General features: G+C 43.8%; 1 pseudogene; it reads left to right on the forward strand.

Moving 5' to 3' along the window:
- The first annotated feature begins 9,257 nt into the window (after window positions 1-9,257).
- On the forward strand, window positions 9,258-25,365 carry LOC141580519 (uncharacterized; annotated as a pseudogene).
- Window positions 25,366-72,089: the final 46,724 nt, after the last annotated feature.

Consider the following 72,089-nt stretch of genomic DNA (forward strand, 5'->3'; position numbering starts at 1 on the left):
ACCTGCGATGTTTGTTTATACCGTACATGGAGGTGGGACTTCAGAGGGACCTTCTGGATGTCCTGCATCACCCTCAGTTCACTATGTGCCTGTCTCCACTCTTAGATGAGTTTCTCTAGAAGCAAACCAAAGATGCTGGTGTCAATGAAAGTGATTTATCATGAAGTGATCCCAGGAAAACCGTAAGAGGACGGTGAAGTAAGACAGGGAAGGGAAGGAGGCCGAGAAGGGTGCAACATTATGTCCGGTTCCATGATGGGAGACTTTGGCTCCATCTTGCAGGAAAGCTCTGGGGACAATGTAATCGCATCTCAGAGTTGTCTCTAGAAGGAGTCAGGGGCTGAGGTATATCTCCTATGGTGTCTGTCAGTGGCCAAGGACTGCTCTGGATAGACCTCTCTGGTTCTCTGCCAGCTTGGTGGCAGCCCTCAGACAGAGACCACAGGTGCTGGCTGTTGGAGGTGAAAGTGGTTAAGGGCTCCAGGGAAATGAGTTGGGCAGTGCCATCCTCTGCTTCTTTTAAATGGGCAAAGTGAGAGAATGCTTACAGATGGAAAGCAGCTTCCAGTGCAGCGGATAATGTTTTAAAGAGGTGTGATCATCAGCTGTTGGGGCACCATACGGGACTGTACCCTACAGAATTTACCAAGAGCATTTTAAACCTAAAAAATCACAATGAAGCCATTTCTGTTTTTGAAAATCACTGATGATGTCTTCGATCAGAGCCAACCATACTTTGGTTAGACAAAAGACTTTTGCAGGTAAGGTAAGGCAGTTATGACACACATACAACCCTGGAGATTTTCCTGTCTATCCTGAGACATTTTGAAGCATAGTCGTAGCCCACTTTATTCTGAGTCCTTGGGTGGCTTCATGAGAGGTTCACTTCTGTAGGGGAAGAGAGTCTGATCTTTGATCTATCTCAGTATGGCAAAGACTCTGGAGACAGATTCTGGATTCAAATCCTGACTCATCATAACATGTTGTTTTGAGGATTAAATGAGTTAATGCATGTAAGTTTAGAACAATGTCAGGTGCATAATATTCAGTAAACATCTGCCATTATTACTATTACTTAAGAGATAAACAAGTAATTTGGAATTAGAGAAGAAAAGTTGTTACATAATACTTGTCAACTGTAAAGGTGCTTCTAATCCTCATTTAAGGGGTGAATGACAAGAACATGAAGCTGGATTTAGTAATGTGATATAAATAGAACATCTGTAGAAACACCACGTTGCGTGCCTCATGGAAACTTCTGTATCTTTGTCTTATAGTTGTCATCTGGGAACAAGTTGATATTCCATCTTCAGAGTCAGAGCGTTCAGTCTTCCTCTGTTCACAGGAGAGAAAGCCTGTGGTGGTTTCTGGCTGCCGTCTTCTTCCTGTGTCTTTCCGTGTAACAGAGCAGGGTGATCAGCAGCTGCTGATGACAGATGTCCCATGAGTCGAGGGGGAAGAGGGCTTTGGGAGCTGACATAGCAGCTCCATCAGACTCAGTATGCTTGAGTTCAAATGGAGGAGGAGTGAGCAAATTAGGCTGGAAAAGGTGAAAGATACCGCACTGTCTCTCATTTACTGCACGTCCTGACAGCCCAGGGCATTATAAGCAATAACTATTTAGGCGCAGGTGTTACCACAGTAGCCGCTGCACAAAAATGAGCTGTTAAAAAACACCGAGATTTGCAAATCATTAAAGATAACTGTGAACTCACAGTAGGCTGCGGTGCTTTTAAAATCACAAATTTGAGCTGCAATTGTAAAGCAACATTAGGAGACTGTACAGTAGCATAATTTTACTCTGGGGTTTTCAGAGTTTGAGAAAAGAGTCCTGTTGCTAAACCATCCATTGACTCCCGACTGGGCTGAGGGGAAGCTGGTGCAGTTTCTCTGTTAATAGAGAGAAACATGATGAAGAGGGCTCCCTGGTCATTATTTGCTGATCATAGCTTCTCAGCCACTATTCTTATAGCCAGGTTTTTATTGTGCTTACCTCTGAAGAATTGCTCGGAGCAAAGGTTCGTTGCTGTGATGAGCCATAGAGACAGTAGTAGTCTTGCTAGGAAGAGAAAGCAACAACTCTGCTTGTCATGGGCTATAATTTTGTTATAAAAATTTATCCAGGGTTGATAATTATCGTTTGATTTCCTGACTTTCTCAGATTCTGAAGTTTGACCTAGACCAAGACACCCATCAGAACACACTATATAATGCATTTTGAGCAGTATGGCATTTCAGAACCTGGACAATTTGAATAAATGATCTCTCTCTTAAACATAATTAATTATATGGACATCTAGTTGGGATAGGAGCAAAGGGAGGGCATTTAAAAATATTAAACTGGTAAAATAATTTAAAAATATGTCTCACTATTTTCTTTGGCATAGACAGAAAATATTTTTATAGTATTATCCATTTTTACCTTCTAATTCAATGCTGTTTTAGTATACCATTTCTCATATCTATTATTTAAAAGTTCCATTAGGGTTTTTAGATTCATTAGAATTTTATAACAGTATAAAATGTGATTATCGGCAGGGTACCATTTTTCTTCTTTATAATTAAAAATAGATTTTGTTCTTATTTTAAAGTACGTGATTGTTACAGGATATTAAGCAATATAGATAAGCAAAAGGAAGAAGAAGGACGTCTACCTACCACTCATTGATAACTCTTGTTTTCCTGGGCTAACACTCATCTCATTCATATGGGCTGGCTGTACAAACTGTTCAAACCTACCATTTGTTTTGATTGGTCAATGCTTGTGCTTCCCATTATTAAATATTTTTAACATCACCTTTGAAAAATTACTGTTCTATACTTTTGAATGTATCTTACTGAACCTTTAAGTATATGCTGCATATTATATATATATGTATAATTTTAAAATTAGCTGTATCAAGAGATAATCTACATATAAAAGGCACTGATTTTAAATGTATAGTTTGGTAAAGTTTGACAAATGCATATACTCAAGTAACCACTGCCACAATCACCACCCCTCCAAAATGCCTTTAGGCCACTTGGCAAGCCAATATCCCAAGCCACCAACCAGCCCAAGCAACCATGGATCTGTTTTTCATTGTTATAGTTTTGTCTTTCTTAGAATTTTATATAAATGGAATCATATGCTATGTACTCCTTTGTGCCTGGCTTTTATTTTCATGCAGAACAATGCTTTTTGAGATGCATCCATGCTGTTGTGTGATCAGTAATTCATTGATTTCTATTGTGGAGCAATATTCCATTGTATGGAAAAACACAATTTATTTCACCTGGTTTTTTTTTGTTTTGTTTTGTTTTTTGTTTTTGAGACAGAGTCTCACTCCATCACTAGGTGCCAGGCTCGAGTGCAGTGGTGCGACCTCAGCCCCCTGCAACTTCCACCTCCCAGGTTCAAGCAATTCTCCTGCCTCAGCCTCCCGAGCAGTTGGGACTACAGGCGCATGCCACCACGCCCAGCTAATTTTTTTTGTATTTTTAGTAGAGACAGGGTTTCACCATGTTAGCCAGGATGTTCTTGGTCTCTTGACCTCGTGATCCGCCCACCTCGGCCTCCCAAAGTGCTGGAATTACAGGCGTGAGCCACTAAGCTTGGCCATTTTACCTGTTGATGAGAATTCAAGTTATTTCTGGTTTTTAGTTATTCTGAATGCTATAAACATTCACATGCAGGTCTTTATGTGTACATACATTATAATTTCTCTAAATACTAAGGAATGGAATTGCTGTATCAAAGGATAAGTGTACGTTTAACTTGATAAGCAACTGCCAAACTGTTTGCCTGGTTGTACCATTTTTGCATTCCTACTAACAATGCGCGTGGTCTCTAGTTGCTCCACATCCTTGTCAATAATGGTATTGCCAGTACTTTTTAAAGCTGTTGTTTTGGATATATAGTGATACTTCATTATGGTTTATATTTGTATTTCCTGATGACTAACAATGATGAGGATCTTTTCATGTAATTTTGGCCATCAGTAAATCTTATTTTGTGAAGTGTCTTCAAATATTTAGCCCATTTTAAAATAATCTTATTAGGTTGTAAAAATTATTTGTATAGTCTGGATGCTTTGTCAGATATATGTATTGAAAATATTTCTGTTCAGATTGTGGTTTACCTTTTCATTTTCTTTCAATTATTTTTAGTTCTGGGGTACATGTGCAGGATGTGCAGGTTTGTTACACAGGTAAATGTGTGCCATGGTGGTTTGCTGCACCAATTAACCCATCACCTAGGTATTAAGCCCAGCATGCATTAGCTATTTTTCTTAATGCTCTCCCTTCCCCCACCTCACCTGCTGACAGGCCCCAGTGGTGTTGTTCCCCTCCCTGTGTCCATGTGTTCTCATTGTTCAGCTCCCACTTGTAAGTGAGAACGTGGTGCCTGGTTTTCTATTCTGTGTTAGTTGGCTGAGGATAATGGCTTCTACTTCATCTATGTCCCTGCAAAGAACATTATCTCATTCCTTTTTTATGGCTGCATAGTATTCCATGGTGTATACATACCACATTTTTTTAATCTAGTGTATTGTTGGTGGGCATTTGGGTTGATTCATGTCTTTGCTATTGTGAATAGTGCTGCAATGAACATAGGGGTGCATGTATCTTTAGTAATAGAATGATTTATATTCCTTTGGGTGTATACCCAGTAATGGGATTGCTGGACCAAATGGCATTTCTGGCTCTAGATCTTTAAGGAATCACTACACTGTCTTCCACAATGGTTGAACTAATTTACATTCCCACCAACAGTGTAAAGGTGTCCCTATTTCTCTGCAACCTCACCCACATCTGTTGTTTCTTGATTTAAAAAAATCAAGAAACATTAAATTAAAACCACAATGAGATAGCATCTCACACCAGTGAGAATGGAGATTATTTTTTAATAATCTCCATTCTCACTGGTGTGAGATGCTATCTCATTGTGGTTTTAATTTGCATTTCTCTGATGATTAGTGATTTTGAGCATTTTTTCATGTTTTTTGGCTGCATGAATATTTTATTTTGAGAAGTGTCTGATCATGTCTTTTGCCTACTTTTTAATGAGGTTTTTTGTTTTATTCTTGTAAATTTGTTTGTGTTCCTTGTAGATTCTGGATATTAGACCTTTGTCAGATGGGTTGCAAAAATTTTCTCCACTTTGTAGGTTGTCTGTTCACTCTGATGATAGTTTCTTTTGCTGTGCAGAAGCTCTTTAGTTTAATTAGATCCCATTTGTAAATTTTTGCTTTTGTTGTAATTGCTTCTGGCCATTTCATCTTGAAATCTTTGCCCATGTTCATGTCCTGAATGGTAATGCCTCGACTTTCTTCTAGGGTTTTTATAGTTAAGTCTTTAATACATCTTGAGTAAATTTTTGTATGAGATGTGAGGAAGGGATCCAGTTTCTATTTTCTGCATATGGATAGCCAGTTTTCCCAGCACCATTTATTAAATAGTGAATCCTTTCCTCATTGCTTGTTTTTTACAGGTTTGTTGAAGATCAGATGGTTGTAGATGGATGTATAGTCTTATTTCTGAGCTCTCTATTCTGTTCCATTGGTCCACGTGTCTGGTTTTGTATAAATACCATGCTATTTTAGTTATTGTAGTCTTATAGTTTGAAGTCCAAGTAGCATGATGCCTCCAGCATTGTTCTTTTTGCTTAAGATTGTCTTGGCTATATGAGCCCTTTTTTCCATATGAAATTCCATATGGTTTCATGTGAATTTTAAAATAGTTTTTTCTAATTCTGTGATGAATGTCAATGGTAGTTTAATGGGAATTGCTTTGAATCTATAAATTACTTTGGGTGGTATGGCCATTTTCATGATTTGATTTTTTCCCTATCCATGAGCATGGAGTATTTTTAAATTTGTTTATGTCTTCTTTGGTATCCTTGAGTAGTGGTTTGTAGTTCATCTTGAAGAAGTGCTTCGCTTCCCTTGTTAGCTGTATTCCTAGGCATTTTTTTCTCTTTGTAGCAATTGTGAATGGGAGTTCATTCATGATTTGGCTCTCTGCTTGCCTGTTGTTGGTGTATAGGAATGCCTGTGACTTCTGCACATTGATTTTGTTCCTGAGACTTTGCTGAAGTTGCTTATCAGCTTAAGCTTTTGGGCTGAGACCATGCGGTTTTCTAGATACAGGATCATGTCATCTGCAAACAAAGACAATTTGATTTCCCCTCTTCCTATTTGAATACACTTTATTTCTTTCTCTTGCCTGATTGTCCTGGCTAGAACTTCTAATACTATATTGAATAGGAGTGATGAGAGAAGCATCCTTGTCTTGTGCCAGTTTTTAAGAGAAATGCTTCCAGCTATTGCCCATTCAGTATGACATTGGCTGTGGGTTTGTCATAAACAGCTCTTATTATTTTGAGGTATATTCCTTCATTACCTAGTATATTAAGAGTTTTTCACATGAAGCCATGTTGAATTTTATCGGTCTTTTCTGCATCTATTGAGATAATCGTGGTTTTTGTCTTTAGATCTCTTTATGGGATGAATTATGTTTATTGATTTGCATATGTTGAAATAGCCTTGCATCCTGGGAATGAAGCCAACTTGATTATGGTGGATAAGCTTTTTGATGTGCTGCTGTATTTGGTTTGCCAGTATTTTATTGAGAAAATTTGCATTGATGTTCATCAGGGAAGTTTTCTTTTTTAGTTGTATCTCTGCCCGGTTTTGGTATCAGGATGATGCTGGCCTCATAGAATGAATTAGGGAGGAGTCACTACTTTTCAACTATTTGGCATAGTTTCAGAAGAAATGATATCAGCTCCTCTTTGTTATTTCTGGTCGAATTCAGCTATAAATCTGTCTGGTCCTAGACTTTTTTTGGTTGGTAGGCTATTTATTACTGCCTCGATTTCAGAACTTGTTATTCGTCTATTCAGGGATTCAATTTATTCCTAGTTCAGTCTTGGGAGGGAGTGTTCGTTAATAGTGAGTCAACTTGATTGGATTGAAGGATGCAAAGTATTGATTTTGAGTATGTCTGTGAGGGTGTTGCCAAAGGAAATTAACATTTGAACCAATGGGCTGAAGGCAGACCCACTGTTAATCTGAGTGGGCACCATCTAATCAGCTGCCAGCATGGTTAGAATATAAAGCAGGCAGAAAAATGTGAAAAGACTAGACTGGTCTAGCCTTCTACCCTACATCTTTCTCCCATGCTGGATGCTTTTTACCTTGAACATCAGACTCCAAGTTATTCAGTTTTGGGATTTAGACTGGCTCTCCTTGCTCCTCTGCTTGCAGATGGCCTGTTGTGGGACTTTGGGATCATGTGAGTTAATACTCAATAAACTCCCCTTTATATATCTGTCTATCCTATTATTTCTGTCTTTCTAAAGAACCTAACTAATACAGATTTTGATACTAATTGTGCTTAACACAATTAGACCCCAATATGCTAAGGACTCTACTTCTAATAGTATGAAGAACACTGATAGTCCTTGGCATGTACTGTTTAGACAGTTAGGCAAAATACTTGCATTTGACACTCCTGATTCACTGCTTTTGAGAGGCAAGGTATTTAGTGACTCTATACAAACACTATATGTGGAGAACCAAGAAACATAATGAAGATGGATGGTAGCTCCTAAGTTCAGTGGACAAAGTGATGAAAGAAAATGAACAACTCAGGAATTCTAACTCCCTGAGTTAGATTTGGCAGTTTAAATAGGAAGCAGATATGGAACCTCAAATCTGCTAAGATTACCCTGAGTAAGAGTCCTATCTCCTATAGAGAAAGAACTGAAATTGTGGAAACACAAACACAAACTCTTAACATGCAAGTGGATGAATTACAATGAAAAGTGCATGCACAGACTCACCAGATGTCTACTATTAAAGTGAGGGCGTTGATTGGAAAAAAATGGGACCCTGAAACTTGCAATGGGGACATTTGGGAGGACCCTGATGAAGCTGGGGACACTAAGTTTGAGAACTCTTCTGAACTGTTTTTGTCAGAAGGAACAGCTTCCCTCATATCCAGTAGTGGCAACATCCCCTCCCCGACTCATGGTGCCATCAGTCTTTCCACCTTTATCTGAGGAGATAAACCCTGTGCTACCTGGGGCAACAGTGATGGCCTGCCCTGAGGCAGTTGCCAGGCAAAATAATGTTGAATTTTCTTAGGAGCCACTGCCAAAACCCCTGTTTGCTTCTAGACCTATAACTACACTAAAGTCCCAGTAGGGCCCTGGAGGTGAGGTTGAGAATGTGATCCATGAGGAGGTATGCTACACTTGAAAAGAACTGTTTTGAGTTCTCTAATTTATGGAAACAGCAAACTGGAGAACAGGCATGGGAATTGATATTAAGGGTATGGGATAATGGTGGAAGGAACACAGAGTTGGATCAGGCTAGATGTATTGATTTGGGCCCACTAAATAGAGACTCTGCATTTAATGTTGCAGCTTTGGGAGTTAATAAAAGTTTTAACAGTTTATTTGCTTGGTTAGCTGAAATATGGATTAAAAGATTGCCCACTGTGAGCGAGATGGAAATGCCTGATTTCCCTTGGTTTCAAAGGCTTAGGGAGAGAAAGGGATCCAAAGGCTTAGGGAGATTGGGATGGTGGAGTGAATTAGTCACTTCAGATCTACTCATCCTAGCTGAGAAGGTCCAGAAGATATATACCCTTGACCAATGCCCTGTGAAATAGATCTGTGAGGGCAGCACCTGCATCTTTGAAGAGCCCTGTAATTGCTCTTCTGTGTATGTCAGATCTAACAGTGAGAGCCACAGTCACTCGACTAACAAATTTAGATACAATGGGCACAATTGGATCCCAAGTTGCCAGGGCCAAGTGATGGCATTCAACTGTCAAAGGCAAGGTGGGCATAGTTACAGTAATGGACAGCAAAGGCAAAGCGGCAATCAGAATAGTCTGACTTGTGTATAGTTCTGTCCTTCGCTAATTAATCATGATGTTCTTAGAAGTGAAATTTATAGGAAGCCTACTGCATTCCTACTTAATTTATATGAGCAGCAAAATTCTAGGTTGAATGGGCAGAAGACTAATTTGGATTATAAAAACAGAGAATCATGGTCCCTAAGTCAATTTACAGACTTGAGCCAGTTTACAGACCCAGAACCCCTTGATTAAAAGAAAGGCCAGGTCCCCTTGAGGAAGGACCCCACTACACTATCAACAGTTTATGCTATAAATGTTTCTCCCGTCTTTCCCAAGGAGACCTCCAGCCTTTTACCAGGGTAACTGTGCACTGGGGAAAGGGAAATGACCAGACATTTTGAAAACTACTGGACACTGGTTCTGAGCTGACACTAATTTCAAAACATCATTATGATCCTCCAGTTAAAATAGGGGCTTATGGAGGTCAGGTAATTAATGGTATTTTAGCTCAGTTCTGACTTACAGTGGGTCCAGTTGGTCCCTGGACTTGTCCTGTGGTCATTTCCCCAGTGCCAGAATGCATAATTGGCATAGACATACTTAGCAGCTGGCAGTACCCCCACATTGGCTCCCTGACTGGTAGGGTGAGGGCTATTATGGTGGGAAAGGCCAAATGGAAGCCATTGGAGCTGCCTCTACCTAGAAAAAGTAGTAAATCCGAAACAATATTGCATCCCTGGAGGGATTGCAGAGGTTAGTGCCATCATCAAGGACTTGAACTATGCAAGGGTGATGATTCTCACCACATGCACATTTAACTCTTCCATTTGGCCTGTGCAGAAGACAGATGGATGTTGGAGAATGACAGTGGATTGTCATAAACTTAACCAAGTGGTGACTCCAATTGCAGCTGCTGTACCAGACGTGGTCTCATTGCTTCAGAAAACTAACACGTCTCCTGGTACCTGATATGCCTCTATTGACTTGGCAAATGCTCTTTTCTCCATTCCTGTCCATAAGGTACACCAAAAGCAATTTGCCTTCAGCTGGCAAGGCCAGGAATATACCTTTACTGTGCTACCTCAGGAGTATATAAACTCTCTGGCTTTGTGTCATAATCTTATTCAAAGAGTCCTTGATCACTTTCACTTCTACAAGAGATCACACTGGCCCATTACACTGATGACATTATGCTGATTGAATCCAGTGAGCAAGAAGAAGCACGCTGTACTTATTGGTGAGACATTTGCATGCCAGAGAATGGGAAATAAATCTGACTAAATTTCAGGGATCTTCTACCTCCGTAAAATTTCTTGAGTTCCAGTGGTTGAGATATTCTTTCTAAGGTGAAGGATAAGTTGCTGCATTTGGCCCCTTGTACAACCAAGAAAGAGGCACAATGCCTAGTAGGCCTATTTGGATTTTGGAGGCAACATATTCCTCATTTGGAGTATGTTACTCCAGCCCTTTTATTGAGTGACCTGAAAGGCTGCATTTTGAGTGAGGTCCAGAAGAGGAGAAGGCTCTGCAACAGGTCAACACTGCTGTACAAGCTGCTCTTCCACTTGAGCCATATGACTCAGCAGATCCAGTGGTGCTTGAGGTGTCAGTGGCAGATAGAGATGCTGTGTGGAGCCTTTGGCAGGCCCCCATAGGTGAATCACAGTGGAGGTCTCTAGGATTTTGGAGCAAGGCCCTGACATCTTCTGCAGGTAACTACTCTCCTTTTGAGAGACAGCTCTTGACCTGTTACTGGGCTTTGGTGGAAACTGAATGTTTGACTATGGGTCATCAAATCACCATGTGACCTGTCATGAACTGGGTGCTTTCTGACCCATCTAGCCATAAAGTGGGTCGTGCATGGCAGCGTTCTGTCATTAAATGGAAGTAGTATATATGTGATTGGGCTTAAGCAGTTCCTGAAGGCACAAGTTACACGAGGAAGTGGCTCAAATGCCCATGGTCTCCACTCCTGCCACCCTGCCTTTTCTTCCCCAGTTTACACCGATGGCCTTGTGGGGAGTTTCCTATGATCAACTGACAGAGAAAGAGAAGACTAGGGCCTGGTTCAGAGATGGCTTTGCACGATATGCAGGCACCACTCGAAAGTGGACAGCTGCAGTACTACAGCCCCTTTCTAGGGCATATCTGAAGGACAGTGGTGAAGGGAAATCTTCCCAGTGGGCAGAATTTTGAGCAGTGCACCTGGTTGGGCACTTTGCTTGAAAGGAGAAATGGCCAGATATGCGATTATACGCTGATTTGGCTGGATGGTCAGGGACTTGGAAGAAGCATAATTGGAAAACTGGTGACAAATAAATTTGGGGAAGGGATATGTGGATGGACTTCTCTGAGTAGTCAAAAACTGTGAAGATATTTGTATCCCACGTGAGTGCTCACTGATGGGTTATCTTAGAAGAGGAGGATTTTAATAATCAAGTGGATAGGTTGACCCGTACTGTGGACACCACTCAGCCCGTTTCCATAGCCACCTCTGTCATCGCCTAATGAGCCCATGAACAAAGTGGCCATGGTGGCAAGGATGGAGGTAATGCATGAGCTCAGCAATGTGGACTTCCACTCACCAAGGATAACCTGGCTATGGCAACTACTGAGTGCCTAGTTTGCCAGTGGCAGAGACCAACACTGAGCCCTTGATATGGCACCATTCTTTGGGGTGATCAGCCAGCTACCTGGTGACAGGTTAATTATATTGGACCTCTTCCATCATGGAAAGGGCAGGGGTTTGTCCTCACTAGAATGGACACTTACTCTGGATATGGGTTTGCCTATCCTGCATGCAATGCTTCTGCCAAGACTACCATCTGTGGACTCATGGAATGCCTTATCCACCATCATGGTATTCCACACAACATTGCCTCTGACCAAGGCACTCACTTTATGGCCAAAGAAGTGTGGCAGTGGGCTCATGCTCATGGAATTCACTTGTCTTACCATGTTGCCCATTGTCCTGACGCAGCTGGATTGTTAGAACGATGGAATGGCCTTTTGAAGTCACAATTACAATGCGAACCAGGTGACAATACTTTGCAGGGCTGGGGCAGAGGTATCCAGAAGGCCATGTATGCTCTGAATCAGCATCCAATATATGGTACTGTTTCTCCCATAGCCAAGATTCAGGGGCCTAGGAGTCAAGGGGTGGAAATGGAAGTGACGCCACTTATCATCATCCCTAGTAATTTAGCAAAATTTTTGCTTCCTGTTCTCGTGACATTATGTTCTGTTGGCCTAGAGGTCTTCATTCTAGAGGGAGAAACACTGCTGCCAGAAAATGCAACAGTGATTCCATTAAACTGGATGTTAAGATCGCCACCTGGACACTTTTGGCTTCTCCTATCTTTAAGTCAACAGGCTCAGAAGGGAGTTACAGTATTGACTGGGGTGATTGACCCAGACTATCAAGATGAAATCAGTCTACTGCTCTGCAATGGAGGTAAGGAAGAGTATAAAGGGAATATGGGAGATCCATTAGGGTGTCTCTTAGTATTACCATGCTCTGTGATTAAGGTCAATGGGAAACTACAACAGCCCAATCCAGGCAGGACTACAAATGGCCCAGATCATTCAGGACTGAAGGTTTGGGTCACTCCAGCAGGAAAAAACCACGACCTGCTGAGGTGCTTGCTGAAGACAAAGGGTAGTAGAATGGGTAGTAGAAGAAGGTAGTTATCAATACCAGCTACAACCATGTGACCAGTTGCAGAAATGAGGACTGAAATTGAGTATTTCTTTCTTCTTTTGTTAAAAACATGTTTGTGCATGTATACACTTGAACTAAGAAAATAACTTCATTTAATTTCCTTTGCATATCAGCATCTAAATATTGTTAACTTTATGTAATAGTATTTGGGTTGGGGACTGGTGCATTTCTGGTTCATAACAGTTCACACCAAGGACTATCAGTGTTATTCATGCTATTAGAAGTACAGCCCTTAGCATTTTGGAGTCTAATCATATTAAGCAACCAATTCCAGAAACCCCAAAGCCAGTGAAAGAACTCCAACCTTAATATTCTGTTCCTCTAGAACCACTCCTAATATCAAAATCTGTATTAGGGTTTTCCAGAGGGACAGCACTAAAAGGAGACACACACACACACACACACACACACACACACACACACACACATATATATATATAAACATATATACTCCCCTTTATATATATGTGTGTGTGTATATATGTGTATGTGTGTGTATGTGTGTGTGTGTATACATACGTATATATATAAAGGGGAGTACGTGTGTGTATATGTATATGGGAGCATAATGAGTATTAATTTACAGAAGCACAAGTTCCCTCAATAGGCCATCTGCAAGCTGAGGAGCAAGGAGAGCCCGTCCAAGTCCCAAAACTGAAGAACTTGGAGCCCAATATTTGAGGGCAGGGAACATCCAGCACGGGAGATAGATGTAGGCTAGGAAGATAGGCCAGTCTCCTCCTTTTCACGTTTTTCTGCCTGCTTTATATTTGCTGGCAGCTGATTAAGGGTGGATCTGCCTTCTCCAGCCCACTGACTCAACTGTTAATTTCCTTTGGCAACATCCTCACAGACACACCCAGGATCAATACTTTCTATTCTTCAGTCCAATCAAATTGACACTCAATATTAACCACCACATTGCATGCACTTGCCAGGATTTCCTAAATTAAAATGGTGAAAACAGCATCTCTGCCTTCTAAATTAAAAGGCTAAATTAAAATGGTGAGAGCAACATCTCTGCCTTCTTAATGTTAGAAGGAAAAATATTACATCTTTTATCATGAAGTATGATATGAGCTATAGGATTTTTACCGATGTTTTTTATTAAGTTGAGGAAGTTTCCTTCTATTTCTTGTTTTCTGACTTTTAATCAGACATGGATATTGAATTCCATTAGTACTTTTTCTGCATGTGTTAAGCTTAAGCGTTTTTTTTTTTCCTTTTGTTTTGTTGACATGGTGAATTAGTTTGATTTTCAAATGTTAAACCAACTTGGCACTCTTTGAGTAAACCCCATTTGGTTGTAATGTCATTTTTACATAGTATTAGATTAGATTTAAATCAGATTAGATTTGATATGTTGTTAAGGACTTATACAACTATGTTCCTGAGGGATGTTGTCTGTAGTTTTCTCATAATGTATCTGTCTGGTTTCAGTATTAAGGTTTAGCTAGTTTCATAAACTGAATTAAGAAATGCTCCTCCTCTCCTATTTTCTGAACTACTTTGTGTAAAATTGATATTATTTCTTCCTTAAATGTTTGATGTTATTTGCCAGTAAAGCAATCTGAAATTACATTTTTTCTTACAGAATGATTTTAAATAGGTATAGGGTTATTGAGATTTTCTATTTCCTCTCATGTCACTTTTGATAGTTTGTGTCTTTCAATGAATTATCTATTTGGTATAAATTGTTGAATTTATTAACATAAAGTTTTAAAAATATTTATTTTACTAGCCTTAACATTGTTAGGATCTGAACACGTGATTATTTTTTTCTAGATATTGGTAATTTGAATCTTCTCTGCTTTTTTCTTGATGAATTTAGCTAAAAATTTATCAATACAATTTTATTGGTATTTATAAAGAACCAGTTTTTCTTTCTTTGATTTTTCTTGTCAGTTTTTAAATTTCATTGATTTCTGCTCTAATACTTAGTATTTTCATTTACTTGAGTTTAATTTCATCTTATTCTTATAGCTTCTTCAGGTAACTGATTTTAGCCCTTTCTTTAAGCAAATAAACAAAAAAAAACCCCTTAGCCTTTAAAGCTATACATGTCCCTCTAAGCTCTATTTAAATGTATCGCACACATTTAAAAATATTTTTGTTCAGTCTGTGGCTTATCTTTTCATTTCCTTAACAGTATATTTTGAAGAGTGGACCTTTTGAATTTTAATAAAGCCCAACTTATACTTCTTTTTTGATGTGGTTTGTCCTTTTCTTATTTTGTCTAAGTGATTTTTGCCTACTCAAATAGTAAGAAAATTTGCCTGCGTTTTTTCTGTAGAAGTTTGATAATAGTTTTGGCTTTTATGTTCATATTAATAATCTATTTAGAGTTAATTTTATATAGGATGTGAGTTTAGAGGTTCACTTTTTAAAATTTTTATTTAAAATATTGAACTATACAATACACTTTAATTGACTATAGTTAACCATGTTGTGCAATAGATTTCAAAAGCTTATTCCACCTGTCTACTGAAACTTTTTACTCTTGGACCAACATCTTCCCATGCCCTTTCCGCATCTTCTCAGCCTAGGCTAACCACCATTCTACTTTCACTTTTATAAGTCTAGCTTTTTTGAATTCCACATGTAAGTGAGATCATGTGGTATTTGTCTTCCTCTGCCAGGCTTATTTCACTTAGTGTAATGTCCTCTAGGTTCATCCATGTTGTTGCAAGTTACAGAATTTTCTTCTCATCAAGGCTGAATAGTATTCCATTGTGGATATATACCACATTTTCTCTATCCATTCATTCATTGCTTGATACTTTGGTTGGTTTCATATCTTGGCTGTTGTGAATAATGCTGCATTGAACATGGGAGTGCAGATGTCTCTTAAACTTGAAACACTTTTCCACTTACAGCTGTTTGATCTCAGGCTTCTTAAGTAACCTTGCCAGAGTTTGGATATTCATTAGTAAAATGAGAGTAATAATAGCACCCATCTCACTGAATTCCTATGAGGGTTAAAGGGGACTATATGCGATGTGTGCACAGTGCCTGGCACATAGTAAGTGCTCAATAATTATCAGCAGTTACCTAAAAATCATCTCTTTGCTCCTAATAATAGCCTAGAAAATTTTAGAATATTGTTCTAAGTGGTCAGTTGAAGGATAATAAACATCATGGAAATTGCTTAACTGTTGTCTCAGTGGATATGGTCAAGAATGTTCAGTAGATTATGAGGCCTTATATTATGCTCTTTAAATAGGTATTAGGAAGTTGAATGGCTATTAAAGTATACTGTACCAATTCTGTCTCTTTCACATAAGTGATTAATCTTTTTTATGCTTAATCTGAGACAGAATGTCAGGAACTCTTTCCTAGAGTTGCAAAATAACACTGTTCTCTTCTGTGGCTTAAACTAAGTTCCTTTTTCCCCTTCCCACTGTGACAGTGTAAGGGAATTTAATAGCATAAGAAAAACAGTAATAGCCTCCATCACAAAGGCTTTACAAAAGCCCTGAGGTCTGGTTTCACCCCAGAATCTTTGAAACAGGACCCTGCATTCTCAAACCTGGATGCACATGGGAATCACCTGGGGAGCTTTTAGTAATATTGATATCTGGGTCCCTCTCCAGAGATTCTGATTTCATTGGCCTGGATGTGACGTGGGCATCAGGAGTTTTTAAAGCTCCCAGATGATTCTGATGCTCAGCTGGGCTTGAGAATGGCTGCTTTATACACAATATCTCCTCCATGAGAGAAGCCACCATTCACACACACACACACACACACACACACACACACACACACACACAGCTTCACCAGGGAGAGGAAGCAATCTCCTCCGTGATGGAACTTGATTTCTGGAGGCAAGACTTTAACTGATAAGCCTCTTTGATTAATCCTATCATGCCCCACATCATGGTTTACCTCAATCTCTAATCTAATTGGGTTTACCCAATGCCCCATCCCTCCTCCACCTCATTGTGCCCTCTGAACTCTTATCTGTTGTGGGCAAACTTCCCTATGTTCTCAACCTTTTCTCTGAATGGAAGTTCCCCTTTCTTTTCTTGCCCTAATGGAGACCCTGCTTCCCTTGTAGCCCTCTTAAATGGAGATGTTTTTCTCATCAAATCTCACATACGCCATGCTTTTCAGGTTGAGAATATGGAGTAGGTGTCATCCTTGCTCTGCATTACTGCATTCATTCTTATTTTATTTTATTTATTTATTTAGTTTCGTGAATGTCAATGTATTTGAATTTGGACCACCTGGCTCTACCACCCACCAATCCTTTAGATTCATCTACTTACTCACCTCCTGGGCACACTCCTCATGCCCAAAGGCCTTACCCTTTGGCTCAGTTTGCTTTTCCATTCCTAAATCTCTTATTGCTTCTGGTGACTTCAGCAGCTACGTGGATGACTCATGCAATGCCCCAGGGCTTTCAGTTCCTTGAGTTCCTCAGTTCCAGCAACTTTTTCTCTCTCTACCTCATGTCACCATCCAATTACTTCACCAGGGTTGAAACTTGGTTTTAAATATTCTGTTGCCTGACAGTGGCTTCCTAATCTTCCAGATAATATGGTCTAGAATAAGCAAAACAACTGTTTTCCAACTTTGTTGAGCCCTTCAAAGCATCAGCTCCCCTACTTTTTTACTATTTATCTCATCTTTTCTTTCCTTTCTTATGCAGCGTAGATTTTTGTGGCCCACAATTGTTACTGTTTCCATGAAAACACTTTCAACTCCCTTTGAGGAAGGAGACCCTTAATCCTCTTAAGTTTCTAGGAGCCCTTCCCACGACTTCCACATTGCATTTCAATAGGGGAAGTAAAGGCTGGCAGACCCGGGCACCACCCTTAATCACACTCCTGTATGTCACAGGCATGGTATGGAGGAATCTTTCCAGAAGGCATTGTTTTTGTTTAAACACGATCAAACCCCCACCTAAGTGGAAAGTCTACTTCATGGATCAAAACCCTTTCACATGTGATTTCTAGAGTTGTAAGCCTTTCAAAGGGCAAGGATTTTCTTTGTTGGGGAGCTCAGTTATTAGGCATCTAAGCCACTGCACCTCCCGGTCGAATAAATCACCACTTCCTTCCCAGTTCGGTGTTCTAGAGGTTTGTTTCCGGCCGCTCCTCGTTCACCTTGACCCTCTGTCTCTGCTGGAATGGACTGGCAACTCTCCTAGTGTTGAGTGTGCTTCCACTGCCTTCTTTCTACCACCCTGGGAACCTACTTTCGTCTTTTTTTTTTTTTTTTTAATGGTACTCATGGTGTGGTTTTTTTTTTTTTTTTAAATTTTACTTTAGATTCTGGGGCACACGGGCAGATCATGCAAGATTGTTGCATAGGTACATTCATGGCATGGTGGTTTGCTGCCTCCATCTCCCATCACCTATACCTGACTTTTCTCCCCATGTTATCCCTCCGCACCCTCCCTCCCACTATCCCTCCCCATCCCCCCACAGTGGACCCAGGTGTGTGATGCTCCCCTCCCTGTATCCATGTGTTCTCATTGTTCAACACCCACCTATGAGTGAGAACACGTGGTGTTTGATTTTCTGTTCTTGTGTCAGTTTGCTGAGAATGATGGTTTCCAGGTTCATCCATGTTTCTACAAAGGACATGAACTCAACGTTTTTTATGGCTGCATAGTATTCCATGGTGTATATGTGCCACATTTTCTTTGTCCAGTCTATCATTGATGGGCATTTGGGTTGGGAACCTACTTTCTTTTAACTCATGGCTTGCTTCATACTTTGAGAATGCAGAAGTCATAATCTTTCCACTGATGCAGGATTTTTTTCCCCTTAGTTCAGCTAGGTCTGTGTTCTTGTCTCATGAACAGGAAAAATTAGGCAAGTGGACGCTTGAAGAGTGAGTGGAGTAGAATTTATTAAGCAAAAGGAAAGCTCTCAGCAAACAGAAGGGTTCTGAAAGCAGCTTCCCAGTTGCTTCCTTCACAGGGTTTTTATATATAAAAAAATACAGGGTTTTTTGGAGATTTGAATACAGGGTTTTTATATATAAGTTGATGGGTCTGGGTTCACTATTTGTATAAGGCACAAATTTCTGGTGGCTCCACCCTATTCCCCTAGTGCACGGACAAGCCCTTCGTCTGCTGTGGGTTTGTTTAGGCAAGTCCGCTGTGCAAATTCCCTTATCTGCACAAAACGTCTGGTGCAAGTACCTGCAGGACAGGTTGGAGGCTCTCCGGGACCCTTCCCTCCCTTACTGTTTGTGTAAAGCAAGCTGGCTAACCCCTTTCACCACCAACAAAACTACAAATCTACTTTCAGCAGTGCCTGTCTTCTCTACTTCCCTCTCATTAAGAAGTATGACATGACCTTACTTCTTTTCTTATTTTTTAAATTTTATTTTTAAAACTTTTTTAGAGACAGGGTCTCACTATATTGCCCAGGCTGGTCTCAAACTCCCATGTTCAAGCAGTCCTCCTGCGTTGGCCTCGCACAGTGCTAGGATTACAGGTGTGGGCCAATGTGCCTGGCTTACGTCTCTACTTCTATCACAGGCTAAACTCTTCTCGTGTTCTGGAACTTATCTCCTCACTTTCTCAAGGACTTGGTATTTTAGCAAGCTTTATTGTCTCTCTCCTGTATTATCAGTTTTTTTGTCTACAAGCTCATTACCATTATCTTGCAGATATTTGTACTAGCATGACCCATTAAAAAAACAACAGTCTTCCTTGATTTCATATCCTCTCAGTGCATACCCCAATTCCTTCTCCTCCAGGAAATCTTCTTGAACCCATTGTCTCTCCTTGTATCCTGCTCACTTTTTAATTCTCTAGAATTTAGCTATGATGTCCAACATACTTCCGGAAACATTTAAATCCAGCGGAAACTTTCCTGTCCTAATCTTATATAATCTCTCAACTCCATTTGCTTCAACTGACTACTTTCTCCTTCTTGAAACACTATTCTGTAGACTATCCCCTGAAATAAAATTATTTGATTTTTAAAAATGATTACATTGGGTTATGCCCTTCTGGGAAGTATACCACAGGAGGCAAAGTCCCTTATATCAGGAGGTACATGATAGCCACATGACTTCACTGGTGATGTTCACTTTCATCATTTGGTTAAGGTAGTATTGTCAGGTTTTCCACTGTAAAATCACTGTTCCTTTCTTGACTCTGTCCTTTAGGAGCAAGTCACTAATTTTGGAGCAACTTCAGCTCAGAAAGGAGTGGTAGTGATTAAGTTCCACCAAGGAGAATATTTTTTTAAATCTTGTTTTAAGATGAGAAAATGAGGGTTCAGAGATGTTAAATAAACTCTCTGAACCCCAGTTTAGAGATGTTAAATAGTGATGCTGGCTTATTACCTAAATAGCTTATAATGATCGAACTTGTATTCATACAGTCAACCTTGCATGGGGGATAAGTTTGATTGAAATGCTTTAAAAAAGAAAACCTCCAGGTAATTGCAAATCCATGCACTCATCAAGACACTTAACCATTTCTGCAGGCCAGTGTATGGGAAACTAAAAATAATAAGAGATCTCAAACAACATTGCCATTGCTGTAGAAACCACCACACCTCTAGTTTGGAGAAAAGATTTTAATTTTACTTTTAGAAACAGAGTCTTGCTGTGTTGCCCAGGCTAGCCTTGAACTCCTGAGCTTAAGCAATTCTCCTGCTTTGGCCTCCTGAGTAGCTGGGAGACTACAGGCATGTGCCACCATGCCCAGTCAGAGAAGAGAAGATTTTAGAGAAGTGGATTCTAACTTGTGATTGGAATTCTGTGATTTCGATCTGCCTTCGAGATGTGTTTCATTAGGCCCATGTGATGTTTAAAATTATTTTCTGATTTGGTTGTCAACTTTTAAATACTGAGACATTTCACATATCAATTCAGACTGAATGCTTCTCTTGGAGATTTGAAAGCTCTGGCACGGTTGGGTCTTCATTTATCTATAACAACGCTCACATGTTGCCAACTCACAGCTTCTTCCCATTAATGAACCACTCTTTGGTTCTCTTCAATCCCTCATAACCTACCTGGGGTGGTTTTTGGTTTTCACAGCCGTCTGAGCTCAGCACTCCTGCTGAGAGGAATGAGATCACTGTCCCGTCTTGGTTGAGGGGTCACCAACTCTGAAGGGAAGGGAGAGTTGACTCATTCTTAGAGCTCCAGAAAGTGAAACCAGCATCAAAGATTCACGTTGTAGGAGACAGTCTCCAGCAATGTAAGGCAGAATGTTCTATAGATGTTTGCAGCCAGGCAACCCAACAGACTGCCTCAAATATGGTAACCTTCTTGTCACCTGGAGTGTTTAAGCAGAGGAGACATCAGGAGTTGGGGCTATCAAACACAGGATTTATGCATTGCAGAAGCCTGGAGCAGAGACATTGGAAGAAGTGCTTCCAACTCAAATATTATGCAACCTCATTTTCCTGAAGAATTAATAAACTTAATGGAATGGTAATTCTACTCATAAAGAAGTAATTATACCAAATAACTGATTATATTGAGACAACCACATTAAAGCACCCAATTTAAAAAAATATGCAAAGACTACAGTGAACTGACTGAAGATATAACGCTACAGGCAATGGTGAGAAATGACCAGCGATGTGGGAGAAAATTGGTCACAGGAGAAGGTAATGGGAAGACGAGCAGCTCGTGCTTTGTTTTGGATGGAAGGAGAGGGTGGAGAGAGGGTGAGGGAATGATGCTGTTAAAGGGGTAGAAGCTCACCATTAGGCAAACTTCATGCCTGGATTTCATCTGGTGGTCAAAAGGCCTTGATTTTCTTGACATAAAAGGAAAGCCAGGTATAGTATAAACAGTGCACAACCTCATCTAAACATAGCCTAGTGAAGATGGTGTTTTAATCTTTTTGTTCTGGGGTGTTAAGGAAACTGCTGATGGTATGCTTTTTGGTTTTGGTGGTTAGACTTGGAGCACTCTTTAGTTTGCTGCTGGAGAGATTGTTCTAGCTTTGCCCTGAGTTGCAAAATGTGGGCAGTCTTACTGTTGCGACCCATATTTACATTTTTACGGAAAGTTAAGTGATTTGGTATAAGGTTGTTTATGTTTACAGATGTGAAATTTTGCCTGAGGAAGCATTTTGCCTCTGCCTTTCTTTTTATCTATGAAGAAGATTTGGGAGATTATTGTGAAATTGGTTTGAGATGTTGTGTTAGCAAATCCAGACAAGTAGAACACACCTATCCATCAGGTGGCTTATTACCGTAGCAGCAATAGAGATGTTAACCTCCTTGGCGTCAGTGATGGTTGAGATGAGAAAGGAATGCTTGTAGCAGCTAATTATACCTCCCTGTATTAATTACCATATTAAGTGACAGTTTTGTTCACATCTTGTTTTCGTTAAGGAAAAAAGAAACGAACGGTTTTGTGCAGTTCTCTGAAGATTTGGAATAGGAATCTTGGCTCTTGTCCTTAACAGATTTGAGGTCAGAATGAGAAAAGGGGAGAATGATTCTACTTGTGCTAGGTGGCTTAACAGAAAAAAAAAATTAATGACTTCCATCTTATTTCGGTTCAGACGCCTACCTGAGATATGATTTGAAATCAGTTTCCTAGTCTCGACTCCCCTTGTTGAAGACCTGGAGATTTATCAGTATCTCACAACAACAAAGAACATTGCTCAGTGCAATTGGACTCAGGTGCTGCTTTCTTCTCCAAAGAACCATCACATCTTAACTTCCATAGATTTAAGCAGGATTTACACTTTATAAACCCAAGTGTGTATCCAAATCCCCTTGTTATTGTAGAGAACAACAACAAAAAGCCATACTCTCAGTAAGCCAGTCTTGTTTTCTATAAACCTCTGAAGAAAGATTTGTACATTCCCCAGCCTGAGCATTAGAAGAAATAAACCCAGTTTGGCCGGCACCCCTCCTAGAAAGCGGTGTCTGAGAACAGACCCTGGGGCCCTGTAACTTTCCAAGCACTAATATGAAGGACTTGGCAAAGTAGCTACAGGGAATTTGTCACTAGTACTTCTTCTTTAAAGTAGGCAGCAACTTACATTTATGTTTGTCTTTCTGGAACATTGTTTTGTCATGCTGTTACCTAGTCAGAGGCATTTTTACTATTTCCATGAGGGATTTATAACCACAGGGCTTATTTTCCTGCTGATGTTTAGTATTATGCTTAGAATTATGCCCACCTGACACTTAAGGAAATTTCCTCTGGAGAGGCTGTATTTAAGCCAGAAAGGGCCAAGCCGGTTCAGAGCTCACTGTTCAGCTGTGACTTTCTCTGTAATGGAAGACAGACTCTTTGAATTAAATTGATTTAGCTCTTGCAGAGTTAACTCTAACTTCTGTTGTCTTTTTCATCTGAGTTTTTTTTTTTTTTTCTCTCTGCTTGGTGTCCCTTTCCATTGGCCCTGTATGAATATGTTGAAGATGCAGAAAATGTGGCCTGCAAACGTTGTATGAGTTAATCATACCTGGTATGTCTACAGATGGGCATACTATGTGCAGGTATAGTCGGGGTGTTGCTGAGAAGGGCATGTAGGCATCCTAGAGGGAAAGATGGGACAGAGTCAGACTTGGGTTAAACTCTGTTTCTTCCACTCACTAGTATTATTCATTAACTTCCCATCTTGAAAAATTCTTATGGTTTTTTTAAGACATGACTTAATATGGATGAATCATAGGAGATGAATGGTCAATGTTGGTTTAGTTTTGATTAATAGCTATTTTTCTTGGGAAAAATACCAAATTTAGGGTCCATGTGAATATTATAAATGTAGCTTGGCATTTAATCACTTAGTTTCACATCTAAGAAACATCTATGGCCTTTAATAAATGTATTACTTATTTGACCAGTAATCCTACCTCTTCCAAAATGAGCCTGGAAATAAAAATTTAAAAATACTTTTGACTGAATACATGTGTATTTCCATACCTGTGTGACAAAGGACTCCATAAAAAGTACTGTATTATGCCAAGGTGCTTTGATTCTATTCAAATATTAAGATCTAAGTTCAGCTATTTTGAAGGTCTGATAATTTCCACCTTTATTCCCAACACAGAAATGACTCTTTATGGAACTCCTGGCCCTAGGTGGAACATTTCTGCTGCTGCTCCCAGGAATCACACATCCCTTTCATACTCAGTGTGAGCTGTCAGTGATTGAGACCACCCCTTCATGTAGATGATAGAAAATGCACTGGCTTTTACTCAGCTGCTGATGAGTAATTGCTCTGTGGTCAGCCACAAAAGTGGCCAGCCCCAGCAGGGCTATTGTGAGAAGGCACACACTTTTATTCTTCAGGGCCTCATGATGCTGCCATCAGATTGGACCAAGAAGAGGCTGGCTGTGGGGCTGGCGCTTTGCAAGCAGGAGATACATAGATACAAGACTTGATACTCTAGCATGGTTGAGTATCATCATTAAAAGTCATGGCAGCCGGGTGTTCTGGATGGTCAGCCCATCTCTCTCTAGTAGCAAAGTTGACTTTGGAAACCAGTTTAGGTCCTCAAAGGGCTGCTTGGTCCATATAGAATCAGGGTAATGAGATCAATAGGTTTTGAGCATGCTTTTTTCCTTTTAAAAATTATACAAGCAATACATTTTCATTGCAGAAAGATTAGAAAACATGATATACAGGGAGGGTAAAAAGAAGTCACACCTGGCATTTTGGCATAAGCGTTGTTAATATTTTGGCACATCCTCCCATACTTTTCCATGCATCCTTATTGAGACTTGCATACTCTAGGGCTTGAGAATAATTCGTTCTTTTTGGAACTTAGGGCCTTGCAAGAGCACTTGTTTTTCAGATTTTATTTTGAGCGGGAGAAAGCAGAAAACTCTGTTTCTGCAGTACCAGGAGTGGATGGACAGGGATGGACATGTCACTCAGTCTCAGCGAGTCAGATTCTTACAACCCCTTGGATACAATGATTGGTCTGGGATAGACACGTGAACCACACAGGGCGAACCAGTTTTTTCCTAGAATTGGTGAACAGTAGGAGAAAAAGTCCCTCTTTATATTGAGATAGCTCAATGCCGAAGATAGGCAAGAAGCCTGATGTCTGCTTGACTGCCACGGGACAGCTTCTCTGAGAGAAAGGACTAGCAGGGCAGAGACAGACAGGGGGCGACAGATCAGTTGACACTGAGCCATTGGATCCAGCCATCCTTAAGATTCCCAGTCATGTGAGCCAATTAACTTCACTTTTGCTTAATCTAATTTAAATCGGGTTATGTCAAATAACCAAGAGTCCTGGCTCAACCACTTCTCTAGCTCCTTGGGGACAGGGCCCTGTCTGGCCTGATCTCTGAGCACACTGCCTGCCCCATGGCCTGCATGACTCACCAAGTTATCAACTCTTCTTCTTGGTGCTTAGAAAGTGCTTTTCTCCCTTTCGTTCTGCCTTAAAAATTTCAGCTTCCAGCTCTGCATGGTGACAATGGGTCAGTCTCTTCCTGGGAAAAGAAGAGCCCAAAGCACCCCTTGGCAACCAGCTTGAGGGTGGGACCTGTGACTTCCCTCCCAGCTGATGGGGTCAGATGGGTGGGCAGTCCCAGTTTTGATTAATATGCCTATAAAGTGGAATTCTGGGACTGACCTCCACTCAACTCAAGCAACACAAAGATAATTGACCTTTGGAAACTGCTTCTGGCAGTCTTTTTATTATTTTTATAGGAAAGTCCTGCAAACCAATTACATCTCACAATGGGCCTTTTATGGTGCTATTAGTTTAATGCAGCTTTCCGAGAAATTAGCCCTCAGGGAGCCTGAAATTCTAGAGGAAAAAAAGCCCTCCATGGACTTCTTTGACTTTTGGATTAGCAGGAAAGATGGATTGGTAGCATAATATTCCCAATAGTAAATTTTGGCATTTGGAGCCATCTAACCAAGGTACCAAATTCACATTTGCGGCCCCTGGTGTCTGCCCCAAGCAAAAGGAAAAAAATAAATTTGAAAAAGAACAAGCTGTCTCTTTAAAGAATTCGGTCTACAAATCAAAGAGGGTTTATTCCCCTCTTAGTCTGAGGTTAAAGAAAAACGGGAGTGAGAAAATGGAAATAGCACTTCTGTTTGAAGGGCTGGGCTTTTCCGAATTTGAAATCACAGGTGTCCATCTCAGGTCCTCCCGTTGGCTTCTGCACCTCTCACCCAGCCACAGTTATTTGCAGAGTGATGGCTCCGGGCCATTGCCACAGGGTCAGGCTGTGGGTCTGGGCTAGAGAGAGAGGAGATATCATCTTAGCAACGTCATGCTGCCTCACCCAGGGAGCAAGTGCATGGGGTTTCAGGCAGGGCAGAATTGGGGAAGAGAGAAGCTAGAAGGTGACGAGAGGCCTAAGGACCCTGCTAGTTCCTGTAGTCTGATACCCAGGTTGGTTGTCTAGCTCATCCCTAGGACAGGGAAGGGAACACAGAGCAGAGGTCCGTGAGGGGCACTGAGCCCAGGCAACGTGCCCATAGGAGCTGCTTCCTCCTTAGCCCAGCCCCGACCCTGGAAACCCCCAGCCCCATCTCGACTGTGTCATGTGGACATCCACCAGGTACACCGGTGAGCTCACAGTCCTTCTGCCCGCTTTGTAACGTTGAGGGTTTTAACCGTTTTCTCATACTCTTTCCCTCCCAGTTTCTGTTTGCTCTGTTCTGACCTCATCAGTTCTTGGGCTCAGCCAACCCGGGCTTTTTCTGCAAGTCCCCAAGACTGCCTGCCTGTGGGCTTCCTCTGGCTGCAGGGGGACCCAGCTTTGCCTGAGCAGGTGGGGCAGGCTGAAGTGCCTGGAGTTATCGCACATGCAGCAGCTGTCAGATATTAACGGGAAGGAGGTAGAAGAAACTGGCCCGGCTCCCTGACCCATCTGGTGGGACAACCCTGAGGAATGTTCTACGTGGTCTCCCAGAGTTCCCCAGTGTGATGGAGTCTCAGTTGTTCCAAATAGTGAACTTCTTATCATACACCCTGTATTCGCCTCCTTCCTTTCCTTGTCTCAGTTCCCCAACCTTACTGCTGCTTTGCAGAATTGCCTCCCACACCCAAGCCTTATCTCAGAGCCTGCTTCTGGGGCCGCTAAGCTGAGCCAGAACTCATGCCTTGTTTCCTGGTTCTGCCCTGATTGTTCCACCTGGGGTCTAGGCCCGATGTGGCTTGTCTTGCACTGTCATGGGCTCTTTTTCACTCCCTTCCTTACCTTGGATTTGTTTGACTTCTTGGGTCATGTCTGATTCAGGCTCCTCCAGGCAATGACCTGGTTGGACTCCCAAGACCCTCCCCTGGCCCATGTAGCTGGAATTCCTGCTGATTTTGGACCAGCCATTGCATGGAAGGATTGAAATCTTATTTTTAAGGGAAATATGAATAGAAAAAAAAAATTATCCTCTTGAGGGAGGGGTGAAGAGAATATGGAAAGGGCCATACCTCAGGCAAAATGTGTAGGGCGGTGTCTCTAGAGGATACCGGGACTGGTGGGCTAGGTTCTCTGCCTGCTGGGGCTGCTGTGCGTACTTTTTCTGGGTTTTTGGTACTGGTTCTGGAAATGGCCAATGGACTGAATTTATTGGGAAGTGGGGTGGGGCTCCCTCTCTTTATCTCATCACTGTTCCCGTTGGAGGCAGCAGTGTCTTGCTTGCGAAGAGGAAATCTAAAGCTGCAATGACAGCTTGTGTGGATGTTGGGCAGGTTGTTTAAGCTCACTATATCTCAGTGTCCGTGTCTGAAAAACGAGGTTCATCATGTAGCACCTCATAGCATAAATAAGTAAGAAATAAGAATAAATAAGAAAATGTGGAATGAGGAATAAATAAGAAAATGTGATGAAGTGCTTAACAGAATGCCTGGCATGCGGTAAGAGCTCCATAAATACTAGCTGTTGTTATTAACCTGGCGTGCACTACCTTGTTTTGTTCATTATCTTGCAATAGTTTATCTTCTTGCAGGCAGGAGGCGCAAGGCAGCGTCTTTCTTCCTCTTGGTGTCTATAGTATGTTCATATAGCAGGTGTCTAAAAAGATACATCGGTAGAGAAATATCAGGCAGGCTAACATCCCAGCTGTCTGGTCCTTGCTCTTCCTACTTGACCTTTCAGGCATGCCAAAGCTTGGTCTATTGCAGAATAATTCCAGTTGCAGAGAAGCCGTGTTAGTACTAGAGAGTTGTTAAAACACCCACTTATGGTGTGAGGCCACCTGGGGGTCAGGAGGCACATGAAGTTCCAATTATGGCCAGGGAGTCAGTCCCATCCCTGCATTCCTAAGGGATGCAGCCCTGTTACACTCCAGTCATTTTGCTGGCAGCTCTCCCCACCAACCCTGCCACTTGATCATGCTTAAACCCTAAGACAGCACAGGGGCTGGTCCTCCAGGGAAGACCAGGGCTGCTGTGGCGGTATTTTATGCTCCAGAGGTGCAAAAGTGTTTAAGCTGAACAAGTCACTTAAATGACAGCATTATCTGCTGCTTCCCCTTCAGTGTTCCAGGCAGATAAAGATAAAATAGCCGAGGTAATTGTGGAGATGGAGTGTCGCTGGCAAATGATCTGAGCACAAAGACCATTTCCAGAGACAGATGGAGTGGAGGCTCCGGTAATTTTTCTTGAATCATGTTTAAAGTGGCACAGCCTGAAAACCAATTCAGCAGGAGTGCTGCTTGAAGGGTCCAGGTTCACCTGAACTTTGAAAATATTAAAGCCTAGTGAAGCTTACAGGTGACAAAGAAAGGAAGCTATTCCCCAAATGACTGGCATAGCAGTGGTTTGGTGAGGGGAGCTTCAGAGTCATCTCCTGAGAAATTCCACTCACACAGCACGGGGTGCCCGAATCAGGCAAAACTGCCATCTTGGCCTGACTTGATTCTAGGGCCTGGAGATGGCATTACACAGATATGGGTGGGATCGGGAGAGTTCCCCAGGAGATCTCTTTGGTTTGCTCGGGGGCATCAAGACAATGAATTCTAGAAACCTGGCACTTTGGAGTTTGAATATGCTGGCAGTGTCCTTGGGCCCAGTGCCAGCTTCGTGGCAGTAGAGAAAGTGGTTGGGGACTTCTCTTAAGTCACTCTCAACCTGCTAATGAAGGAAGTAATGGGCTCTGAAGGTAAAATGACAACATTTTACAGAATACTCTGTAGCTATTGAAAACCATGTTGTAGAAAAACCGTCTAATGACTTGGGAGAAGGTTAATGATACATTGTGAGGGAAAAAAGCAGGCCACAAAACAGCATGCAAGGGTGCTCCCAGCTTTTGTTTAAAAAATTACTTACACACTCACATATGCAAAGAAAAAATAACTGAAAAGACAGAAATACATGTTTTTAGATTTTCATCTTTGATATGTTCTTCATTTTCCAAATTTTCTACAATGGGCATATATTTCTTTCGTAATGAGAAAAAAGGATATTAGAATTATATCTTACATTCATATGGTATTTATAATTTTCAAGATTTTTAATATATAGGCTTTCTTTTTTGAGACAGAGTCTCACTTTGTTACTTAGACTGGAGTGCAATGGCTCAATGTCGGCTCACTGCAACCTCTGCCTCCTGAGTTCAAGTGATTCTCCTGCCTCAGCCTCCCGCATAGCTGGGACTACAGGCGCGTGCTACCACACCCGGCTATTTTTTTTTTTTTTTTTTTTTTTTTTTTTTTTTAGTAGAGATGGGGTTTCACTGTGTTAGCCAGGATGGTCTCAATCTCCTGACCTTGTGATTTACCCACCTTAGGCTACCAAAATGCTGGGATTATAGACGTGAGCCACTGTACCTGGCAATATATAAACTTTCATTTGATCTTCATAACAGTTCTGTGAATTGGGTAGGGCAGTTATTTACATTTTACAGATGAGGAAACTGAGGTTCAGAGCAAATTAGGGATTTGAATAATGTGTTGCCTGGCTTGTAAGCTACTGAGCTGGGGCCAGAACCCAAATCTTGTACAATCTAGGTTAGCGTTCTTTCCATTGCATATAAGGAGTATTGAGATAAACCAATCAACAAAATCTACTGCCTCATAACTGAGGTCCTAACTGTGTCACTTCTCCCAGGAACACTTGCCCTGATCTCCTTTCTGAGACCAGCTTCCTTGTAACATGCTCTCTGACACATAGTAGGTGTACAATAGACGATGTCTATTATTGTCAGGAAAACCCAAGCCTAAATCTCAGGGCTGGGGGGAGTAGATTTAAAACTCAAAATAACTGGTTTTGAGAACTGAGTTTGTTCATTTCTGTGTTGTGCAATAAGGGTAGTTATTGCCTATTTAAATTTTCTGACCCTGAAATGAAGTCGGGGAAGATATCAGAGGTGTCTCTTGCATTGACTAGACTCTAGCCACTAGGGTGGTGGTTTCCATGACAGTGTGTGAGGGACACTGGGGAGAGACATCTTCTAGGGAATGTGTATTTAAATGACTTGGGAATCATTTCGAGATTTTTTTTTCTTTTTTAAGATGGAGTTTTGCTCTTGTCACCCAAGCTGGAGTGCAATGGTGCGATCCTGGCTCACTGCAACCTCAGCCTCCCGGGTTCAAGCTACTCTCCTGCCTCAGTCTCCTGAGTAGCTGGGATTACAGGCATGAACCACCATGCCCAGCCAATTTTGTATTTTTAGTACAGATGGGATTTCTCTATATTGGTCAGGCTGTTCTCTAACTCCGGACCTCAGGTGATCCACCTGCCACTTGAGTGGGGATTTGGATGAACTTGGAGATTCCCTCCACCTCTAACTCCACTCATGTTCTTGAGTTTAATTAGCTGGGGAGATACAACTGCTACCCACGAAATTATTCAAGAATGTTCCAGAGTAGGATGCAATCCAGTGCTACATTTGGTGGCTGAGACTATATGTGACTCTGGGTAAGGGAAAGACCAGGGTGGATGGAAGGACAGGGGGAAGGGTGAATGCTCTGGGGCAGGCAGTGGCAGCACGAGGACTGGATATCAGGAGGGTCCGCAGCTCGGGGATTGGGCACAGATAAAGTTTTTCTTCGAGTTCTAGAAGAGGCCTGAACCTGTCATCATTAATTTGTCATGGAGTGATCGATCACCCAGTGTATTCCAGGCACTGAGCTGGGTGCTAAGTGTGTTATGTGAGCAGAACATGCCCAATCCTTGTCCTCATGGAGTTCACAGTCTTCTGAGGGAAACAGACAGCAGTCAGATCATTACACAAATGAATAAGGAACCACAAAGGGTAATAAAGGATGGAATGGAAATAAACATGCTTCTTTGGAAGCACATAACAAAGGAATCTTACCTTTGGGCTTGCTGTGGGTTGCTCTCTTCAAAGTTGTTTAAGCTGAGATATGAGTGATGGGTTGATGTTACCTGGTTAAAGATGGCCAAAGAGTTTCCAGATAGAGGGGTGAGCATGTGCAAAGGGCCTGTGGTAGGAAAGAGCACATGGAATTCTGGGGAGTAAGAAGGGCAGGATGGCTAGCATGGGGAGCAAAGCAGGAAAGCAGCTCAGGCAGAGCTGGAGAGGAAGCCTGGGGCCAGACCATGCAGAGTCTGATTGTGGGGGACCATACTTCTCAGTTTTGCCAAGGACAGTATTGGTTTATTCTTGTTTCCCTAGCAAACTAGGAATCGTGTCTTGGTTTGGATGACAGAATATATGGCCACCTTCCTAGGTCACATGAAGGATTTAGTTCTTCTGGAAATTGGGAAGTGGCTAAAGGGTTTTTTAGCAGATGAGATTCTCCCATGACAGAATCAGATTCAAGTTTCCCTGGCAACTCTGCCTGCAGTGAAGAGGGTGGATTGGAGGGGTCAAGCTTGCAGGTGATTGCTAATGATCAAAAAAAGTCTTTCATTAGCAGTAGAGAGAACTACTCCCTTCCATTACACCCTCCCAAAGAAAGTTCCAGAACTCAGGGTTAGAAGAAGACCTCTCTCCAGCCATGAGTTGGGTGAATTTAGATCTCCCTGGTGTCTCATTGCCAGGTGACTATGTGACTCACAGTCTCAGTGTGAGTGGAGCCCTAACACGATTTCCCGAGAGACCAGGGCCTTCACACCTGTTCCAGAAAAAACACACATTGGTCTCACTAAAATGTCACCCATAGGCCAGCTAGCATATGACTGTCCCTCAAAGGCACCAGCTGCAGGGATCTGATGCCATCCCAGAGCTGCCTTATTGATACTATTGATGGGTAAGGGCATGGCAGTGGGCACTCATTTTCCTAGAGCTTTCTCTCTCTCTCTACCCCCCCATCCCGCCCCCACCCTCCCTGTCTCTCCCTGACAATCCCCTGCCTCTCTGTCTCTCTTTCTGGAGCTTTTACTTTGAGTCTATGTTAAAGCACTCTCATTACCCCACCCGCTAGCCTGTTAAAAGTGCCTGGGCTTGGCTGCTTTTTCAAAGCATCTCAGTTCTTTCCTCTTGCTTGGTGAAATGAAAACAGAGTTATTCTAGTGGAACATTTTACATTAGATGCAATCTAAGAAAACAGCTTACAGAGCCAAGGGCTCCTTTGGAAGCGGCCGGGGCTTGGAGTTGGGAGAGACATGGGGGGCGGGGGAGCAGGTTGAGCAGAGCGGGGTGGGGAGGGTGGGGCAGAGCCTGTGACGGTCTCCAGGAGCTTGGGTGGCACCAAGATGAGTCACACAAATTGATGCCCCTTTTTAATGCTTTTATTTACTGGCATTTAATTTTATTTTTAGTCCAAAATTTTGTAGCTCCTTAACAAGGTGCCTGTCTCTTTTCACCTCCCTTTTCTGCCCCCATCCTTCCTGCTCGTAATGGTTTTTTTTTTTTTTTTTCATGTTTTGACTGCTTTCCTAACCCCAGCTGAAGATTCCATTTTCTCTGACACCCACCTCCCATGCATCTTTGGGTTGTAAATGAACCATCTAGAGGCAAGAAACAAAGGTTTCTAGCTAATCTCCCTCTTAATGCTGGGGCGCAGAGGCCTGTGAGTTTTCAGCTCAGCCTAATAGGAAATCAAGGGCATGTCCAGCTCTGAACAATGACTGAGTCCCCTGGAGCCATCTCGCAGTTCTATTCCCAACAGAACCAGAGTTACTGACTCTGCCTTATATAAGTTAGCATCAAACTGAGCCCCTGAGTCCCTCTCCTTTAATCCTCCCAATTCACAGGAGGGACCGAAGTCCAGAGACATGGCATGGGGGAGATGAATTCACACACTCCGGGTGCCTGCCGGATTCCTAGTCCAGGGCTCCTTTTTTAAAAATCTCCCTGGTCTGATTGCCAGAGAACTATCCATTGCCCAGTCTCAGGGTGAATGGAGCCCTAACATGATTTCCAAAAAGACCAAGGCCTTCATATCTGGAACAAACACACATAAGTCTCCCCAGATGTCACTCATAGGCCACGAGAACACAGTTGAGAATGTCTCATCAGGGCCATTCATCTAAGGCGCCAGCTGTGGGGATATGATGTCATCTCTATTGATGAAGAAGGGAGCCCCCAGGGCATAATCACCTTGACCTCTTCTTGTGGCATCAGTCCAAGGACCTCAGGAGACCCTATGGGACCCTGCAGGACTCGTTCTAATTGTCTTCTTAATGGAGAGAGTTAGAGCCACATACTTAGCTGGGAGAGTAGCTAAGTATGTGGGTCTAGACCAGGCATCCCCAAACTGTGGCCCGCAGACTGCATGCGGCCCCCTGAGGCCATTTATCCAGCCCCCCGCCACACTTCAGGAAGGGGCAGCTCTTTCATTGGTGGTCAGTGAGAGGAGCACAGCATGTGGCGGCCCTCCAACGGTCTGAGGGACAGTGAACTGGCCCCCTGTGTAAAAAGTTTGGGGACGCCTGGTCTAGACAAAATGCTGCAGATGCCCACAGGGCCAGGCCAGTCATGTACATGGGGAATGGTGAGGACTGTGGTAAACAAATGCTGCTTGTCTCAACTAAAAGAGGCATGGACTGCTGAGCGCCAGCCTATTTATGGCTGATGCAGCGGAAGGAGGGTCCGGGATAGCCCGATTGCTGACTTTTCAGGAGGGACCAGAAGTCTGGGCTTCTTAACATATAAAATCTGATTTAAAAAATATTGTCCCTGTTAAAATATAAAACCCTGGGTTGGTCAGAGCCAATTTCTTGCGTAGCTTGCACTCAGGCTGTTCTTACGTGTATTGCGGGCAGTTTCTGCTCTGGACACCTGGACGAATCTGGGTGAGGTGATAGGAGCAGGGAGCAGAGGCGAAGGATGCCAAGTGCTGCCATGTACTCAGCCCTTTCCCCCATGTTTCCTCTTCTGCCTCACCCCTTCAACAACTTTCCCATGAAGGAAAAAAATTATACCAGAAGAATGCTGTGCAGCTTCTGTTTTTAGAGTAGAGGGCTACACTTAATCCCAGTGGAATTAAATCCACCCTACTCCGCTAGCAAGGGGCTAGGAGGCATCATGATGCAGGACCAGACACAACCCTCTATATCCAGCTTAATTAAAAAAAAGCCACTCAACCAGAAAAAGCAAGCAACCCCACTAAAAAGTGGGCAAAGGACTTGAACAGACATTTTTCAAAAGAAGACTTATAGGTGGCCAACAAACGTATGGAAAAAATGCTCGACATCACTAATCATCAGAGAAATGCAAATCAAAACCACAGTGAGATATTGTCTCACATCAGTCAGAATGTCTATTAAAGTCAAAAAACCAAAACAAAATTAAACACCAAACCAGGTGTTGGTAAAGATATGGAGAAAAGGGAATGCTTATGCACTATTGGTGGGAAGGTAAATTAGTTCAACTCTTAAGGAAAATAGTAAAATTTCTCAAAGAACTAATAACAGAACTACCCTGAGATCCAGCAATCCCACTATTGGGTATCTACCTAAGGGAAAAGAAATCATTTTATCAAAAACATACCTGCACTCATATGTTTAACACAGCACAACTCACAATAGCAAAGTCATGGAATCAACTTGTATTCATCAATAGATGATTGGATTTAAAGTATGTGTATGTACACCATAGAATGCTATACAGCCATAAGAAGGAATGAAATCAGCTGGGCACCGTGGCTCACACATGTAATCCACGCACTTTGGGAGGCTGAGGCAGGTGGATCATGAGGTCAGGAGTTAGAGACCAGCCTGGCCAATATGGTAGAACCCTGTCTTTACTAAAAATACAAAAATTAGCTGGGCATGGTGGCAGGTAACTGTAGTCCCAGCTATTTAGGAGGCTGAGGCAGGAGAATCGCTTGAACCCTGGAGGCAGATGGTGCAGTGAGCCAAGATTATGCCACTGCACTCCACCCTGGGTGACAGAGCGAGACTCTGTCTCAAAAAAAAAAAAAAAAAAAAAAAAGAATGAATGAAGTCATGTCTTTTTCAGCAACATGAGTGGAACTAGAGGCCATTATCCTGTGTTCTCATTTGTAAGTGGGACCTAAATAATAGGTACACATGGACATGTAGAGAGAATAGTAGACATTGGAGACTCCAAAAGGTGGGAAGCTGGTGGGGGCGATGAGGGATGAAATGCTACCTGCTGCATACACTGTGCACTATTCGGGTGACAGGTACCCTGAAAGTCCAGACTTCACCAGTATGCCATATATCCACCGAACACAAGTGCACTTTTATCACCTAAATCTATTTTAAAAAAATTAAAAACATAGGGAAGAAAAGACAAAAACAATATGAGAAAAGTAGTTGCTGCTTATCGAGTGCTTACTGTATACCAGGCATTATATTAGGTCATTTAAGCCTCACAGTGACCATATGGTATAGATTTCTTTTTTGAGACAGGGTCTGATATGGTTAGGTTTTGTTTCCCCACCCAAATCTCATCTTGAATTATAATCCCCATGTGTTTTGGGAGAGACCAGGTGGAGGTAATTGAATCGTGGGAGCAGTTTCTCTCATGCTGTTCTCATGGTAGTGATTTCTCATGAGATCTGATGGTTTTATAAGGGGCTCCCCTCCCTTTGCTTGACACTTCTCCTTCCTGCTGCCCTGTGAAGAAGGTGCCTTGCTTCCCCTTCACCTTCCACCATGATTGTAAGTTTCCTGAGGCCTCCCCAGCCATGCTAAACTGTGAGACAATTAAACCTCTTTCCTTTGTAAATTACCCAGTCTCAGGCAGTTCTTTAGAGCAGTATGAAAATAAATTAATACAGGGTCTCACTCTGTCATTCAGGCTGGAGTGCAGTGGCTCCATCACAGCTCACTGCAGCCTCCTTCCCAGGCTCAAGTGATCCTCTTGTCTCAGTCTCCCAAGTGGCTGGGACTACAGGTGCATGCCACCTGTATTTTTTTTTTTTCCACAAAGACAGGGTTTCACCAGGTTGCCCAGGCTGGTCTCAATCTTCTGAGCTCAAGCAATCCACCTGCCTCGGCCTCCCAAGGTGCTGGGATTATAGGTATGAGCCACAGTGGTCAGCCTGGCATATATTTTATTATCATGAGAAATTAAGGCTCAAAGAAGTTAAATAACTTGTTCAAGAACTCACAGTAAGTGGCAGATGTGCAGGCACACACAAACCACACACACTCTGCATACAGACACATAAAACTTTCAAAAGCTGTTCTATTTTGGTTTCCAGGCCTCTTATAAAAAAGCTATTTTCATGTCTTGCAGTTTTTCATTAGTGATTACCGTCTTGGATGAGCTCACCTTTCCCATGAACTGCAGTTTACTGGCTGGGCAAAGGTATCAGCCAGTTTGGTTGTGGCTTTATTCTCTGTCCCAGCTCCAAGGAAGAAGTGCTCAGACTGGGAAACAACCCAGCCCGTCTTTGTGGCAGCCAGAAAGCTGGCAGCAAGTGACAAGTGAACAGGGAACAAAAGTACAAGAGTTATTTCCCTTTCTTTCTTTCTTTTCTTTTCTTTCTTTCTTTCTTCTTTCTTTCTTTCTTTCTTTCTTTCTTTTCTTTCTTTCTTTCTTTCTTTCTTTCTTTCTTTCTTTCTTTCTTTCTTTCTTTTCTTTCTCTTTCTTTCTCCACTCCCCTTCCTCCCTTCCTCTTCCCCTCCCTCCTCTTCCTTCCTTCCCTCCTTCCTTTCCTTTCCTTTCTTTTCTTTTTTGACAGGGGCTTGCTCTATCACCCAGGCTGGAGTGCAGTGACATGATCTCAGGTCACTGCAGCCTCAACCTCCCGGCTCAAGCAGTCCTCACACCTCAGCCTTCCATGTAGCTAAGACCACAGGTTGTAGCATCGTACCCAGCTAGTTTTTGTTTGTTTATTTTTTGGTAGAGATAGGGGTCTCATTATGTTGCCCAGGATGGTGTTGAACTCATGGGCTCAAGCAGTTCTCCTGCTTCAGCCTTCCAAAGTGCTGGGATTACAGGCATGAGCCACTGCACCTTGATAACTCATCTCTTTTCCTTTCTGCCCTTTCCTTTGGGCCTAGGCCAGGCCTTCTGCTCTTGTTCCTGTCCCTTTCCCCACTGACAAAATGGGATAGGCCTGCTCTGTCCCTTCCTCAGCCTCAGCTGCAAGCCTCTGTGAATGAGCTGCAGCTCAGGAGAGAATGTCTGTCATATTTTTGCAAAGGATGTACAATTTTTTAAATAGACAAATCAATTTATCTTAAAAATCATGTATTTGCTGGGAACAGAAGTTGCCCAGAGTTAGCTTAGGTAAGAAAGAGTATTTAAAACTATGGCCCTTCTGGAATCTAAGTAAAATCTGGCCATTTTAGCCACAGAATGGTGGGCATCAGGCTACTCCCAGGACGGCAGTAGCTGCAGGGTTCCTGACCTTGGCATTGGAGTTTTGCCATTAACTCCACAGCTACACTCTACATGTCAATGTTGTATCTGCTCTGCTCCCATCTGGGGCTGAATCTCAAACTTTCCATTGCAAATTCCTGGGAGAGGCACATCAAAGGCCATCCCACTGGGCCAGGTGACCATCACTGATTGAATCAGCTGTGGACAGGGGGCCCCAAAATGTTTGGTGCTCTTTATCATTTTACTGTAATGTTACTACTACAGCTAAGAGGAGATCAGAATGCCCAGAATGAGTGAAGGCACCCAGAAACATCAGGCATTTTTTTTCCTGATAAATCTTGAACATGTTTGGAGTTTGTTTTTCCAGTGCGTGGCCCCAAATGTCTCCACTCTAAATTTTTAAAAACTCTAAAATTTTAAATTTAATTAAACAAAATCACAATATGTACTTACTTATGCTGATGCCAAGTGATACCCTCTCCCTGGGACAAAATAACAACAGAAAAGAATCTGGGAAGAAATCAGAAGGCAGACGGCAGAGCATCAGGCTTCTAACCTGTCAAGGATAGGAGACATCAAGGTCTAAATCTCAACTCAGACCCTGGACTGTCCTAATTCATTTTGGCAAAAATGATGGCAGAGATATAGAATGCAAGAGATCTTTGTGGCAAACCTCTGAATCTGGAATAGTAACATCTTGAAATGAAGTAGACGAGAGCACCCAGGACAGTGACTGGCACGTAACAGAAGCTCAGTTAGTGATGATGTAAATTGTGACGTAACTCCTGAAGGCAGGGATCACCATATACCTAGACCTAAGTGCAAAATACGGTTGTTAACGGAATAGCTGATGCTGCACCGTGGCCCAATGAGAGTAGAAAATGCATGGGAGGGACTTGGTGAAAAAAAAAGAGAGACAGGCTGGATGGAAAGAAGAACTGGAAAGAAATGAACTTGGCAGCTTTTAGAAGACACTAGGGATACCATCTCAGGCTCATCATTATCACTCTGGGGGGGGATGTGTGGGTACCTATTTTTTAACTTAATTTTTTACTGAGGTAAAACATACATATAAAATTTGCCATTTTTACTATTTTTAAGTGTACAGTTAAGTGCTAATATGTATATTTGTATTCTATTTTTTCCCTTCATCCCTCCTCCCTTTTACCCTTCCTGGCCTCCCATAACCACTGATCTACACTCTGTCTTCAAGAGATCCACTATTGATTGATTGACTGAGATAAAGTCTTGCTCTCTTGCCCAGTCTGGAGTGCAATGGGACGATCTCAACTGACTCCAGCCTCCGCATCCTGGGTTCAAGTGATTCTCCTGGTTCAGCCTCCATAGCAGCTGGGATTACAGGTGCCCACCACCATGCCTGGCAAATTTTTATATTTTTAGTAGAGATGGGGTTTCACCATGTTGGTCAGGATGGTCTTGAACTCCTAACCTCAGATGATCCACCAGCCTCAGCCTCCCAAATTGCTGAGATTACAGGGATAAGTCACTGCCCGGCAAGAGATCCCCTTTTTAAACTCCCACACATGAGTTAGAACATGCAATATTTGTCTTTCTGTGCTTAGTTTATTTCACTTAACATAATGACCTCCAGTTCCATCCATGTTACTGCAAATGACAGGATTTCATTCTTTTTTATGGCTGAATAATATTCCATTCTGTATATATACCTCTTTTTTTTTTTGAGAGGGAGTTTCGCTCTTGTTACCCAGGCTGGAGTGCAATGGCGCGATCTCGGCTCACTGCAACCTCCGCCTCCCGGGTTCAGGCAATTCTCCTGCCTCAGCCTCCTGAGTAGCAGGGATAACAGGCACGCGCCACCATGCCCAGCTAATTTTTTGTATTTTTAGCAGAGACGGGGTTTCACCATGTTGACCAGGATGATCTCCATCTCTTGACCTCGTGATCCACCCGCCTCGGCCTCCCAAAGTGCTGGGATTACAGGCTTGAGCCACTGCGCCCAGCCCTATACCTCTTTTTTTTTTTTTTTTTTTTTTAAATCAATTGATCCATTGATGGGCACTTAGGATGAATTCATATTTTGGCTTTTGTGACTAGAACTGCAATAAACATGGAGTGCGGACATCTCTTTGCTATGCTAATTTCCTGTCTTTTGGATATACAGCCAGTAGTAGAATTGCTGGATCATATAGTAATTCTATTTTTAGTGTTTTGAGGAAACACCATAGTGTTCTCTATCGTGGTTGTACAAATTTCCATTCCCACCAACAGTGTATGGGTTCTCCTTTTTCCACAACTTTTTTCAGCATCTGTTATTGCCTCTTCTGGATATAAGCCATTTTAAATGGGGTGACGTGATATCTCATTGTGGTTCTGATTTGCATTTCTCTGATGATTAGTGATGTTGAGCATTTTTTTCATATGCCTGTTGGCCATTCGTCTATCTTCTTTTGAGAAATGTCTGTTTAGATCTTTTGCCCATGTTTTAATCAGATTACTTGGTTGTTTGCTATTGAATTCCTTGAGCTCCTTATAAATTCTGTGTACAGCCATGGATGAGAGCCACTGGTTTTAAAAATCATTCTGAATCTGCTCTAATTATGTCCACGAACTTCTAGGGGTTTGTGATTTTCCTGAACCCACAGGTATTATAAGGAGACCACTTAAATGTGGATTTACAAGTTGGCACCGTCTAATTGGTTCATCATAATGATCAATGATCAGAAATGTTTTGGGGCGTTTGTGGAGTCCTGATAAGTAAGCAACAATGAGGAAGGTGATCCAGGTCAGGGGTGGTGGGGGACAATTATTCTGAGAGATGGCTAACCACAAACAACCCACTGGCACAGCATCCCGTTCCCAAATACCTCGCTCCACATGTGGCCCAGCAGCATGACCTTATCTGCACACAGCCCCTCCAGTATGACCCCATAAAACTTCCCTGCAGCCTTTGCCTCTTTGCCAATAGCCCCTTCTTTGCTGTGCTGCCCATGGCTATTTACTTTCCCTCTAATAAACTTGCTTTCTTCAACTCATTTCTATTTTGGTAAATTCCGTTACCAGCCTTGATGCCAGTCCCAGCCAGTTGCCACCCACCACAGTTTCTAGCTTCTGAGGGAGATGGGGAAGAGCGATGAATGATAGAAGAGCCTCACTCATTGAACACGTGCCATAGCCCCAGCTGTGCCAAGGATCCAGTGTCTGTGGCAGTCAGTGCTCAGTCCTTGCAACAAGCCTTGAAGTGAGTCCTATTATACAGATGAAAATTATTTATAGATGAGGAAATGGAGCTAATGTGGCTAAGTATGACTTGAAACATTGGCTTAGATCACCCCACCAGTCTGGCTCATGTGAGGAGAGAGAGGTAGGAGCTATGTAGGGAATCATTTTAAATGCAAAATAAATGATGGTGAGTTTGAAAAACCTTGATGTGTGTCTATGTTCAGAGCTTAAGAAAAGCCTCAAAAAGTGCAAAATAGCCTTTTTACTGTAAACCAAAAAGTACCTGAGACAGGTCTAAATCAATTAAGAAGTTTATTTTGCCAGCGTTTAGGATGATGACCCGTGACACAACCTCAGAAGGTCCTGAGAACATATGCCCAAGGGGTTACAGCCTGATTTAATAAGTTTTAGGGAGACGTAAGACATCAAGCAATACATGCGAAGTATGCATTGGTTTGGTCCAGAAAGATGAGCTATCTTGAAGGGGGTTCGGGGAAATGTTGAGGGTTGGTGCAGCTTCCAGGTCGCAGGTGGATTAAAGATTTTCTGACTGGCAATTTGTTGTTGAAAGAGTTGATTTATCATCTAAAGACCTAAAATCATTAGAAAGGACTGTCTGGGTTAAGATAAGGAGTTGTGGAGTCCAAGGTTATTATGTAGATGAAGTCTCATAGGTGGCTGCCACCTTAGAGGTAATAGATAGCAAATGTTTTCTATTCAGATCTTTAAAAGATGTTAGACTCTGGGCTAATCTCTTCAGGATCAGAAAAAGACCTGGAAATATAAGGGAATTCTCTATATAATGTACATTTCTTCCCCTCATGAGACAATGTTGCAGGGCCATTCAAAATATGTCAAAGCAATATATTTTAGAGTACAATACTTTGATTTCTTTCAGGGTCTGATTTATTTAGATTTGAATATTTAATTATTAGATTTAATTTATTTAGATTATTAGATCATTTACATTTTTAGATATTATTTAGATTTTGATTTATTTAGATTTAAGAACAAAAATTTATTTTTTATTTTAAAACATAAATAGAGATGACGTTTCCCTATATTGCCCAGGCTGGTCTCGAACCCCTGGGCTCAAGTGATCATCCCACCTTGGCCTCCCAAAGTGCTGGGATCACAGGCATGAGCCATCATGCCCAGCCTTTTAAGAATGCAAATCTGTTAAAAAGATTTATTTAATCCGGAGTAGCTATGGGTTGTTAAGTGTTTTTCTTAATCAATGAACAAAGAAGTAGGAGGTTTGTGAAAACTGACTTAGGGGTTAGAAACTTCATCATGTATAAAAATCTTCATATTAATAATAATAGCAGTAGAAATACTAATTTGCTAGGTGCATCCACTTTGTGGCAGCATTTCGTGAAGCACCTTACAAGTATTATGTCAAATAATTCTTATAATGATCCTATATCTGACATAAGAAGTAAAAATGTCCCCCTTTTTGCAATCAAAGGAAATGCAGCCCAGAGTGATTAAATGGTTTTCCTGGCTGGGCAAGGTGGCTCATGCCTGTAATCCCAGCACTGTGGGTGGCTGAGGTCGGAGGATCACTTGAGCACAGGAGTTCGAGACCAGCCTGAATAACATAGTGAGGTGCTGTGTTTACAGATAATAATTTTTGAAAATTAGCCATGTCATGGCCCATGCCTGTACTCCCAGCTACCTGGGAGGCTGAGGTGGGAGGATCACTGTGCCCGTAAGGTGGAGGCTGCAGTGAGCTATGATGGTACGACTGCATTCCAGCTTGTGAGACAGTGAGATACTGGAGTGAGACCCTAGCTCGAAAACAAAAACAAAAACAAAAAACCCCATGTTTTTTCAAGGTCTCATGGTTGATCAGGGATGGGGCAGATGGGCTCTGAGGTTTCTGAATGGCTCTAAAATACTGGGCAAGGTGGATGGGTGGGGAACCATCACTTATATACTGAGTACCCACTAGGCTTAGGTGCTGTGCCAGGTGTTTTTCTTTACTTGAACTCCTTTACTATCCAACAATACCATCCTGCCTTTCCCCTCTAAAGGACCACAGCCTGGCTGGGTTCCGAGGCGGCATTTGGAAATTTACAGGTCTTTCCTGGGAGCCTGCTTTTCTTTAGATCCTGCCCCTGCAGTCCTTCCCAGCTACAGCTCAGAGTCCCAAGGGAGAAGCCTGGCCGCTGACTGGTTTCCTTCAGCTCAGACAGAGCCGGAGGGCGAGAAGATACAGAGGCATCCCTGAGGGGCCCAGTGGGTACTTGCTCAGCCCCTATGATCCCATCCAGATGTGAGGAGCACAGTTGGCTAATTAAGCTGAAAGTAGCATTAAGAAGCCCAGGGAGGAAATCAAGACATCTGTTCCCCTGAGATCCTCACTTGGCTCCTTTGTGCTGCTTCTTGGTAAGGATGGGGCCCGCTCCTCCCAGCTAAAGGCCAGGGGTTGGGTGGGGGAGATGAGGGGAGGGGAAGGCAGTTAGGAGGAGCTGCCCAAGAAGCAATGTTTTCCTCCTGCTTTTTACGTGGGCGCCTCCAGGCTGCGCATTTTACATTTGGTGGAACCAGCCCCATTTCTATTTGGGAATAGCTTGCAGTCCTGATTTTCTTTTCATCCAATTGATATTATTTGCAGCATTCCCTATCCCTCCCGCTACACTGATGTTGTTTTGTTTTGTTTTGTTTTGTTTTTTTAAATCCTGTAATGTGAGCTTCTTCCACTGCCCCATCCACAAGAGAAATAAGGCCATGAGCTGGATTGTCAAGGGGGATACATAAAACAAAATTTTAATCAAAGCCCTGAGTTTGGCCTCATGTGCCTGGGTAACTCAGCCCGGTGCAGTGCAGATGCAAGCCCCACCTAGCTCTCCCCGGATGCAAGGGAGGCAAAAACCAAGGGAAGCTCAAAATCATTTCTTTTTTCCTCTGGTTTATAGTGAAGCCAGAGATTGGACACACACATTCACTACCACCCAGTGTGCCTGTAACCTCCTCCGTCACCAGATGGGAACAGGAAAAAGATGTAAGAGGAAGGTAACAGATGGTCATTTATTGAGTATTTATTAGCTGCCATTCAGTGAGTAGTTAGTTCTACATCTTCTTGTTTTTATTATTGTTTATAATAAAAGCTAATATTTATGGAGTGCTTACATTTGCCAGAAATTGTTCTAAGTAGCTTTTTTTTCTCACCTGTTCTTGCTTCATCTGCAATTCGAAGGGTAATGACTTTGAGGTCACATCCTCCAACTCAGGTCTCTGATCCCAAGCCTATGTCGTGATCATAGTGCTAGGCTGTGTTTCCTCTTCTACATATTTTAAGCAAGTTAGTTGTCATAACCTTTGTAATAATGGCGAATTACTCCCATCTTCATTTATAGGCTAGAAAAATAAGTTAGGCTCAAGAAGGGGAAGTAAAGTTAAGGTGAAGTAAATCAAGGGTAAGCCCCAGCTACTGCTGCTGCTGGGGCTGCTACTGTTATTATTAGAGTCTAATCAAGTTTTCGGCATCTAGACAGGCGCAGTGGCTCAGGTCTGTAATCCCAGCACTTTTGGGAGGCCAAGGTGGTCAAATCACTTGAGGTGAGGAGTTCGAGACCAGCCTGGCCAATATGGTGAAACTCCATCTCTACTAAAATGACAAAACTAGTTGGTCATGGTGGTGCGCGTCTGTGATCCCAGCTACTTGGGAGGCTGAGGACTGAGAATTGCTTGGATCTGGGAGGTGGAGATTGCAGTGAGATGAGATCCAGCCACTGCACTCCAGCCTGGGTGACAGAGCAAGGCCCTGTCTCGAAACAAAACAAAACAAACAGCATCCATTCTCTGACTCCTTGAAGCCAGCCTTTTGACTGTTTGTTCGTTCCCTGTCGAATGGGTGAATTCCAAAACAGTCTACTTTTTTGCTCCTCTGTGTGGCTGTAACCTTCAGGCAGGGCTGCCTGGGTTAGAAGACTCTGGTTTCTCCAAGGAGGTCTCTTGCCAGTGCCTGCCCGCATCCCCCTGGGAGAGTCTCCTTACTGGGCAGCCTGCAGCCCTAGCTTTCACTGCTTCCCATCGATCTTTCAATTTGGAAGATATGTAAGAAACTCAGTGAAATAAAGAGATGCCAGTGAAATAAAAACTTACCCAAGCTTTATATATTTTAATCTTCAGAAATACTTGGAAACCACTATAATTTAATGTTTCCACCAAAGTCCAGAAAGTGTGCAAAGGTATTTATTAAATCTAAATCAGTTTTTCACACCTGGTAGGCTTCTGTGATGTCCTGAGTCACAACACATCAAAAGGAAAGTATATTATAAGAAATGAAAAATTCAGAAATATTTTATTCCCTGCATAATCCAATATCCACTACACCTGAGGGAAGGGATGATTTTTGTTTGCTTTTTTCAGGGTTTCCTGATGTGCAGTTGCAGGGGAGGGTCAGCTTACACCCCTCCCGGTGTGTGGCTCTTGAGACATTGAGGGTGACTGGATCCTCGCTGGGCCTGTCCAGGCTCTTTTTCTGGACAGTGACCTCTCTTTACCTGCGAGGCTTCCCTCATTGCTCTCAGGAAAACCTGGGGAATAATTGAGAAGCCTGGATGCCCTCCTTCTAGATTTGAAAAAAAAATTCTTTCAAGTTTGTTAATTGACAAAAATCGTATATATCTATGGTGGACGAAGTGAGGTACTGACATGTGTATGCATTGTGGAATGGCTAAATCAAGCTAATTAGAATATGCAGTAGCTCACATACTTCTGTTTTTTTGGGGTCAGAACTCTAAAAATCTACTTTGTGATTTTCAAGTATACAATACATTGCTATGAACTGTAGTTACCATGCTGTGTAACAGATCTCTTGAACTTAATCTTGATATATAACTAAAATGTTATATCCCTTGGTCAAAATCTCCCCAACTCCACCCTATCCCTCAGCCCCTAGTAACTATCATTCAACTTTCTAAAATTTTACAAGCGAGACTATGTGGTTTGCCTTTCTGTGTCTGGCTTATTTCACTTAACGTGACGTCTTCCGTGTTCATCCATGTTCCTGCAAATGACAGGTCCTTCTTTTATAGGGCTGAATATTATTCCATTGTATACAGATACCACATTTTCTTTTTCCTCTTCATACATTGGTGGATGCTTAGGTTGATTCCATACCTTGGCTATTGTAAATAGTGCTCTGGTGGATATGGGAGCATAGACATCCCTTTGCCATATTGACTTCATTTCCCTTGGCTGTAGGCCTAGTAGTGGGTGCCCTGGATTGTATAAACAAGGATTTTAAGTTCTGCCAGTTGCCCTCTCAAATGGGGTTTTGGAATCAGGCATACTTAGTTTATACTTTCTGCTCAATCGTGAGTGGGTGAGCAAGTCATTAAGCTATCTCTTTTTTTTCGAGATGGAGTGTCACTCTTTTTGCCCAGGTTGGAGTGCAATGGTACCATCTTAGCTCACTTCAACCTCCACCTCCCAGGTTTAAGTGATTCTCCTGCCTCAGCCTCCTGAGTAGTTGGGATTACAGGCATGAGCCACCACGCCTGGCTAATTTTGTATTTTTAGTAGAGATGGGGTTTCTCCATATTGGTCAGACAAGTCTCGAACTCTTGACCTCAGGTGATCCACCTGCCTGGGCCTCCCAAAGTGCTGGGATTACAGAAATGAACCACCATACCTGGCCTTTTCTTTACTTTTTTGAGATTCTGGAATCTAATCCTTAGAGTTGCTAGATGAGAATAAAGAGTAAAGATGTATTCTGCTTTCCAAATGGCACATTCCTTACTTAAGACAATGTTGACCACGTGCCTAAGGCAGGTCTTGGAGCATAACCCTAACCCTAGAGCTTTCTGCTCCATTTTAAACATTCCTGCCATTTGCATTTTATTCTATACTATATGCCTATCCTTGTTTCCATATAAATAATGTTCTCTGCCTCCTACCTCTTTGGCTAGAGAATTGACATTCCAGGATGTCTGTGTATTGTGTGCACCCTGTGATGCCCTAGGGCCCTTGGCATTAGCTACCTGTCACCACCACCCAGTCCCCAAAGCATGGGTATCTGAGAAAGTGTCAGCACAGTGCCTGGTGCTTGGTAAGGCTCATTTAATCCTGATTCAAAATAATCTCTGGAATAAAGGCTGAAGAGGTCACTGGACAAAGGTTTCCCTGTTTGCCCGTCCCTGTTCCCGGACCTGCTGCTCCTCTGCCTTTACGTGGTTCCGGCTCCCCTTGAGGGACCAGGCACTTGCTACTTATTGAGTTTGTCAGCATTTCCCCCATGGATCTCAGACTGACTAATTAGCCTTTCCTACCTGATTGCTGAAGCCACAGGGCACTGCCAGGCCAGCACTTTTCCACATGGCATCTGCTGAGACAAGCAGGGCTGGGTCTTTAATCCCATCCCTGTCAACTCTGTGATCTGTGGGTTCCTGTTGGGTGGGTGTGTGTGGGTTCACATGTAGGGTACATGCCTGTGTGAACTTGAGGGATATGGGATGTGAGCTCTGTTCAAGGAGTTAGCAGTTCTTTCCTCAGATGGTCAGAGCTGGTCAGAATACTTAGAAAGACTGAAGCCAAAGATTCTTATCAATGTTGAATATAATTTAGCGGATGTGGCTGGAGAGCTGAAATGATTGACCTGATTCTAATGCAAAAAAATAAGTTTTAATGTCTAACTTGGCCTTTTGGTTTGAAATAATCAGGATAACTTTTTAAAAGGCCAGGCTGGGCAGAAGATTGTTCTTTCTCTTTCTCTCTCGCATGCATTTAACATAAGTTTTTTCAAGCTGTGGCAGCGTGAGGTTAAAAATGGGTCATGCTAGCTGGGTGCGGTGGCTCATGCCTTTAATCCCAACACTTTGGGAGGCCAAGGCGGGCAGATCACAAGGTCAGGAGTTCAAGACCAGCCTGACTAACATGGTGAAACCCCATCTCTACTAAAAATAAAAAAAAAAAAAAAAAAAAAAATTAGCCAGGCCTGGTGGTGCATGCCTGTAATCCCAGCTACTCAGGAGGCCAAGGCAGTAGCATTGCTTGAACCCAGGAGGCAGAGGTTGCAGTGAGCCGATGTCAGAACACTGTACTCCAGCCTGGGCAATAGAGCAAGATTCTTCTCTCAAAAGAAACAAACAAAAAACGATGGGTCATGCCATCAGTCATCTCTGTTTCCCTATCTCACAACCCCTCCTGCTACTGCAGGGCTGCAATCCTTGCCCAAAGCCCCCCAGGTGTTCTTGGGCATACCTGGAGCGTATGCTGTATGGGCTTACAAGCAAGCCTGGTTGATTGCTGCAGGTTTCTGCCAGGCACTGCTACCCTGGCCTGCCACTGGGCCATCTGTGTATTTCTGCCTCTGCTGGGTATCACCACATCTGCAGGGCACTGCTTCTTCCCCATACTCCACTGCCATCTCCCGCAGAACACCGAGATCTCCCTCCAAGAATGCCAGCCTTCCCACTGGGGCATCATGAGTGCCCATGAACTTTCCAGGCGCCAGGCATGGTGGTCTGTGGCAATGTTGGCGGGGGAATGACTGTCTCCAGTGTGTGCATCCCCAAAGCAGTACTGGCTGTAGCTGCTGCCCAAGGTAGTATTGAGGCATAGAGCTCTGTCAGCTTCCACTACAGGTCCTCTCTCTCTGGGGCATTGGGGTAGTGTGAGGTTAGATTTGAATAATGAGTTCAAACTGACTTGGGTTTGAAGCCTGAATCTCCCGATCAGTAGCGTCTGTGCTAGGGAAGGTTGTTCAAAAACTTCATTTGTGAAATAGCACAAAAACAATAGTACCTAACTCAGGGTTGCATGGAGGCAAAATGAGCTGATGCATACCAAACTCCGTGTACTTGGTAAACGCACTGTAATGTTGGCTGATAGTAATTAGCTAATAGAGTCCAATGATACAGCACAGAGGCTGGGTAAGGACAGGGACAAGTGACAGATTCCACACTATCAGCAGAATCGCACCTCCCCTCTCACCCTGAGAACTTGATATTGGGTCAAGTTTTCCCATATGTATATGTATCTCCTTCTTCTCTTGGGAATTCTCTTAGGAGTTTCTCTGTCTGTAACCCAGAGAGAAAGGAGGCCTCTCAGGCCTTATAATAATCTCCTAAAGGGAGTCACCAATTCTTCAGACATATCTAAGTCCCAGAGCTGATACAGCTTAGGCTGAAGATGGGAACTGCTCCCTCTTGTTCCCCATTCACCTGACTCTATCTCTCTGTCCATCTATACATCTAAGCATAGTAACATTTTTTGGTATATGTGTGTGTGTGTCTGTGTCTTTGTGTGTGTATGTGCATAATTATGGCTACTGAGTTCTTTGATGTTTACTTAAAATGCCCCCTGTGACCAGAGACATATAGCAGGCTCTATTAGAGAACGCAAAGGAAGGATTTTGTTTCTCGCACTCAAAAAAAATGTATCTGAATGGGACATCAGGAAACCTGAACTTGCCTCTTGTCTTGGAGGGCTGAGTTGGATAACACAGAGATGATCTTTCCTGTGTTGGAGGAGAGAGGCTTTCCTGAACTATTTGTGAAAGTCACTATGAATATACTGATGCTCCCTGAAACGAAGAATCCCAAAAGACGTATTACTGGCTCCAACTTTGTTGGCAATGGGTACACATTTCATTTCCTTCTATCCTTTAGTTCCTCTGGACTATGCAGAACTTTCTACCATTTAATTGACTCTGCTGTGTTTTTGGAGGAAGCTGGCTCAGGTTAACAATAAACCAGGACATAATAGGACTTGGTTTCGGGTGTAGAAATTGGGTGTTTTCTGGGGATACCTGGTACGTTGCAGTGTTCAGCAGCACCAGGGTGTCAGGGGTATGAACACTCTTTTGAATCTCCTCCTATAGCTTATACTCACACCACCCATGCCTGAAGCCCCGGAGCTGTTTTACTTGTCGAGCTGACAGTTTGCAGTGTGGTGGAATGGCAGGAGGCTCCAGAGAAGGGATCATTTCTCCTAAAATACAGTTTCAGCCATTTTTCCACACCTGATTCATGATGCATAGATGCTCGACACTCTTGAAGGCATTCCTGGATTTCCTAGGCCATGGTATATATGCAGTTCCCTTGATACCACCTGTAATTCTATTTCTTATCTCCTACTGAAGGAAGCGTGTGGATAGGCCCCATGAAGGAGCCTTGCGAAAAGCCTATAAAGGATTTGAAATCTTTGGCAATGGCCATGTGATGGATTTTTCCTTTCTAAAGGATCCAGAGGATACTAAGGGATAATGACCATTGTTCTTAAACAAGGTAGGCGAAGGCTACTACTGTATAAGTTACATGCATATCTGCTTTGAGGTAGAATAGAGAACTTATGCACATCCCATATCCCATGCTTGAGGTCTGACTGTTCAGGCATATTTTCTTATACACACACACGTACACACACCCCCTTTAAATAGGTTAAGAAAAAATAGTTCCTGTGTGTTTTTTAAAACAAAGCAGAGAGTATTGTAATGTAACTTCACCATTTGTCAGCGAGAAATTGATTTTTGCTAGAGGCCCACAGTCTTTTCCCAGAGTCCCCAAATTGAATGATTACAGGAGCTGGGCAGATGACCTATGTGTGTTTCAGACTGTGGTACGACATTAGGGAATGATACACATTCCACATCCAAAACCCCCGTCCAAACCAAATCTCAAAAAACTGCTAGCTAAGCATTTATGGCTTTTTCTAAGCAGCAAAGCACCAGGTCCTTAGACTCCCCGTTGCCCCACTGCAGGGTGCCCATGGCCTCTTCTGCCGTGATCTCTCCCTCCTCTTCTCTCCTAGTGCTGGGTGTCTGTGCATGCTCCTGCTTCTTTCACCATTTTATCCTGCGTGGTTCCCTCACTGTCCAATTAGGCTTTGAGCTCTTCAAATGGTAGGCGATATGGACTTAAGCTTCAGCACCACCAATTTCTGGCTATATGGCCTGGCTGTTTAAATTCTTAGAACATCAGTTTTCTGAATTGTAAAACTGGAGTAATAATAATGCCTCTTCAGAGGTTGTTTACAGAAATGGTAATAACATAAGGTGCTTAGCACAGTGTCTAGCCTATGTTCAATACATGCTAGTTGTTGTTATCATTGTTATTATTTATTGTTTATTCATCCATTCATCCGTACTCTGGCTGGACTTCCCTGCCCCCTGACACAGAGCAGGAGCACAGCATGCCTTAGCTGAATGAATCATGTCAAAGGGAACACATTCCTCCTTAGGTCATGGGACACGCCAGGAGGAGTCAGCACTTACTTTGTTTGGGTACAGGCAGGATCCAGGCTTGGGGAATAGAAGAGGGAGCTGTGTTTTGGGGTGCAGGCATCAGGTAGGGGTAACTAGTTGGGGACCAGGCTTGCCTGGGTCCTTGGCTTCATTCTGAGTTCTGCCTTGGCTACTGTCCAGATCACAGCGTACCCCTCAGATCCATGCACATAGTAGAAGGAGTCAGGGAACCCCTGCAGAAGTCTGTGCCTGCAGGGAATGTTTCCATACAATCCCTGGGCTTGGGCATTGGAAGGCAGAGGCTGTGGCCATTTAAATGCCTTAAGCATTTCCAACCCCTTGCATCTTGCCTATGGGAACCCCAGGATGGGTGTCGCTGCTGACCAGCTCCTCCTCCTCCCTCGAGTCTCTGGAACTCCTGCCCTAACCCACAATGCTCAGTCCTGCCACAGTCCCAAACTCCTCCAGAGCAACCTTCCCTCACAGCTCAGCACCTTTGCCTTCAGCCCTCCTTTCCCTTCTTTCTCCGATAATGATTTTTGTAGTTAATGAGGTTTCCCCTCCCAGCTCTCTAATTACATGACTCTGGGGTCAGACTTAGTAACCATCCAGCTATCTATTTATACATCACTGGGCTTCTCTGCTCTTCTTCGTGAAGTTGTTCTGTGACCCTGTTATTTCTCACTGCTGCAGCCAACAAAGTGTGTCTTGGAGAAGATGGTTGTTTCTCCAAAAAGGACTCTGAGTATGTGAAGAGACACTGCTGTTGAATGTGAATAATTAGCAGAAACATAAATTTGGAAGTGTATGCAGAGGGTACCCGTTGAGTATCTGCACAGTGCTGGGCACTCTTGTGGCTATTAGCTCACCTTTCTAGTTCTATTACTTTGACCAAGTTTCTAACACTCCATAAGCACACGTACAGACCCATCTCAGAATCAGAAGGTCACACAGCCAGGGAGTGGCAGAGCCTAAATCTCTGTGACTACAAAACCCATGCCTTTTCCACCCCATCAAGATATTTATGTCAGGAAAAGACACCAGGCCATACATGATTAAATGTCAGATCCTCGGTTCTGATTCTGTAGGCATTTAGCTGAGATAGGGAGAGATCTGTGGAGTTTGGATAATTCAGCCAAGATTTTGCTGAGGTGGTGAGATTAAAGTGGGACTTGACAGATCCCTGTGATGAGCTTGGAAAACATAAGCAGATAATGTTTCTTCCATTGCAGGACAAAATGAGAGCATTTAGCAGGTTTGGCTTATGCTTTCATTGTAAACAGGGTTGTGTGTGTGTGTAGAGTGCTGGTATAAGGAAGGTGGTGGCGGATGCAGGCCGCACTTCCTGGAGTTTGTGCTCCCCTAGGGGGCCATTGCATCCTCAGGTTTGTAGGTTTAGAACTTCAGTTTTTTCAATTGGCCACGCACTGTGGTTCTGGGGGATGGATTCGTTGTGGCTAAACAGGACTCTGCTCCCAGGGGAATGAGGTATGCAACCGGAAGTGTTTATTATTAGAGTCAGACCACCCATTCGACTGGGCAGGAGATACTAAAAACATTGCTTCTCCATGGATTCTGTCTTTCTATACTCCACACAATGTCCAATGTTTTATGACAACTTTGTCCAGATAACATATAGTCAATCAGATACAACTTATCTGTTCAATACACTTTTACCTCTTTGATGGGAATTCACTTTTTATTGCAGTTATTTATGTAATACATATTATATATTGCATTTATATACATGTCTATATGTCATAAAGTTTACCATTTTAACCATTTCTAAGTGTACAGTTCAGTGTCATGAAATACATTCACGTTGTTCTGAAACCATTACCACCATCCACTTCCAGAATTTCTTAATCTTTCCAAGTATAAACTGTGTAGCCATTAAACATGAACTCCCCATTTCCCCCGCCCCCAGCCCCTTGTATCCCTAATGGGGATTTTAAGACACTGTGTAGGATAAAACTCCTCACGTGTATATAAATCTTACCTGGGGATCATGTTTAAAGAAGGATTCCTAGATTTCCCCTTTAGAGGTTCTGATTCCACACGTCTGGAGTGAGGTCTGGGAGACTGTTTCTGCGATTCTGATGCAGGTGGTCCAGGAACCTTAGAGGGAGAAGTTCACTCTATCCTAGCACACCAACAGTCCCCCAGCCCCGCAAGCCCACTTCTACCTAAAAGTCCTCGTTGCTGATGAGTAGCAATGAGTGCTCCCTGGCCAAAGGTTTCAGAAGATGTGTGATTCCTCTCCCTTCTCCCTCAACTCTCTGGCTCATTTCCAAGCATGCGAGGAACACCAATTTCTGAGCCCGTGAAATATTTATCCTCTCCTCTCTGCATCCTTTACAATCACTCTGCTGCAAGGCTGTTTTTCTTTGACAGCCCCTTGAGGGTTATAGTAGAGGCTGTTTGAAATGACTTATATATCTCCATTGACTAAAAACTGGGACAATTCCAGAAAATTTGGGCTTTCTGTGTGCATGCGTGTCTGTCTATATAGATGTTCATATTTACATTTCTACTGCTTGACATCCGTGGTTCTCATAGTGTGGTCCCTGGGCCAGCAGCATTAGTATCATCTGGAAGCTTGCTAGAAACACAAATTCTTGTCCTCTTGCCTGGCCCATGGAAACTGTGAAGGTGGGATCCCGCAAACTATGGTTTAACAAGCACTCCAGGTGATTCTGATGCATGTTTGTGTTTGTGAACTGCTGCTTTAAATACAGTGTCTAATTTAACCCCTCCTAAAAGCACTGAGAAAACTCTCATTAAGGAGAAGATGAGCAAATCCAGAAAGGCTAAAGAGAAGGGTTACCTAGGTCTTCTCTAAAGTCCCAGCCTGGACTGATGCGGGGTCCTTGGGCATGGCTGGCAGGTCACACTCTCTCACACTTCCCCCTATTTCTGGCAGCCAGTTGCCACCTATAAAGAAAGGCTCCTCCAGGCCTTTGTAAACACAGACGAGGAGAAAAGGGGAAAGGAGAAAGAGGCCCAGAAGAGCATGTAAATGGGTGAGGCCCAGAGAGCATTCAAGGGGGCATAACCCATGGTTTGGCATTAGGTGTTTAATGGAAAAGCCAGCTGGGTAGCATCTTTCTGCACGGCTTGTCTTTGTCCCACATACGGCTAGCTTGCCCACCCCCCAGAGGGGACACTGGCTTCCTTCAGCATCAGCAGCTGGCTGTGCTAAGCAGGAGGTGGCAGCCAAGGCTCCTTTTGGGAAGTGTCATTAGTCAGGGTGGGCGTGCTTCATGCGTGGTGGGGTGAACAGGAGTGCAGAAGGCCAGATGTTGGTTCTGGGACTGAGAAGGAATCGGCACCAGTGCCATTTGGTCTCAGCTGTTGCATCCCATGACCTCAGGGAACTGCAGCATTTGCTGCTTGTAAGCCAGCTGTTTATGGTGCCTCTGAATAAGGATAAAAATCCCTCACTAGCTGTTGTTTTGGTCCTTTAAAGTTCACTTTGATCAGTGTAAAGTTTGTTAATGGAAAATCAGTGTGCCTTTATGACTCTGGTTCTGGCCAAGAGGCTGCTGGGCATTCAATTATTATCTTACATTTTTCTTCTGGTCCTGCCTGAGGTTTAGAAGAGCTAGTGGTGAATTCATTCAACCAGTGTTAGGGAGCTCCTGCTCTGTGCTGGGCAAGGAACTGGGTGCGGGGGATACAGCAATGGGCAGACCGCCACTGCCTTCACAGAGCTTCCCTTCTAGAGGTAGGAGACAGATTTTGTTTTGTTTTTTTTTTTTTTTTTTGGTTATTTGTGATAGATGATATGAAGAAAATGAAACAGAATAATATGGTATCAGGTGTCTATTGCTGCATAATAAACCACTCTAAAACTCAGTGGCTTGAATCATAACTATTCGATTTGTTCACAATTGTACAATCAGTGCTGGGCTCAGCAGGGCTGTTCTTACTAGTCTTGCTGATGGTCACTGGTGTGGTCTGCAGGTGTTATCTGGGGTCATCTTTGATCAGTGGGGCTTCTCTCTCTCTCTCCATGTTGTGGCAATTCTCTCTTGTATGTGGTGTGTTCACAAAGTCTCTTTAGGTGAGGACTCTTTAGCTGGACTTCCCGCTTTGGGCCTCTAGCCTCCCACAAGCACAGACATGGAAGCTACTAGGCCTTCTTAATGCACGGCATCACCTTTGCTACATTCTATGGTCAACACAAGTCACAGGACCAGCCCAGATTCAAGGGGACAGGACTATGTAAGATATGAATACTGGAGGCATTGTGTATTGGGGGCCACCAATTAAAACACTATTCCAGATATGGTAGTTACGATAGTCAGACTAATGGAGTGGGCTGGTTGAGGAAGATTTGCTGGGGTCTGACTGGCAGTACAGAGTCAGCCAGGTGATAATGAGGGGATGGGGAGGGGAGTGTGGCAACGTAGTTCAGGGCAGTGTGACCTTCTCTACTAGAATGCCCTGGTTACCTTCTGCTTCCAAAGGGAAGCTGGATGAAGACCCCTGATTTGACAGGAGTGAGAAAAACAGAAGGAGGGAACTGGAGAGAGGAAAACAAGGTGCATCAGCTTGAAGGAGCCAGCCATTAGTCAACAGACAGACCAGGAGAGCCAGGATTGAAGGAACGGCCTGGGACATCTCCCCAGACTGCTTCATGAGCACCTCTGAAAAATAGCAAGATGCCCAGCCACTGGCCCTTTGCAGGTAATGAGTGCAACTTGGGGCTTCAGCTCTAAAGAAGTTCTTTGTGTCCTCTGGGTGGCACCACTGTTGTTACTTTGCTTTTTAAAAAAATTAAAATTTTTTTTTTTTTTTTTTTTTTTTTTTTTAGAGACAGGGTTTTACTCTGTCACCCAGGCTGGAGGCAGTGGCATGATCATAGCCCACTGCAGCCTCAACCTCCTGGGCTCAAGTGATCCTTCTGCCTCAGCCTCCCAAGTGGATAGGACTACAGGAGCCTGCCATCATGCCCAGTTAATTAAAAAACGTGTTTTTTTTTTTTTTTTTTTGTTTGTTTGTTTGTTTGTTTGTTTTTTTGGTAGAGATGGGATGTAAATTTATTGTACAGGCTAGTCTTAAACTCCTGGCCTGCTTTGCTTCTTGAGAGACGTAGCTATGAAGAAGGTTCTGAGATTGTTCTTAAATGTAAAGCTTCTGAAAAGAGCCCTTGGGGTAATGTGTTTGTTGGGAATCATACAGGTAGAATCAAGAAGACTTGAATTACTTCTTTCTTAGACTATGGCTGGTTGACCAAATGTCTCAGAATCACCCAGAAGCATGGCAAAATGCAGAATCCCAGGCCTAGTCTCTGATGGATTAATCAGAGTCTGTGGGACACAAGCCCCAGGAATGAACATTATAACTGCTCCTCAAATGATCCATGTGCTCCTGAAAGCTCCTTAAACCTTCTGTGGCCCCAGATGGAGTCATATTTGGAAATGAAGTTTTGTTTAGAAAATGAAGTGTGGAATCATCCTTTGGGGCCCAGTTCAAGTATCACCTCTTCCAAGAAGCCTTCCTCACTGTTCACACATGTACTGGAGGATTTAGCATACATTGTTACACACCTGCTGCTCAGCAGTGAGAGCTGCTGACAATGGGAATACGTTGTATTTTGATTTCTGTGCAAATGAATAAATTAATAGAATAGAAGGAACTCCAAGTAACATCCTGTAGGATCCCCTTGTTTAGGAATAAAGAACCTAGCATCCATGCGGCAAAGTGACCAGCTCGAGGCCACACAGATGACAGTGCAGGGCCAGGACTAGTATCCAGGTTGCTTCTGGATTCCTTGTCCAGTGCTCATTTCTCTCACACGGGAAAATGTCCTCGTTCAGGTGACTGGTAAATCAGTTTCATTTAGAAATTAAATCCTGACAGTTTTCCTGCTCTTCTCCCAAGCTCACTGAACAGTGTGAAAGGAAAGTCATATCCTATCCAGACCTCTGACATCCTCCTTTGCTACCCCCACTTGAGCCTGAGCTGGGGACAGGGGCAAGATTTTGCTAGGAGGTCTCTGACGTGTCCTCAGGCCTGGCCTCCAGCTTCAGGTGGGGCACGTGTTAATTCTGTCCTCTGCTTTCCTTCGATTTGCAGCCCGCCAAGCCCATTTGGTGAGCGTCCACCCAGCTTCCTCTGAATTAATATAAATGGCTGCTGAGGGTGCCTCCCACTTCATTGTGAGCCACTAAGGGCTCAGGGCGCAATTTGCATATTGCTAATTACAGTTGATTCCAACTTCGGAGAAAATCATTGATCCGTTTATAACTTACAGTAATTTGCAAAGCAATTACCTTCTGGCATCTTCTTTCTTGCTAAAAATGTATCATTATTTTTCTCTACATTTCTTTTGAAAGAAAAATGATCTGGGCATTATTACTATGAAGGACCAACTTCTCTGAATGCCTGGAAGAGGTATAATATAAGAGATTTTATATAAATATATCAAATCCTGGAGGGCTGGAACTATGACCTAAGACTCTTTAAATCATACTCAGTGCCTGCACATAGGAGGTGTGGAATCCATCTTTGGCTGAAAGAAGAAATTGGAAACATCCTTGCATGGAATGTGTGATTGATAAAGACCCTGTGGCACCTTTCTTCTCTTGTGTGGCATAGGGGTGGCCTGCAGGTAGAGCCTCTTGAAGCTGGTTGTCCAGGCTGGAATCCTCAACCTTCCTCTTGCTGGTTTTGTGACTTTAAACAAAGATGCCCTTTTATACCTCACATATAAAGTGGAAGGGCAAGCTGTGCCTGCTTCCCTAGGTGGGCTGTAAAAATCAAATGAGATGATGTAGGTAATATGAGATAAATGTTACATTATTGTTAGTGATTACCTTGCACTAATTCTTGGCATTGTTTGTTATGATTCAATAGGCAGATTGTCAATTTCCAGCCAGATGCCATTAAGCAGTGAATGAGGGATCTCTGCTGTGGACTGAGTGGACACAGCAGAGAGGTGGGTGGTGCTGATGGTGGATCAGCCCCTGTTAACCTGCTGAAAGGAGTCCTATGAGCATCAGGAAAACAGACCAATCACAATTGGCCCAGAGGGCATTCATATGGGACACAGGGTTTGGTGGAAAGTCCTTGACTTTCAAGAGTTACAACTCCTGAGTTTGAGTCATAGCTGTGCGTCTGCCGTGTGGTCTTGGGCAAGTCACTCCACATCTCTGAGCCTCAGAGGGAAGAAAATAGGGCTGGGAGTAGATGAGGAGAGTGAGGCACTCACCTCGGGAGGCACCAAAATAAAAATCAATGTATCTCATTCCCTAGGTGGGAAGCCCTCCTTCTTGCTGATTTAGACCTGGCCCTGAATGAGTGGGCAGTAGTGAATACAACCCTCACTTGGGCTTCTCCATCTGGAGGTGTCCTTTTAGAGAAGTGGTTCTCAGTGTGGCTCCTACCTGCAGCAGCAGCAGCATCCCCTGAGAATTTATAAAAATGTCAGTTTGTGGATCCTACCCTAGATCTACTGTCAGGAGGTGAAGCCCAGCAAATTACCAGTGAGAACCACGTCTTAGGGGATAAGGCCATCTCTCTTCAGCTCAGGACCACATCTCTGTAGCCTTCTCATCCTTTTGGTGTGTAATAAAAGTGTCAACTTTTTAAAGGTTAGCAAATGACTTTTTCTACATCCTTCCGTCTCTTTCTCGCCGCTTCCCTCCCCAACCCTGGCCCCCGTATTCCTATGCAGGTTTTAAATAACCTGGAAATCGAGCTTTTTCTTTCTAGCTAGGGGCTACAGAGGGAGAAAGTATAATGCAAAGGGGCCATCTCTGTTTCTCCAAGTTTAATGCCCTGCTCAACTGTCTTTAATTTTCTTGTCATAACAGGCAGGTGAAATATCTCATTCTCCCACCGCTAGCACTGCCTTCAGAGTCCTGGTCTGCTAAGCGTGTGCTGTAGTTAAAGACACTTTAGCTGTCGATCTTTTGTTTCTTTTCTTTTAGAAAGCCAAGTGAAGAATAAACATATTGTTTTGTCTCTTTTCCATTTAAGTAAATCTCTTCCTTTCATTTCTGAAAAGCTCTTTGCTTCAGTGGGTTTTCATACTTACATTAATCCCATCAACTTTCTACTCATGCATCTTTGGAAGAGACATTAGAAAATAATCTCTCAGCCTCTTTCACTCTGCCTGAACTCCCCCCACCCAGCCCCCCATCTGGTCCAGCTAAAAGCTATTTCTGCGTAAAAACCCAATCATCCTTTGGTCACACGCATAGCAGGGAAAATGTTTGGTTGTTAAAATGTAATTGGTTAATTTGTATTATGCAGGTTTCATTTCTTTCTCTGTTGACAAAGACAGCTTTGTCCATGAACAGAGCTGCTCGGCAGGACGTTCTGTGATGATGGAAAGGTTCTGTATCTACCAATCCAACACGGCAGCCACTAGCCACAAGCTGGGCACTTGAAATGTGGCTCATCTATCCGATGAACTGAATTTTAAATTTTATTTAATTTCAATGCATTTAAATGTAAAATTTAAAAAGCCAAATGTGACTGGTTAACAGCCATAGTTGTGGACAATGAAAGTCTATGAACAAGATCACTCCTGGGTAGAAGGAAGTAACTCGCAAATGCTGCTTTGCAGAATCCCTGGACACCTGGGATGGGTTTATGTGCTTCCATGGTGGGAGTGGGGAGGGTGTGGTTGGCTTCTCTGAAGCTGCCCCAAGCTGCTGTAAACCCCATTTTCCAACCCCCCACCCCCAACCCATTCTCAACTCATCTGGCCATTGGGTGCCCAGACACATCTGGAGGGAGGGGTAGGTCCCATAGAGGTGGAGATGCTGAGCCACAGGGGGAAGCTCTAGGGCTGGCAGTTCAAATCCCTGGGATGAGGAGATATTTGAGCTTTTTTCTTAGCTGCCTGGGGTCCGAGGGTTACTAATCTGGAGCACAGGCCTGTTGAATAGCTGCATGAAGACGAATGAAAAGGTGATTTGCCTTCCAGGCACGAGATTCTGACATAACCAGCAGAGCTGGTAGCGGAAGACAAGATCCAACCGGGAAAACATACAGCACTGGGACATTTTACAGCACTGGGAGTTTTTACAGCACTGCATATTTAAAGCAATATGATGGAAAAGCTTCAAGCTGAAAGGGACAATGAGGCAACCCAGTGATTAGCAACAGCAGGAAGCAGTTGTCACCCCTGGCTAGGCTGGAGATTCAGGGCAAGAGAGAGTGTTACTAGAGCGTAGGGGTGGAGGGGCTGAGGTGTCACCTGGACCCGTGGGGTAGGTGTTTCTGTTGGGAGCTGGAGCCGGGTAGGAGAAGCATCTGCTGCCACAGACACGGCCTCAGACAGGGAAGGAGGAGGAGGACAAACACCCTGGCTTCTCCCGCTTTCTGGTCTCCTGTTTACACCTTGCATTGGTCCAAGCCAGCCCGAAGTCAGCTGACGCAGGAGCCGGGGAACGGCTGCCTCCGAGTCCTCTCCTGTGATGGAGCAGAGCAGGGCAGAGGTGAGGACTGGCCGTGTGTGTGTGTGTGTGTGTGTGTGTGTAAAATGTGGGCCTCTATTGTTTCCCTACCACAAAGTTACAGAAGGCAAAACCCTTATCTCATCTATCTATGCTCCCTAGTCTTCCTCCTCTTCCAACAGCTGCCCAACCCCAACCCCAGCCCCAAGCCTGGGCAGTTCGGAGCTCTGCGCTTCTGGGGGAGTCAGCGGTGTTGATGGACTACACCTCTTAGAAAGGATGCTGGAGGGTGAAGTTAAACACTGATGGGAGTGACAGTTAGAACGGAATTGTTTTTAATTGTGGAAAAATATACATAATATTTACTATTTTAGCCATCTTAAAGTGTATGGTTCAGGGACATTAAGTACCTTCACACGGTGGTGTGACCAATCTCCATGCCTGTTTTCATCTTGCAAAACTGAAACTCGCCGCCCATTAAACGTGAACATCCCATTCTCCCATCCCCAGCTCCTAGAAACCACAGTTCTTCTTTCTGCCTCCATGAATTTGACTACTCTAGGTACCTCTGAACTGAATTAATTTTGAAGTAACTGCCAAAACTAAAGATTCTGTGATTCAATCTTTATAGACTTCAGAGAATGTCCCTGTAATTTAAAACAAAACAGAACAAAAAGAGCATCAGGGTAGAGTTACTGTGGCTGGATGTTTCCCTTTGGAAATGAAGGGAAGGAAGTTCAGAAAAGGCCTGCCATGGAGGGGGCGAGCTCCTGCTGGGTGGGCTTCCTCACCTCCCAGATGCCCCAAGCCTTTATTCTGTGGGATTTAAGTCTGTTAGTTGCTGCTTTTTCCACTGACCTGGACAAAAGAATACCAGAGATACTCCGGCGGTTCCCTGTAGTTCCAGATGTAGCCTCTCTTGCTCCATTGTGGAAACTTATTTCCCTTTGGACACATTGCCTCCTCCTGAGTCAATCACCTCTGCAGATCACACATCACATTTCCCCTATTATTAGCATCTTATGTTACTACGGCACATTTATCCTCATCAGCGAACCAATATTTACATAGTAACTGAAACCCGTACTTTACTTAGACTTCCTTAGTTTTTACCTAACATCTTTTCTATTCTAGGATTCTGTGCAGGATCCCACATTGCGTTTCCTAGTCACGTCTCCTGAGTCTCCTTGGCTGTGACAGTTTCTCAGACTTTTGTTTTTCATGACCTTGACCGTTTTGAGGAATACTATTCAGACATTTTGTAGAATGTCTCGATTGGAATTATCTTTTTTTTTTTTTTTCCTCAAGATTTGACTGGGGTTATGGGATGTGGGGAGGAAGACCACAGAGGTAAAAAGGAATGTGATGGCCTTGAGGGTACAGATCACCAACAAGACTCACTGTTGACGGGGACCGTGAGCGCCTGGCCTACATAGGGTTTGTCAGATTGATGCATTATAGAGTCATGCTTTTCCCCCTTCTCATGCTGTGATCTTTGGATGGAAGTCACTATGCACAGCCCACACCTAAGGAGTGGGGAATTATGCCCTCCTTCCTTGGGGGCAGAGTATCTTCAGTAGAGGAGAGTTGTCTCCTTTTCCTCACTTATTTATTCAATTCTTTATATCAGTATGGACTCATGGGTATTTATTTTACTTTATTTTGTTGAAACCATAAGTTTCCTCTATTAACATTTTTTCTCTTGCCGTTGGAGCTGTACAACATGCTGCTATTAGCTGGGTACTGAGGTAAGCTGTGCTGATTCAAGAGGCTTGGGCCTGGATCCTGCATGTGTCTTACGACCAGCTTCTCCTCGAAACGAGATCTACAAAGCAGACTCTGTGCCCACTTATCTAACGAGCTGCAAGGATGGGAGCTGGGGAGGAGCATCAGTTCAGCTTTGGTTTAGCAGGATGGCCTTACTTCATGGCTGGAAATAAGCCCATCTGAGAGCATGGTCCTGGCCTATCCTAAAGGCAGGCCTTTCTGTGACCAGGAGCAGGAAGTGGACAAGAACACGCTGTGTCAGGGAGCTGGAAAGTAGAAGGATTACCCTGAAGTTAACGACACAGCCTCCACGGCTCCTCACTTGCATGGGTTACTTTCGGCCTTGAACTTCACTTTGTAACTTTGCATTTGTTTTCTGAATGAGCACTTCCCAATCGCGTAAGCTTTAGGGCTACAACCTGGATCCAGCCTGCTTATTAAGTGAAAGAGGAAGAGGGGAAGTGGAGCGTGGCCTTGTGCCTTTAATACAGTACCAGTAACTGGCCAAGAAGAAAACATAGCCCAGAGGATGTTGTAGAATATGACCTGACCTCCTTGTCTGTTGGGGAGAAGCTAGTAAGAGATGCCTTTTCTGATGGGCTGAGGTCAAAATTGGGAAGAGACAGTTCCATCTTTTCAATGGAGTAGATAGGAGGTTGTAGACATCAGAGGAGGAAAGTGATCAATAAAAGCTGAGAAATCAGGGAAGGCTTCCCAGAGGATGGTTCTTCAGTCGGGTTGATTTGAGGCTGTGGAAGTGGGAGGAAGCTCTAGTGAGACCGTCCTGGCATTTTCTTAAAAACAGAGCCTGTTCCCTCCCCTCCCCTCCCCTTCGCTTCCTTTCCTTTCGTTTCCTTTCCTCTTTTTGAGACGCAGTCTTGCTCTGTCGCCCAGGCCGGAGTGCAGTGACACGATCTCAACTCACTGCCACCTCTGCCTCCTGGGTTCAAGTGATTCTCCTGCCTCAGCCTCCCGAGTAGCTGGGATTACAGGTGCCTATTACCAGAGCTGGCTAATTTTTTATTTTTATTTTTAGTAGAGACGGTGTTTCACCGTGTTGGCCAGCCTGGTCTTGAATTCCTGACCTCAAGTGATCTGTCCACCTTGGCCTCCCAAAGTGTTGAGATTACAGGTGTGAGCCACCGCACCTGGCTCAGAGCCTGTTTTCTTACATGGGCTTGGTAACGCGTTCCTGGGAACGTGATGATATTGAATTGCCTCTGATTGAGCTGGTCTGAAATGTTTGTATCTCTGGGCAGAAGTCACTGGTTGGGGCTTGATGCAGGCTGCACCAGGCATGGCATGACCTGCTGGGGGTTCGGAGGGAGCTCATGGGAACAGGCTGCTGAGAGCCTCCCAGGCAGTGGCATTAATTAGGAGGCTGACAGCACCAGCAGAAATGTTTGAGACATGGCACTGAGTTGTTTTTATATTATTTACTTACACATCATAAGCAAGTGAGAAAACTAATCAGCCTGCCCCTAGAGCCCTTGGGTGTAGCTTGACTGGAATCACTGAGCCTGTGGGGGAGAAAAGAAGGTAAAAATTCAGGGTAAATGTGTGGAGATTAAGGGACCAGAGAAATCTCCTCAGGACAAGGTCATTCTATCCATCTATCTGTGTACCCATGCACCCATGCATCCATCCATGCATCCATGCATCCATCCATCCATCCATCCATTACCTGTTTGTATAGGGCAATGGTCAGGCCACATCTTCTGTGCACACTGAGCCAGTCCTTACCTGGCCTGTGCAGCAGACCAAGTTCTCTAGCCCTCAGTCCCCTTCTGCCTCCATGATCAGGTGGTGAAGCACTCTCACTTGAGTTCCCCTGCTGTCCCTCATGCCACCCCTTTGCCAGATCTTAGAGGGGATCAACAATAAGTATCAAGACAGCCTGGTTCTTGAGAAACTGCACATTTAGTTGAGGAGACAGCAGATCCACTCTAAAGGCAGTATGATACAGTACATGAAAATATTTGATGGCACACTTAAATGTCTGTAGACACTAAGAAGTACTAGGAGGCCACAGGAGGTAGAGGCGTGGTCAGCTAATATTTCAAGAGAGAGGTGAACTTTGAATGGGCTTCACAAATTGAAATGAGTGAGACATAAGAAGGGAGAGAAATTATTTGAGTTGAGTATCTGCTATGATGGTTAGCACTCCTATTTTGCAGATGAGGAGACAGAGGCACCCTGAGAGGTTAAATAATATACCTAATGCCACATGGCAGGAGCAGAGCTGGCTTTGAGCTCGTATACTCTCAGACTCCAAAACGCACGCTCTTTCTACTCCTCTGCCTCTCTGGCTGAGGGCGGCTGAGAGCACATTGCCACTACCCCGTGCAAATCCCTTCCGATGCTCACTGGGAAGCCTGGCTGCCGTGCACCAGGTGCTGGATAAACGTTTGTTCCACTATGAAATGACTTTCCATTTCTGAGTTGTTTTTGATTCGACCAGTCTCAAATACCCACTGCCTAACATACATCCTTTTCCATTGGAGGAGAAAATGGGGGTAGGGTTAGTTATCATTTTTAGTGCTATCTGAGCATAAGCAATAAAGTTTAAGATTGTCTCTGATCACAGCTGAGTCCACCGTGGACTCCATGAAAACTCTCCCAGGATGTCTGCCAGGATGCAGGTGCCCTGGTTCCACAGGTAGTTAAACTGAACTTGCCAGGGGGTTATTTTACTGGCTACTGCCAGGAGCCCAGATTTTCTTCTCTTTTTTCCCTTCTGGCCAAATCTCAGGAGAACTGAGGGCTGTAAGGAGCTTCTCATGGTCTCCGGACCAAAATCTATAAAACAGCCTTGCCGAGCAATGTTTCCCTGGGGCCAGGGACCCGTGGGAACCTTTCCTTGCTTTCTCTGGCCCCCATGGCAAGCCCAGTCTGACCTAAGAAGGGAGCGCGCGCCACTGCTGTGTGCATGACTTAAAATAATGAGGCAGTTGTCTTAGCAAGAGGAGACAAATAAATCACTAGGTAGGGTTTTTCACAGGTCAGCAGGTTTGGGACTCAGATACATTAATACGGAAAATTACTTTTCCTTCTGAGTGGGGACTGGAGGGTGGGTGGCGGAGCCAGAGCTACGCTTCCTGGTCTGAGATGTGTGGTTCAGTTTGCTTCTGTGAGACAAGTGGGGACTTGAAGGCCTGGGCTCTACAGCCCCTCTTGACCTGGAAGTCCATCACACAGCTGCCTTGGAGACTTCCTACCCTTCCTCGCTGCCTCTGGCAGGGGGCTTCCCTCTCCCCGGACTTCCCTCTCTTCCCTCTGCTCCTTCCAGACATGTCCCCATCTCTCTGCCTTTGCTGGGCTGTTCCTCCCTCTTCTCTCCACCCCGGCAGCCCCAGGGCTATCTCCTCTGGGTGCTTCTCCCACTCCTCCTTTCTCCTCACCTGTGGACCCTCTTGGGTACTGTTTCCCTGTTTTTTTTTTTTTTTTTTTTTTTTCAGCTACCTGGTCTCCTCACTTGGGTCTGACTTCCTTGAGGAGAGGGACTGATTCTAGCGGCCAATACCAGGGGATTGGGGGTCAGAAAGATGTGCACTGCTTGCTCATGACAGCTCTTCTCATGGTCTGCCTTGCAGAAGGATCCTGTGGAAACAGGTAGGGCCTTGGATTCCAGATTTGGACACGTCCTGGATTTAAATCCTGGCTCTGCCGCTTCCTGCTTTGGGAATCTGGGGAGGGTGCAGACCTCTCTAAGGCTCCTTTTACATTGATATGATGGGAGAAGCTAGTCTCTACTTCATGGGGAACTGTGAGGATGAAGGGCCATGACGCCGGAACGTACCTCACACAGCAGCTGGCCCGGAGTGGGAGGCTGGAGAAGAAATGTCAGCAGGTGCCCTGATCGCTGAGTGTGCCTCCTGCGTGCCATCGGGTCTGGCACTGTGCTGGTGAAACCGATCAGTTCAACTGACTTAATGCCCCCAGGCCTGTGTGAAGGAATCCCCACTCTTGGAAGAGCTAAGGCTTGATTCTTTCAAGACCACCTGCAAGTGAAGCATGTCCATGTGGGGCAGGGCCAGGGAGCTTCGCAGGCAGCTGCTTTTTGTTTCCAAATTCTCCTTCATGAAAGATTCCTGCACTCCTTCCCGTGTGTTGCAGCTCTGTTCACAGGAGCTAAGATTTGGAAGCACTGGGATTGCAGGCATGAGCCACCATGCCTGGTCAATTTCTCGGCTTTCTGAAAGAATGGAGACACTCATACCACGTTGTAGCCAGAGGATGACAGCACTCATTTACTGAGCATCTGCCAGGACCGTGCTTGCTTCTGAGTGACTGTAGGTATCCTCACTAGCAACTCCATGCTGTGAGTTCTGTCATTGTTCCTGTTTTTCAGGTGAGGAAACCGAGGCATGGAGAGGGAAGCCACTTGCCCAGTGTACATGCTAGCAAACGGTAGAGTCACGACGTAAACCTGGGCAGCCTGACTCTAGGTGACAGCATTGTACCACTTTGCTCTCAGGATGGTTACCCATGCCCTTGTTTTAAAGAAAAGGACATCACAGTTCAGAGAGGCAAAGAGACCTGCCTAAGGACACACAGCTAGTGAAGAGCAGGCTGGATTAAGACCCTGGTCACCAGGTCCTAGCTGGGTCTGTTCTGTTTCAGACTCAGAATGGTCCCCCTGCTCCCTGTACCAGCCTATCAGTCCCCAGGGACAGAAGCTGGACCAGGTCGAGCTCATCAGCTCAGGGCCCGAAGCAGACCTGCCATGAGACCAGGAGACTCTGATCCTGGCAGCCATCACCGCCACCACTGCTGCTGCTGAAGATTGAAGAGGATGGGATGTGGGGCCGGCTCTGAGCCTGGGCGTCCTGCCAGAGCTGCCAACACGAAGTTGCATTTTGTCGTCTGCTCCCTTTGCCTGATTTAATACAACCTTAAATAATAATGGGGCAAGGGGAAGGGGGGTGAGGGAGAAACAACCCAGCCAAAACTCTGTGTAACGATCTCATCAAACCTGGGGTTTTCCCTTCGCTATTTGAGAAGCAACTTCTCCTCTGATGCACACATTTTTTTAAAATGATGATTCTGGGCTGAGCGGCACCAGGAGCCGCCGCTTGGTGCTTTTCTACATCTCCCTCTGGTCCTCAGATGGAGGCAGAACGGGGCCTGTAACCATGGCAATTCTCTAATGTTCTTTCATAAGCCACAAACATAGGGGAAGTCTTCATTACAGCTTCTTCAAGGACAAAACAAAGCTTTCCCTGAATGGGGCAGGGCAGGGTGGCAGGAAGAGGGGAGGAGAGTGGAAGAAGGGAGACTTTAGGCTCTTTTTTTTCTTTCCATAAACACGAACCGCGTCAGAATTGGTTCAGTCCAGAGTGGCTCCCCAGGGAAAGAAGCTGGAACAGGTCGAGCTTGTCAACTCAGGGTCTGAAGCAGACCTGCCATGAGACCAGGAGACTGATCCTGGCAGCCATCACTGCCGCCGCCGCTGCTGCTGAAGATTTAAGCAAGATGTAGCCCAGGGCCAGGCACAAAGTGGGTGCTCCTTAAGTATTAGTTGAAAGCAAGAAGGAAGACAAGTAGGGAGGGAGCAGTGTGGAGAGGAGAGGATTTGGAATCACACAGAGTAACTGTGAGTGGCCAGATAAGCCCACGTTTTGAAAGGGTTTAATGTTCTGCTGACCTGTCTAACAGACCCCGTGGAAGAACAAGATGATGTACAGATTGTCCTACCTGAAGACTGCAGGGGACGGGGGAGTGTCTTATCTCCCCAGTCTCCAAATCGTCAGCATCAAGAAGTATTTGTTGAATAAACTGAATAAATGAATGAAGGGATGAGTGGATCCAATTTTTAAACATCTTGGGAGGGGGTCATAATTATATTGAGAATATAAATATAATGACAACGATGACTTCTTTATTCCAGAATTGCACTTAGTAAAACACATTTTATGTGTCATTTCAGGGTGTTTACAAACACGATGGTCATCCCTAGAATTCGCATTGAGGATTTCTGTGCCACGTTAACTTCTAAATGTCCTTGGGAAATATAGTTCCAGTGCCTGCTATGCTGCCTTGGTTTCCCCAATGTAAGTGAGAATAAATGGGTCTGAAGAGGTGATCTTGCCCGTAATTTCCAAGTTCTGGGAAGATAAGTAGAGTTTTCTTTTGAATCCTTTGGAGCCTGGGAGCTTCAAGAGAAACTCAACTCCAGGCACTTGCACAGGCAGAGAATTCACGTTCTCCTCCAGGGAGAGGGGCAGAGCATGAACCCTGCCTCTCAGCTGCCTCTCAGCTTTTCTGTTGTCTGAGGCTGTCCTTGTTTTGTGTGGTTTTACTGTTACTACTGGTCCTGTGGGTTTCTGACAATTACAAACCGTGTACCTCACCACATATGCAAGCATTTCTCATTTGTTCTGAGTGCTTTAAGGTCTGCCCAGTCTGGGCGCAGAGAATTATGTCTTATTCATCTTTGTGTGTCCAGGCCCTCACAGGGTTTGGGGACCTGATATAGGCTTGGATTAGGTGACTTCTCAAATCCTCTTCAGCACTTTCATGCATGGAACCCAGCATCCTCTGTACTCTTATTATTCAGTTTTCTTAAAGCAGGTTACAATATAAAAGAACCCATCATCAGCGTCATCATTGATCTTGGATAGCTTGCTTTTGGCTGGTGACCTAAGTATTTCTTTCTTTTTTACCTATTAAAATCATTCTTGTACATAAGCTGTCCCCTCCCTGCAAAGTATTCCTTGACTATTAGACAAAATATGTCACTCCCTTCCCTCTTCCCACGACCTTTGCTTCACATTCAAATGTCACCATTTTATGGACCCATTTGTTTTCTTTATTGGATTGTAAATGCCTTGAGGGTGAAGACTGGATCTAATTCAACATGGTATCCCACGGTTCCTTGCATATAGTGAAAATGCAGCAAATGCGAGACTTGGTGAATACAGCAGATAGTTCACATGCTGCAGGGGATGGGTTTTTCTCTCTCTACCCGTGCCCTTTGACTTTGAGTTTGGCCATTGGACTTGCTTTGGCCAATGGGATTCTCACAGACACGATGCAAGTAGAGGCTTAGAATATGTGTGTGGGCTTGACTTGTCCTCTGTGCTGTTACTGTCTCCTGACTTGAGGAGGAGGATGAGAAGCACGTGGACCCGACCTGCCCCAGCAAATCCACAAGCCTGTGAGTGATAAATAAATGCGTATTACTGGGCATCACTGAGATTTGGAGGCTGGCTGTTAATGCAGCAACTGCTGCTTAATACAATTGTTAACCTAAAATGCAGGCTGAAGACACAGGAAGCCTTGTGCTGTTCATTGTCTTTAAGGGTTGCTGTGGACATTTCAGAAAGAATGAAACGTTAAGGAATGACTTGAAGAAGTGGCTGGTTATTCCTCAAATGGAAGACTGAAGGAAGGAAAAAACAATTTCCCCTAAACCTTTCCTATAACCCAAGCTTGTTGCTTGCTGTTAAAACCTGAAGGATGGTGACTTTTGTGAGGGGAAGAATGAAATTGGGTTTCTTTGGAACACAGCACGTTTTTCCCCATAGTTACAAACGGTGTTGTTGTTGTTGCAGTTGGTTTCCCATTGCTGACCTCTGTGAGTAACTCTGCAGCCTAAAATAATGTCTGCGTGTGCATGTGAGGGTGGGTGTATGGATTTCAGACAAAGAGGCTGACTTAGATGCCTTTTAGAAAATTGGCCCTTTCCATCATTCTGTCATGGGGTTCCCTGGACAGCTCACTGCATTACTGCTGGCATAAGGGATGAGACACGAGAGGTGAGGGAGCCTAACTGGGCTTCCACCCTCACCTGTGGCTTGAGAGTTTTCATACAGTGCACTCTCTTCGAGACCTGGAGGTGCCAGACATGATAGTGGCCAGGAAAGAGGGGGGCAGTCCTTCTTCAGGCCAAACTTCTCACCCACTTCTAATGCACAGCAGTTCCCAAGGAACTGGAGCCAGTGCTGGGGACAGAAACTGGGGCCCGAAAGTCATCTTGCAGGGTCTTGTGGTGATCACAGCTGGGATGGCAGTTTTACTTAGCATCTACTATGTGCCAGGCTCTGCTAGGGACAAAAGCAGCCCCCTCGTCCTCTGCTCTCAAGGAGATTATGCCTCTGGGGAAGATGAATATGGATAAGTAGTCACACAAATTAATGTAAATTTGTAACCGTGACAGGTGATCCACAGGTCTCTAAGAGCAAATAAGAGAGGCATTGCTTTGGGACAGCAAGGCAGGAAGATGATTTCTGATGCTCATCTTGCCACTCAAAGCCTTTGTCTGCCTGGCCTGCAGTCTGCCAGGCCCCCTCATGCCCCCAGTGACCTGTAGGAGCATACCTAGTGGCCTGTTCCTTAGCCCATCACTTCATTTCTCCGTGGTTCTCAGCCATCAATAATATATGAGGCCGAGTGCAGTGGCTCATGTCTGTAATTTCAGCATTTTGAGAGATCGAGGTGGGCAGATCAGCTGAGATCAGGAGTTGAGACCAGTCTGGCTAATATGGTGAAACCCTGTCTCTACTAAAAATACAAAAAAATTAGCTGGGCATGGTGGCACATGCCTGTAGTCACAGCTACTTGGGAGGCTGAGGTAGGAGAATCGCTTGAACTTCGAAGGCGGAGGTTGCAGTGAGCTGAGATCATACCACTGCACTCCAGCCTGTGCGACAGAGTGAGACTCCTCCCAAGAAGAAAATATGTATACGTACATATATACATATATATGTATACATCTGTATATGTATGCAGATCATATGCTCATATATATGAGTAAATAAATGTATGTAAATATGTTTACATATATATGTAAATAAATATGTAAAGTGCTCATATATATGTATACATGTATATGTACCGACATACATATATGAGCATTTTTTTCTCTTGTACAGAACATGTAAGTTTTGCCCTTCAAGTTATAATAGACCTGGTGCTCTGATGAGTGAAAGCTTTCACTTTCTGTGGTCTGATCTGGGCGATTGCTCAGTTTCTCTTATTTCTGCCCCACCCAAACTGTTGTTTGGAAGTGTGGGGGCCTCTCTTAAAAGCACTGAGGTGCAGGAGTTCCCAGATCTGCATGGTTCCCAGTGAGTTCATCTGCCCATGCTGTCCCTGCTCATTCGCTGGCACTCGAGGAAGAGGGCAGAGGCAGTGCAGCTCCCAGACTGGAGTCCAGGAGAGATCCTGACTTGGCCTCCCTTAAGCTCTTCCTATTGGGGCACGCCATGTTTCCACCATGCCCTTGTCTAGGCCTGGCCCAGCTGGCCTAGCCCCAGCCTTGGAAGTGGGGTCATTTCACTTCTGCCATGGTGTAGTCCCACTGAAGACCAACTGATACTTGACGTAGTGTCTATACCCCATGTAAACTAAGAGGCTAGGGAAGATGGCACACATTGGACTCCTCCAGTTTTGAGAGGATGAGCCCATGTTACAGGGCACCCTGCATAGTGGTCTCCTATCAGATCCCCAAACACAGCCACACTCTATCCTCAGTATTGCTTTGCAGGTATATAACACGGTGCACATCAAATTCACAATGGTTCTTCAGCTTGTCTTCCTGCCTGTAATCTCTTCCCTTCTCATCCATCCTTTGCACTGTTGACACTTTCATTATCTTAAAACAAAGCTCTGATTATGACATCCCTGCTCAAAAACTTTCAGTGTCTCCCTATTTCTGCCCCAATAAAGCTGAACTCATCAACATGGCAGGCAGCAAGGCATTCCTTCCTGACAATGGATGAATGGATTAAAAAAACATTTGGTATATATATACACGATGAAATATTAGTCACTTTTACAAAAGATCTGACACATGCTATGATGGATGAACCTCAAAGACATTATGCTAAGTGAAATAAGCCAGACACAGACTGTATGATTCCACTTATGTGAGGTACCTCACGTAAGTGGCTGTGAGTAGTCAGACTCAAAGAGACAGAAAGCAGAATGGTCGCTGCCAGGAGTGTGGGAGGAGGAAATGGGGAGTGATTGTTTAATGGGTATCAGAGTTTCTGTTTGGGATGATGAAAACATTCTGGTGATGAATAGTAATAATGGTTGTACAATAATGTGAGTATACGTAATGCCATGAACTGCACACTTAGTAATGGATAAAATTGCAAAATTTGCATTATCTGTATTTTACCACAATAAAAAAAATGGAAGATGATAATGACAACAGCAACAACAAAAAGAATCAACAAGTACATGTAACGGTCTGTATGCAGATTGGCTCCCAGCTCAAATGGCTTTGGTTGGGAGTGCTGAGGCGAGAGAGGGGAGGATCAGCAGAAATGTTATGAGCTATTCGGATTCTGCCTAAGGAGGAAGTGGTGAGGGGTCTTCTGGAGTCAGTGTCCCCTTGGTTGGAGGTCAC

The sequence above is a fragment of the Saimiri boliviensis genome, chromosome 12 (genome assembly GCF_048565385.1).
Source record: "Saimiri boliviensis isolate mSaiBol1 chromosome 12, mSaiBol1.pri, whole genome shotgun sequence".
NCBI lineage: Eukaryota > Metazoa > Chordata > Mammalia > Primates > Cebidae > Saimiri > Saimiri boliviensis.